The sequence below is a fragment of the Elgaria multicarinata genome, chromosome 1 (genome assembly GCF_023053635.1).
Source record: "Elgaria multicarinata webbii isolate HBS135686 ecotype San Diego chromosome 1, rElgMul1.1.pri, whole genome shotgun sequence".
NCBI classification, from domain to species: Eukaryota; Metazoa; Chordata; class Lepidosauria; order Squamata; family Anguidae; genus Elgaria; species Elgaria multicarinata.
The window spans coordinates 17,059,607-17,129,617 of record NC_086171.1 but is presented as its reverse complement, the minus strand read 5'-3'; the positions used below and the strand labels follow the sequence as shown (position 1 = coordinate 17,129,617).

At 40.4% G+C, this 70,011-nt stretch overlaps 1 protein-coding gene and 1 pseudogene across 1 annotated transcript; both read left to right on the top strand.

Annotated features, from left to right (window-relative positions):
• Positions 1 to 21,618: 21,618 nt before the first annotated feature.
• Positions 21,619 to 25,793, top strand: POLR1F (RNA polymerase I subunit F). The gene is made up of 4 exons (XM_063123637.1): positions 21,619 to 21,880; positions 23,071 to 23,212; positions 24,374 to 24,582; positions 25,284 to 25,793. Exons 1-4 carry the CDS (start codon positions 21,675 to 21,677, stop codon positions 25,612 to 25,614), a joined length of 888 nt encoding a protein of 295 aa, XP_062979707.1. The 5' UTR covers positions 21,619 to 21,674; the 3' UTR covers positions 25,615 to 25,793.
• A 24,455-nt stretch (positions 25,794 to 50,248) lies between these two features.
• Positions 50,249 to 54,580, top strand: LOC134413414 (NHS-like protein 3; annotated as a pseudogene).
• Positions 54,581 to 70,011: the final 15,431 nt, after the last annotated feature.

Here is a 70,011-nt window from a genome sequence, read left to right as displayed (position 1 = left end):
TTTTCTCCCTCTCTCATAATATTATGACCCAGCATCCTCCAATGAAGGTGAATGGTGAGAGACACAGGAAAGGTAAAAAGAACATCTTCACACTGCCCATTGTTAAAATAAGGAATTCACTACATAAAATGTAGTGTTGGACACTGGTGTAATTTTGAAATGGGAATTAGACAAATTCATAGAGGATGAGGCTATTAATGGCTACTAGTCATGAAGTCTATATGCTACCTCAAGGATCAGAGGCAGCATACTGGGGGCTCATCTACATCAAGCAGGATATTCCACTATGAAAGCACTATGAAAGTGGTATATAAAAAGCAGGAGCCACACCAAGCAGGATATAGCACTATGAAAGTGGTATATGGTATGTGTCAATGGGCCCCAACAGTTGTTAGTGCACTTTAATACCGCTATAAAGCAGTAGTGTGGCTCCTGCCTTTTATATACTGCTTTCATACCACTTTCATAGTGCAGTATCCTGCTTGGTGTAGATGAGCCCTGGGTAACAGGAGCAGGAGAAGACTATTGCCGTCCTATCTTGCTTGTGGGTTCTCAAAGGTATCTGGTTGGCCACTGTGGGAAATAGGATGGTAAACTAGGGCCTGATCTACACCAAGCAGGATTTTGAACAGTTGTCAGTGCACTTCAATACTGCTATAAAGCAGTAGTGTGGATCCTGCCTTTTATATATCACTTTCATACTGCTTTCATAGCGCAATATCCTGCTTGGTGTAGATTAGGCCTAGATAGGCATTTGCTCTGATCCAAAAGAACTTTTCTTATGATTGTTTTCTTTTAATGATATTAGTTTGGTGTTTTGTGGCCTTTGTGTCAGGCACCTTAACCTTTGAAGTGGCTGAATAGTAAAGGCGTTTTTTAAAAAAATAAAATAAAAATCCACAGGTTTACTTGTTACATTTCAAGTACAGTATGAATCAGTCCAAAATGGCTTTGTAACATTCTAGTTAGTTTCAAGCTACTCCCCAAAAGAGTTAATTAAATACGCTAAAATGTGTCAGCATGAATTGAAAAACTCTCCTTCTGGTGTATATTAACATTTAGACAGGCTGTAGAATATTTATGCTTGCTGATTTATGGAAAATGAGTTATGAGGTTTCATGAGGCAAGATGGTTTGAATTTTGACAATCAGAAGAAAAACCTTCTGATTACGAGGAACAAATTGGTGCCTATGAAATACGGCTAAAAGCTTTGAATACATATTTATCGCATTAAGATGAATTAGCAACTGCCTGGACAACGGGAGAGTCAAGTTCATTGCAAGGCTTACACAAAGCAATTCATTATCTCATACAAACCAATATTCATATCAAGCGCTCTCCTTGAGGCCAGGCTTTTTTTCCTTGTAAAGTTATCTCTGAGCTGTCAAGGCTATCAAGAGCAGGGATATAATTGGATTCTGAGTAATATAGCATTTAAAATCTCAGTCGGGCAAGCTTTCCATTTTTAGAGGATGAGCTAGGAACTTAACAATAGCCTCCCTAACAGCCTTTCCACCACATGACACATGGGTCATTGCAGAGAGGTTACACCTATATCACAAGAAAATTGAATATGAGACACTGCAGTACGCATTTATCTTCCAAGACACTTGCATCTGATCTCAGCTGAAGATGCTGCAAAGAAGTCAAGACCCATAGTTGGAGGGAAAATCCAAAGTTGTGCTTAGTGAATCTACACCACGCAAAGCACAAATTGGTACATGCTGCTCTCTTTCAGACCCAGACCCATTTTCACCATCTTTTCTCTCAGCTCTTTCCCATTAATAGCACTAATGCAGCTTATTAAAGGCTTCTACGGCATTACCATCCTCTTTCACACTACCTCTATTACGCTGCCGCCACCCTCTTTTTTCAAGAGGGCACTTTAAACGTCTTTGTGTTGTGAGTGTGTAGAGCACCAACCTTTGTCTGACTTCCTTCGTGGTTTCTTTTACTCCTTTATTTCAACAAATAAGACCAAGAAAGGTGTGGTTTATTTATTTATTTAATTTAATTATTGCATTCATATCCCACCTTTTTCCTCCAAAGTATACAAAATAAGTCTGTTTTAATACAATTTAAGCTTCATGGTGTTAATGTTTTATTATTCCCTTTCCTAATAATCAGATTTTAAAATAAATATACTTCCACCTCCAAGGAAAATCCAACCACCTCCCAAATCTAACTTCCCAATTCCCCAATCCTACTCCTTATCTAATCCCCAAAGAAGAAGCCAGGGACAGTCTCTCTCTCTCTCTCTCTCTCTCTCTCTCTCTCTCTCTCTCTCTCAAATGAAACCACCAAACAGAAGACACTATTCAAACAACTAAATATGCTAACTCCCCCTCCTATATTTTGTAAGAGAAAGGATTTGTTAATGTAAATCAGGCCTACAACCAAACATTCAAACCTTCATTAAACAAAACATTTAAACATTCATTAAACAAAAAACCTATGGTTTATAAAACAACATTAAGGCTCTACAGTTACCAACCAAACACCAAGAAGCAGGGAAATTGGAAGTGAAGGCTCGCCAGCCTTAACACCACATCCTCCCTAAGGAGACAGAAAGTGCAAGTGAAATTCTCATTCTCCCAAAGCAGATAAACCATGAGGACAGGATGGAGAATAGGATATGCAGAGGTGACTGTGGGGTTGTGGAAAACTGATGACGAACAACTTAGGGCCACCTACTTGTCTTTTTTTGTTTAGAGCAGCCCTTCTCCAACCTGGTGCCCTCTAAAGGTGTTGGACTACAACTCCCATCATTGAAAGTCAGCTTTTCTTCTGTTCTTATAGCTAGGTATTATTTGGACAACGTGTTTTAATGTATGGCTGTATTTTTTATTTTTGTAGTTGTTTAAATTGGGATGTTTAATACAGTTGGAAGTCCTAAAACTCTTGAGGAAAAAACAATAAAAGAAATAAATATTTTGTTAGACTTGTGACAGATACACATGCATTTTGTATGTGAGATACACACACACACCAATGCACACGCACACACAAAACATGCTTGGGGAGTAACAATGTTTTCATTGTAGTTCAATGTCTTAAATCAAGGAAAGTGCTTACTCTTACACATTAAAGGTTTAAATCCCATTTAATTTATAGGATTAAAACAGATGGTTTAAAACACATTTGGTACTGAGGGATGTTTTCTTCATCCAGTCCAAAACAAGCCAGCAAAGCAGAGACTTCACAGATGGTATGGAGAATGTGGATAGGGAGTGTGCGTAGTATGGAGAATGTGGATAGGGAGACATTTTTCTTCCTCTCACAAAATACTAGAACCCGGGGTCATCCCATGAAGCTGATTGGTGGGAGATCCAGGAGAAATAAAAGGAAGTCCTTCTTCACACAGCACATAGTTAAATTATGGAACTCACTACCACAAGATGTAGTGATGGCCACTAATTTGGATGGCTTTAAAAAGGGGTTGGATAAATTCCTGGAGGAAAAGGCTATCAATGGCTACTAGCCCTGATGGTTGTGTGCTATCTCCAGTATTTGAGGTAGTAAGCCTGTGTGCACCAGTTGCTGGGGAACATGGCTGGGAGGGTGCTGTTGCACCATGTCCTGCTTGTTGGTCCCTGGCCGATGGCTGGTTGGCCACTGTGTGAACAGAATGCTGGACTAGATGGACCTTTGGTCTGATCCAGCATGGTGCTTCTTAAGTTCTTATTTCCAAAGAATTAATAGAGGTGTGCCCCAAGGACCAGAAATAGGTTGTTCCGCCTGTTCCTACTCCCGTATGTTTCTTCCCCATATATTGAAATCAGTCGTGGATTTCCACCACCAGAAGTATGGCAGTCAGAACAAGATCTGAAAAAAGTCCTACAACTGGGTAACGCTGAGCATTGTAGGACTTCCTTTTTTTTTTTTTTTTTTTTTGTCTAAACATGCATAGGATTGTGCCCCAAGGCAGTTCTATTTCACTGACCTTTTAACTGAAGTTGGTGTATGTTTTAATATTGAGCATGGCTGGTTTTACTGTTCTTACTATGTATTTAATCTTTGATTTATGGCTATTGGGGGTCCACTCGATCTTCATGGCAAATGTGAGGCTGCCAAAACAGTACTTTGGTTTAAAATTAAGAGCTTAATTTTCTAATCTCCCTCTTTAAAGATGCTGAGTTTAGGCATTTTATTCCTGTCTGTTTATAATAGCATTGTAAGTGAAGATTAAAAGAAACTTGACTTCTAAATACTGTTTCATAACTTGGCAGATGTACTTGCATTTGGTAAATATATACACTCTTGATCCTTTCCATGGAAACGTATTTAATATTTCGTTCTAAAAGCTTATAACAGCCAAAAATCTCAGTCATTCTAAATGTATAAATTCAGTGTTGTCAGATTCTTAAACTCATGGAGAACATGAGAATAATTACGAATGTACAATTAAAGTAAATTAGTTGACATTAAAATCCAACCACTTGCCAAATACTCATATATGCCCAGTTGCTGGTACAGGGCACAGGTAAGCCAGTGATGCAGAAGAAAAAATGTAGAAAATATTCCACTACTATATTTTTCTGTGGAGAAAAAAAATCACTTTAAAAATACATTGTTTCATAAAATTGACTAGTAACATAATGACGGGATACAATACAAGTCAAATTGGGCAATGAAACAGTATATAAGACTGATCAAATCTAAAATTAAAGTTGTAATTAGCTTTTTATGTGACTATTTCTGGGAAGAACATGTATTGCTATGGATGACCCTTCAGGCATGCTAATTTTATATTAAGAGAGCAATCCTATGCTCCTTAGACAGTGATGGAGTTCAGATGATATGCCATGGCTCTTTGTGTGTTATTTAACCCACAATGAGACATGGCACCAGCGGGCACCAACTCCCACTCGGCGTTATGTTGTGTAAATCTGATGAGCATGCATAATGTGAAGGCTAAACAGCACTGATATAAATCTAAAATAGACCATGGGTTATTCAAGGGTTATTTAACCCTTGTATAGCTCACACTCACCGGGTTTGTATCACACAACAACTCCAAAGTGAAGGTTGCATATTCAAAATGGCAACCATACACCCCACATTCTCAACATGGGTTAAATAACCCACAGTGGGTTGCCATGTCATGCGAACAGCACCAGTGTTTGAGGGGCCATGGGATGCAAAGGGTTTTCCCCTCTGAGACAATAGGCAGAGCTAAGACCCTAAGGGTTTTTCTCACTTCGCTGGAGTGGAAAAGATACTCTAACACTTAACAGATAGATGGAAGATAGACTGTAGAAGTGGCCATTGGCCAGTTGAGTTGAGGCACATATTGCAATACAGTCACGAGCTACTGACACTGTGTAAAACATACCTTTGAGGGAGTCCTTCTTCAAGTGGAATCGCTGCTGTGCTCCAGCAGTGATGCATGGACAAAACTGTATTTAAAAAAACAAGCAACCCTCCCCCCCCCAGCCACAAATACCATCAGTGAACACAGGAACATTGGGTAGATGCGACAACCACAAGAAGAAACTCCCTAATGACTGTGGATCAGCCCACTGAAATACATTCACCACACCCCCAGCACTGCAGTTGGTTACTGGGATGGTTTGAATTGAGGAACACACTTTAGGCAGGCAGGGCTAGCATAGGGAGAGGTCACGTAGTAGCTCATTCAACGATGTGACTGTGTTAAATACCGAGTATTTAGCTGTGGATAATACAATTATAAAATCAACATATAATGTTGCAACAAGGTTGTCATTCACCACACTTCCACAACCTTACATATGGATTGTGTAGATTCTGCCCTGGTGCCAGCATTGGAGTAAGATTTAGCTGCCATTCCAGTCAGCTTCTGTGCATGGAATGGGGGAGGGGAAGGAAAGCCATCATGTCCTCTCCTTAGATAGCAAAGTGTTTGCGCCCACAAATCTCATTATATTCTGAAGTAAATTCAAAGCTATTTAAGCAAAATGATGCAGAACTATTCAATGTATATATTATTATGTCTTGGTTTCTTTTTAAAATAAATAAGTTACAAAATGACTTATATTACAAAGTGGTAGCTGAATCTCTTTGATGAGAGAGAAGAACTGAGAGGGAAAAGGTCATGAATGCCCCAAGCAAGAAATATTCAGTGTCTATATTAATATGCCTGAATATCTTTTCAAAAGCAATTACAAAATATGTAACTTATGTTACCAAATGATTCAGGTAGCTGAATCCCTTTGACGATAGAGAAGTACTGAGGTGGGGGACAAGGGGAGGGGGGAGAAGAGAGATGGGATGCTTCTAGCAAGACTTCACCTCAATTTGTTTCAAGCAGTCCTTAAATCTGCTAAGCAAATATTAATCCTCTAATTTATTGGTTAATAATGACCTCAGAAACCCACACTCCATTATTCCACTATTAATCTCAGCATATTCTGAGTAACTACAGCCCTGAGGGAAATCCATTTTTTGTAGGTTTCATATGCCAAATGTTCAAGTGGTTCAATTGTATGTTTTGGCAACATGTTACAGGAAATAGGGTATTATTTCAGAACATTTGGATCTTTTCACACACACACACACACACACACACACACACACACCAGATAATGCATTTTTTAAATAAATAAATAAATAAATGATTATTATTATTTTTTTTAAAAAAAGATGAAGCAATGTTAAGATGTACATTACCATAAAACTAGTAAAATGACTGTCGGGAGTTGGTGTAGCTTAGTTAGTGGCTACGAGACTGAGCTATGAAACAGGAAACTCCTGGTTTGAAGCGTACTTATTTGTTTGATTCATTTCTCTGCCTTTCTACCAAAAAAATTGTGCTCTTACTAAATTAGGAGGTCTTAGTCAAACCCCTTCCTCAGCCACAGCCTCCCCACGCCTGCAATTATTATTAAAGGGAATAATAATGCTACTGTACAGGGTTGTTATAAGGATTACAACTAGATAATGCATGTGAAGAGCTGTGAACACTTAAATAACATACCAATGTTATTTACTGCTACTATTGTGACTAGTGGAACATGCATGTTAATTTGGTATTCTAATCTGAGTTCAAATTTGCACCTTTGCAACCCAGTAGTTCAGAGGGTAGCATGACCACTATTAAAGACCGCACACTCAATATTTTAACTGAACCAAAGCTATTAATGTATTGATACACAATGCCCAATGAAATAATATAATCTTCCTATAGAAGAGAATAATATAAATTATTATTATTATTATTTATGATGATTATGAATGGTCATAAAAGGAAGCAATTAGTAAAACAACAGAAATGGTTTACAAATGCCGTAAGGATGGTATTTGACTCTCTTTAACAAAACAATCAAAGCAATTTGAATAGCAATCCTGGGTCTACATCTCTTTCCAGCCTATAACTTGATTATTATTAAACTATTCTACTATGATAGGCAAAATTTATCTCCTAATCCAGTGCAGTGAGTTGTGGATCCTTCCATTTTCATCAGAGCCAGAATAATAAAAAGGAAAAACAGAAAGAAAGAAAGAAAGAAAGAAAGAAAGAAAGAAAGAAACCAAGAGGGAGAGAGAAAAAGGGGAATGAAAGGATAAAACCATGAAGAGAAGTGGAAAGATAGGAAGTACGTAGATTCTTGCTAGTGAGTAGGCAGCCCTTTTTATATTGATCAGAGAAGGATCACAGCAGAGCTCATGCTTTATACCAATTTTATAATGAACCATGTGTATGGACATGTTATTCACCTCACAAGACCCATGGTTGAGAGAAGTTTCCAGTGATCCTTTCGTTGTCTTCCCGTTGCTTTGTAAGGACATTCCACATTAACATCTTCTTCCAAAGCAGCCCAAGTATTTCAGCATCTACAGGGATGCCTATTGCTGCTCCTTCAGCATCTTATATATAATGAAGTGATCTTTGTCCTTATCATCAAACCAGACGCCAAGGTCAAACTTCCAGAAAATTCCATGCAGTTTACACACAGCCAGATTTTTCCATAGCGGACATCCATTTTAACCCATCACGGCCACTGTAGAATCTGCAGAATCCAATCATCCCTTGGGTCTACCAGGGCCATGCCAACATTTCCTCCACTGGAGAAAGAGCATATATATTTTAGAGACCCCTCCTGATCCCAGTGTCTTGGCGGGCTTATCGCTTTCTCAGCTGTGTCCAAGATTAAGGTTAATTTACTTTCTCCCATAGGATCTAAGGCGAGTCATTAAGCACCATCGCAATTTTCTTACTGTTTATTGATCATGCTATTTCAGCCTTCCTCAACCTGGGGCCCTCCAGATGTGTTGGACTCCAAGATAGGACCCTGAGGCATCCTAGAAGCCAAAGGCCACATGGAAACCTGGTGGACACAACTGGGGGAGATTCAAAGCTCTCCCTTTGCCCAACCTATTGAAGTGCGTAACTTTGTCTGGATCATGTTGTTATTTTGAATCTATTAATTAATACAATTCATTTGCCAGTTGGATGCACATGAAAGGTCCCTACGATTGATTCCACATTTTAAACAGATTGTAGTCACAATGGCAGTGGAGCAAGCATCCTCTTAAACAACTGAGAATTAGCCTGGCAAATGAGCTGTCCTTCAGGGCATTCATTTTGGCATTCATGGAAATTAGTGGGCTCACGCTAAGGCTACATTTCTGCCACAGTTCTCAAATATTCCATGTTTCTCATGTTTGTTTATTTTTCTTCTAAAAAATACAAGATTGACTTTTGACCTCTTGGGATTTTTACTTCATTTTTTGCATGTGGGTGGATGAATGGGATGGTAAACAGTCAAACCAGTTATACTGAGAACCCAGAGAGCTGCCAAGTTAAATCTTAAGCTGAGTGGGAAGCAGAGGAAGAGAGCGAGAACCTCAAGCTCTCCAAACAACTCTGAGGTTAACGCAACACTGAAGACACACCAGTGAATTCTCAGAAGGAACTTTCATTCTTCCAGGAGCAAGAAGGCTTCAGTTTCCCTCAAATAAAGAGAGAAGAAATGGAGGGTAAATGGATTCTGGCTGAGTTCTCAAAATATATGCTCTGGCACTGCAAATGTTTTACTGAGAACAACCCACAGAAACCTAGCAATATGAGCACATAATGAATTTTGGCCTAGTTAAAAGCTAAACCTTTAAGTGGATGCTAAGTAGAAGTGAAGACTGTCAGTCAGCACTTTGTTTAGCGCAGGAAAAATAAGGGGAATCAATGTTGCTTGGCTCAGTAACAATGCCACTTTCATCACAGTATATTAGCCTGTACAATTATGAAACAGCTATCGTGGATCTGACTGTAAGTGTTGAAAGTTGTGATTTACAAGGCACTGAAGCTAGCTAGCTTGTATATATGCTGGTTTCATTGCAACTAATTGAAGCGGACTAAGCCCAGTGAACTGCACATTTAAGAGTTATTCTAATGTTCCCCAAACTGGTCCCTTCCAGATATGTTAGACTACAATTCCCATCAACCCCAGCTAGAATGATCAGTGGCTATGGAGTTGGGGGGAACTATAGTCTTATCTCAAACACCCTTTGAAGGTATGAGAAAAACTGAGATGGACGGACTGATGTTACAGTATTTGATTTGGAAGAAACTTCACTTTGAAAGATTATCCAGACTTCTTTGCCTTGTTAAACAAAATAGAAATCTCATGAGATTCCTCACACTTCCTGATTCATACCAGAAATGCAATGGAATCATCTCATTCATTGTATCTCATTAATTTTGTTTTTGCCTCGAAGCATACTCATCAAGAAGAGATGACATTGCCAAAAGAAATAAATAGCTAATTGAAATATTCTGACGTAAAACAGAGAGAGATGGACAAAAGAGCCGCACGTTCACTCTGTAGATTAGATTAAATACTTCGTCCTGGATATTCAATGGCATAGGCCCAGTTTGCATGTTGCAAATGTTGAAAGTGAGCCTGTATGCTGATTCTCGACTACCTGCCTGCTCCCTCTAAGGCCATGGCTAGACCAGGCCTGTATCCCAGGATCGTCCCGGGATCATCCCTGTACATACAAATGCCACACAGGGGATCCTGAGAGCAGGCAGGGATGACCCCTCCTTTTGCCTGGGATAATCCTTAGGTCTAGCTAAGGCCTGAGATTGTGACATCTGAACTCAGACCTCTGGTTTAACCATGGGCTCCAACTCTGGGTCGTCTGTTTCCGAACAACCCAGAATTCCGGGCTTGGACTTCATAATAGACAACCCAGGGACAGAGAATCCCTGAGTTGTTTATCTCAATGGGAACAAGCTCCCATTTATCTTTTTTAACAATGTGTACATTCTTACAATGTGTGAACCAGGTCATAATCTGTGGTTCTTCTTGTCTTATGTTCTAGGAGGAACATATAACCCATCCATTCAGTACGGATTTTGCACACATTTCTTACAGATGACATGCAATGAACAGTGATTTCTTACTAACCTAAAGAGTATAATCAAAGGAATCCTTAAGATTTGCAAAGGAGAATCTTCTTCACATTCTGACAAAGGCAGGAATGGTGGCCTTCTCTGTGTCCAGGCCTAGGTTATGGAACCTCCTATTGCAGGAGGTCCATTCAGCCTCTTCTTTCTTGGCCTTTCACTGCTCAATTAAGGAATTATAATTTTATTAACCTGCCAGGTTGAGTGATTTTAACGATCTCATCTCTTGACTTGTACAAATTAGTTTCATCTGCTGAAAACTGTCTCCAGTTTTTACTGTTTTATGCTACAACCCCTATGGGCATCACAGAACCACTGGATAGATCAGATTTCTCCCTTCCAAGGGGCATGTTGCAAATTTGGAAGGGCAAGTTCTGACCTTGGATCCCTCCTCCGAATCCCCTCAGATGGTTCTGCAGCATCACTTGTCAGTGTCAGAGCTCCAGCATCAGGAGAGGTATAAAACAGGTACGGCAACTGCAGATCACAGGTCTTCAGATCTCCAGAACCTCCCATTTCCCAGACCCTCAATGCAGGAGGAGGATTTATAGCAGCCCTAGAGAACGCCATTGTTTTCTCATTTTCACCTTGCTGGTAAAAGCCCAGAAGGGCTTAGGAGATATTGGAGGCTCTGGCGTTGAAGCACTTCGAATCTAAAGATCAGATTCCCTCACTTCGGGCCCTCCAGGTGTTGGACTACAACTCCAAGCATCCTCCACTGGGGATCCTGGGATTTGTAGTCCAATACATCTGGAGGGCCCCAGGTTGGGGAAGGCTGCTGTAGATTATAACATATTTCCTTTGGCATACAATATTTTAATTGTTTCAAAAAGGGACTTAAATGTAGGTGAAAATGGCTGGCACATTATCAATTTCACAGGGTTTAGAGGTTCTCTGCAGGAAGAAATGGTCAAAGGCAGAGCCATTCCTTGAAATGCTCATCCTTGCCTGTCCAAATGCTACTACGAAGAGCAAGCCAGAAAAATGTTCACTATGGCTGAAAGGAAATTACGCAGCTGCTTTGTGAAGAATAAGTATTTAACCTAACTTGCGTTTTTCATTTCGCTCTCTGTTTTATTGTGATTTCATTCTCATGGTCTATGCCTAAAAACAAATATTTTGTAGGAGACATGTAGTTCATAAGAAACAGCCATTCCCTTACAGTTAGATTGCTGCAGTGAACACTGTAAAGATGAACAGGAGCAGGTTCAGAGTTTAGCAGACATTTTGCAGATATATATTCCTATTCAAGGCTCAATTGTGCCACCTGGTGATTCCTTCCTAAACTACATTTGTTTATTCATGCAGATTTTTGTTTCATATACATAAGTAAACTGATACTTGCCCTGTTTCCAAATGGCAAGAGAATTTTTAGAAAGATATATATTAAATATTCAAACATACAGATCCTGCTTGAAAAACACACACATACCACCCCTCCCAATTGTGGCTAGAAATAATCTATGTGTATACACACTGAATTGTCCTGCATTGCCTCAAATATGAGCAGGTTTGGACTATGCCAAAATGTAAGAGGGTGGAAGTTTCAGAATGTGTGTGTGTGGGGGGGGGGTCATGTTTATAATCCTTATTAGTAGGCAATAATTCAATTAGTAGGCAATGATAATATGAAGTCTCCTCCCACATGGTCCTCCCACATTTTGAAGCTTCTATCCTTTTACATTTTGGCATAGTCCAGCTTCGAGCATATTTGAATGATGCAGGACAATTCAATGAGTATGCACATGGACTATTACTGAACAACACAGAAAACAAACATCTGGAGCTTGCTAATTCTGAATGACTACATTTGAGACACAAATAAATTGATTAGAATCGGAGCTGGAGCATCAATCTGAATGCAGACATCCTTCTATACAAGTTTTATTCTCAGAATAAATATAAATAAATAAATGAATGAGCAAATAACAGTCTACCTCTTTGAGCCTGTGTGATGATGCTTATGTTTATCTCAGCTGCAATCCTATATGCACTCATCGGGGAGGAAGTTCCATGAACTCAATGGGGCTTTGGTCTGAGCAGACAGGTATACAGTAGGATTGCATTGCTTGACTGCTCTTGTGCTTTAAGCAGTGTTTGTAAATATTGCCCCCTTAAATGTATTTATTTATTTATTTAAACATTCATATCCCACCCTATATCACAAGGATCTCATGGCAGCGTACAGATAAAAACATACATATAAAATAGAACAATAAATATACAATTCTAAAACAAAATAGTTACCTTTTTTTTAAAAAAAAATCCTTTTTTATTGTGAATATTAACAAAACAGAAAAAACACATCATGAAAAAAGAAAAACAGAGGAACATTACATAACACTTTAGCCAGTGTGCTGTAGTGGCTAAAGTGTTGGACTGGGAGTCGGGAGATTCTAGTCCCCACTCGGCCATGGAAACCCACTGGGTGACTTTGGGCCAGTCACAGACTCTCAGCCCAAGCTACCTCACAGGGTTGTTGTTGTGAGGATAAAATGGAGAGGAGGAGGATTATGTATGCCGCCTTGGGTTCCTTGGAGGAAAAAGGTGGGATATAAATGCAATAAATAATAATATATAGGAATATCTTCATTTTCATCAGATATGCTATTCATTAAAAAAAAAAGTGGGGGGAGTTATGCATAGATTTCAAGAAAAGCAGACCAAATATCCATTTATTTATCCACTCGCCAGTCACGCCTATAGTACCCGTTCAAACCCTAACCCTAAAATTATTTTTATTTATTGTCATTCTCTCTTGGTCTTGTGAGCCCTTTAATTTTAATATATATTATTCTGCCCTGATCTATGTTTAAGTCTAATATTTTGCTATGGCTGCCATTCTTTTTGTTAAGCAAATTATTGGTGAGTGGCCCAGGATGGTAATGAATGATTAGGAAAGAGCCAGAGATTTCTCTTGAGTGTTTGAAAGGAAGAGTTTGGGAAAGGGCATCACCTTTCCACCTCCCACCATACTGGTGGCTCCAATTTCGGTGGGGCTGCGAATCCATTCTGGGTTTCAGTCAGAACCAACCAGAACTCTAAAGGGATATCCAAGGTGCTGAACCTTGGGATAGGGTTCAGCATCTTGGATAGCTCCTTTACAGTTCTCACTGGTTCTGCCTGAAACCTGGAGCACCAAAATTGGAGCAACCAGTTTCCACTGGTCTGATGTAGTTAGTTATTTTAATTATTATTGTTCTACTTAAACTGCCAGAGAGAGGTGCTTGTGGGTGCCAAAGTAACTCTGTCAATCTTGTACTAAGCATCATGATTTTCTGTTCTGTTTCAGGCAGTAAAACACCTTGGGCCAGTCCTGGAGTGCAAATGCTGCTTGTCTCCACTTAGGTTTTACTGATATATTTATAATAAACCAAATATTACCCCCAAGTGCCATAGTCCTCCATTAATTTCTCTTCTGAAGGAAAGATGAGTAGTGCTACACGTAGACCGTCTCAGCATTCTTACAGCTGTCTCTTTAGTCAGCATTTCCAGAAATGTTCTAAATCTATGTACCCTCCAGCCTTTCACAGATAAACATAACAGGGCTTGTAACACCCATGTTTCACAGTAAGGATCATCACCCAAGCCCACTTTTCAGGGGACCTGCAAGATATTTAATTTTTAGTGGCCCTGGGGAAAAAAGCAGAACTCTGAAGTGATCATTACAGCAGCTCATGCTAATAAAACTTCAAAGCATCCCAAGAAGCCAAAATGTAGGGACAGTGATTTATCAGGGGTAGCAACCAGAAACTGTCTCTGGTATTATTGAGCCAATGAATCTAGTCTTTAGCTGCAATGTGAGTCCATCTTTCCCAACCTGATGTTGCCAAGTGAGTTGGACTACAACTCCCAGGGTCCCCTACTCAGCATAGCAAGAGGCTAAGGAATGCTGTGGTAATTGTTATAGATCTGAAGTAAGTTGCTCCATCAGTGAGCACACCTTTGGTGCACACCTTAATGCCCAGGTTTTTTTCTTACTTTTGCATCAGTAAGAAGAAATGCCTGGAGGGTTTTCCTTTCAAGGATCCATAGAATGAACATCATGCTGTCACTTGAAAGAAAATAAGAATAGGAGGGAATGATATGGACACAACTTTCACAAGAAACGATTCAAGGGAAAGGAATATAATTCCACTTGCAGTAGAATCTCCTCCTCTTAGTTTAATTTTGAATTGTTCCAATTTTTTTTCTTAAATGTAAATAGTGTTGTCATTTAGCATCGGAGAGAAACATCCAGATGAACCATATACACTATTTACCAAACTTAAGTAGCCACCACCCTACAGTTTCTGGTCTATTTGCAGCTTCCTTTCATGATGTCCTTTGAATGCACCATTTTGTTCAGCCAAGTGATTATGCAAACAAACCAATTTTGGTAACACTAAAATTATAGCTAGATTTCATTCTTTCCACCATGTCTAGAGTTTCAAACTATTCATATTATCCACATGAAGCCTATTAAAACAGATGTTTCCTATTTGAGATCCGTTATTTCAGAGAAATAATTTTCTGCAATGTTTATAAGTTAGGAAAACCAAAGCATACAAATCAGTGACCCAACATGGTGCATTTCATATATGCATGTCACAGTACTTTAGATATTTAATTATTATTCAATTATTACCTAAGTTATAATAATTGCAAGGTAGGGAGAAAAGGATGAATTAGATGAACAAGAAATTGGACATCCGGGGGCGGAGCTTGGCAGCCTGAGCGATGGCGGGTTTCTTCTGAGGCTCTGAACGGCGCTTGCCGGAAAAGGCAATTATCTCTCTTCTAATGGGCATAAATCTTTGAGCAACTGACAGAAAATGATTATAAAACCAACAGGAGCCGGGAAAGTGGAGAGATTTGAAGAAGGGAGGTGAGATGATCTATGATTAATGCAATGTCTGTCTAAACGGCAACTCTATCAAAAGTGAAAGTAAAGTAAACGCTGACTCTGACGCAGTTTAAAAAGAAGGAATTTACGCTTGCTGGACATTGATTTGTGTTATAACCTCTCATCTTTATCTCACATGGGAACGATTGAACAAATGCTGGCTTTCTAAGGTATTGGCGTGGCGAGAAGGGGGGGTGAAGGGGCGAAAAAAGCTGCATTTGGCATTCGGTGAGGGAGATGTGGGATGCTGAGAGACTGTGAATGATTAAATCTGATCCCCTCTAGTGAATGCTGTTGTGAACTGGATATTTCCCCCCTCCTCGTGAAGAAGGAGCTGTGAGTGCTATATAATAGAGAAGCCAGCATAAGTTGCTAAGGAAGAGAGTTGGACTCTAAGATTTATGCCCTACCCAGAAGGGACCCATGCCCAACGTTAAAAAAAAAGATCAAAAGTTGGGAAAAGCTTAATATACAAAAAAAGAAACCTTCAAATCATAATTTGGCTTACCTCTCCTTCCTGGAAAGTACAGCCCCTGGAGTTGAACAGGAAGAGGAAGATATAGACCCAGTCTCTTTGGATACAATACCAAATAAAGAAGAAAACATGGCTGAAGGGGGAAAAGAAAGTGGTAGTAACCCTCCCTCTTTAATGGAAATCAAGGCTATTATAGCAGAAAATAACATTATTATTTTTTAAAAAATGGATCAGCATATGAGTGAATTCAGAAAACAAATGCGTACTATTGCGGATAAAGCGATGGAAAACTCGGATAAGATCAAAGAGATAGAGGCTAAAGCGGATCTGGACCAGAAGAAACAAGAGGCTTTCGAAAAATCAATTAATATACAATTTAAAGAATGGGAATTGCGTTTGATTGCCTTGGAAGGTCAATCTCGTAGATCTTCGCTTCGAATAAAGCAGCTGAAGGAGATGCAAGGAGAAGATCTTAGAGAAATTATCGTGAACTGGTTCAAGGAGCTGATGCCTGACATACCAATAGATGGATCGGATCTGGACCGAGTCCACCGTGTGGGGGGGCAAAACTACAAAGGGACTAGAGACATATTGGTGAAATTTGGTAACTATTTGGTAACTATTACAAAAAAGAGCAAATTATGAAAGAATTGAGATCTAAGGTTCAGATACAGTGTAAAGGCAAACCAATGCAAATTTACAATGATCTTTCTCAACGCACATTAAATTGGAGACGTAGTCTTAAACCAATAACGGAAACATTAATGAAGAATAAAATTCCTTATGCATGGGGTTACCCGGTTTTTTTAAGATTTACATATGGGAGGAGGGAACACAGAGTAACCTCATTGGATCAAGGTAAAGATTTGCTGAAGAGGCTGGGTCTGGATGGGGAAGCAGATGGGGCTGGAGTGGGTGGGGGAGGGAATGAGGCTGGGACATCTGGAGAGTAAGAGAATTGTTAATTATGTTTGGAGATAATTGCAAATAAAAATGCTAATATAGAAACCTGCCGGCCAGGCACAGCACTGCCTCCCCCCTCCCCCTTTAAAGTAGATGGCTGGAGTACTAGACTCACGGGGATATGGGGGGGGGATTAGAGTGGGGGGGTGGGGAGGGGGGGAAGGTAGGGGAGGAGGGATTGGGGTAGGAGGGTGGGGGTTTTATGTATGGAGTTTGTGTTTTTATGTAAGCAAGTTTGAATTGCTGAGCACAAGGGATCGGAAGAGATTTCAAAAGGGTGATTATGGATAAAAAGATAAAGGTATCAACACTCAATGTTAAAGGTTTAGGGGCAGTCGTGAAAAGGAAGAGAATAGAACAAATGCTTAATAAAGAGGGATCAGATATTATAATGATCCAAGAGACACACCAAGGCTCCGAGAATTCGAATATGATAAAATTAAAGTGGTTAGCCTATTATGAAAAGTCATTAGGGACATCAAAAAAAAATGGAGTGGCCACTTTGATTTCAAAAAAAAGTGGGTTTATATTAGAAGAGGTAAAAAAGGATGATAAGGGTAGATATCTTATGTTAAAAGGTAAAATTGAGGGAAAGGTCTATACTTTGATTAATGTTTATGCCCCAAATGAGAGGCATAGAGAGTTTTTTATAAAGCTGTTTAAAGAAATAGAAGAATTTAAGGAGGGGTATGCTATATTAGCTGGGGATTTTAATATGGTTATGGATAATAAAAGGGACAGGTCAAATCCCACTAATGCTGAAAAGAGGAACAATATGACTATATTGAATAAATTAGTAAAAGAAAATGATTATTTAGATTCGTGGCGCTTACTTAACGGGAATAGGCCTGGATTTTCATACTTTTCCCCAGTTCATCATACATACTCCAGGATAGATTATATATTTGTTTCAAAAGACTTTGCAACGAGGATTTGTAAAATGGAAATGGGGGTAATAAAAGTAACTGATCATGCCTTGTTAAGTTTAGAATTTACAGTTAAGAAAGATTATAAAGAGGCATATAGATGGAAGTTGAACACAAAGATATTGAAATACAATAAAATAGTAGATAAAATTCGGAAGGAACTGTCGGAGTCATGGGAAATTAATGAAAAAGGAGGAACAGCTGGGTCAGTCATTTGGGACACCATGAAGGCTGTAGCAAGAGGAATCTGTATTAGAGAAACATGTAGTTTAAAAAGACAACAACGTGCAGAACAGGAAAAGTTAGAGATAGAAATTAAAAACTTGGAGGAAAGATATTGGCGAAGTAAAGATAAATATAAATTAGTGGAAATACAAGCTAAGAAGAAACAATTAGAAAACTTAAATATAGAAGAGATTCAAAAGAATTTAATGTATATGAAAAGGGAATATTTTGAAAACAGTGATAAGAACTCGAGGTTGCTTGCCAAGCTCACACAAAAAGAAAAAGGGAGGAATGGGATAGAAACGTTGAAAGATAGCCGAGGGAATTATTGTCATGCAATGAAAGCTAAAATAAAAAATTTTCAGGAATTTTATCAGGAATTGTACAAGGGTAAAGAAATTCAACAAGAAAAGGTGGAGGAGTATATTGGAAGGTTTATAAAGAAGGAAATAAAATCAGAATATAAGGAGTTAATGGAGTCAGTAATAACTCAAAGAGAAGTTGAAGAAGTTATTGATAAGTTAAAAGTGGGTAAATCACCAGGAGCAGATGGTTTGGGTCCAGAATATTATAAGGTCTTCAAAGATTGTTTAGTTCCAAAATTAATGGAACTTTATAATAGGATATTATCAGGAGAGAAGATACCTGAATCATGGGAACATTCAGTGATAATTCTGATCCCAAAACCAGATAAAGATTTGACTAATCCCGATTCTTATAGACCTATTTCTTTAATAAATCAGGATGCTAAAATTTTTACATCTATTATGGCCAAACGACTAAATAAATTTTTGGCAGAATATATAGGAGCAGATCAATGTGGGTTTGTGGTAGGAAGACATATGCATAATTTAGTGGGTAGAGTTTTAAATGTAATAAATGTAATAAAAAAAGCAAATATTAAGGCAGGTATTATGGCATTAGATATTTTTAAAGCTTTTGATTGTGTGAGCTGGCAGGCACTAAAGAGTATTATAGATAAATTGGGATTTGGAAATAAATTTAAAAATGTAATAGAACAGCTATATTCCCAAAATACGGCGGTAGTGGTGGTAAATGACGGACTTACTGAAAAGATACGACTAGCCAGAGGAACAAGACAAGGATGTCCGCTCTCGCCGGTCCTTTTTGTAATGGTTATGGAAGTTTTGGCGAAGGCACTAAGGGAGGATAAAGAATTAGAAGGAACTGGAGAGGTAAGGGAAATAAAGCTAAACATGTTTGCGGATGATACTTTATTGACCATTAAGAATCCATTAAGAAAATTAGAAAGAATTAAATATCAGTTGAGGGAATTTGAGGAAATTACAGGGTTAAAAATAAATTGGTCTAAATCAGAGATGATGTTGTTTAACTATACTAAGAAGGAAGAAAAGGATTGGGAATTTAAGGGAATGGAATTGAAAGTTAAGAACGAGATTAAATATTTGGGAATTAAAATTACAAAAAATCTAGAGAATTTAGAAAGGGAAAATTTAACGAGGTTAAAGAAGGAGGTACTAGAGAAATTGGAGAAATATAAAAGATTAAATTTATCTTGGTTTGGGAGAATAGCTTTGATAAAAATGAAGATATTAGCTAAAATTAATTTTGTATTTAGGATGCTACCTATAAAAATATCAGAAACCGAGATAAAAAGTTGGCAAAATATTATTAATAAATATTGTAATGGAGAAAAGAGAGCAAGAGTGAATAAAAATAATTGGTACCTAAGCCAAAAAAAGGGGGGAATGGGTCTCCCAAACATAAAATTATACTACGTAGCAAATAGATGTTGTAGACATGTTGTAGAAGCAATTATGGGAGTAGGAGATTTATATTGGATGGAAGAAAAAATCATAAGTAAGGTAGAGATGAATCTGGAGAATGTTTTTTTTTAAGATGGAGGAAGAAAGTGGGTTGGAAGTATAGATAATCCACTCCTGAGGACTCAATGGGAAATTTGGAGTAAATTTAAAGGGAAGCTGCTTCCGAGCAACTCTCCCTTAGCACCGATAATAAAGTTAAAGAATTTCCCAGAGGATCTAAAGGGCAGATTATGTAAAATATTAAAAGAGAAAAATAAAATAAAATTAAAGGATTGGGTAAGAGATATTAAAACAAGAGAAGATATGGAAAATTTGTTAAAGGAGAAGAAGCTATCTTGGCTAGAATATGGTCAATTAGAACAATGGAATAAAAAGTGGATTAAAGATAATAGAATGTGCAGAAAGATGACGAGGTTTGAAGAATTAGTAGTAAGTAAGGAGAAAGGAAAAGGAGGTAGTATAGTTTCAAAAGGATTAATGAGTGAAATATATAAAATATTGTTAGAGAAGGAGTTTAGAGAGAATACAGAGAAAATGATTTGGGAATCAGATTTGAAGATACAAATAGGGCGACAGAGCTGGGAGGGACTATGGAAACAAAGAGTGTTGAGAAGTTTATCAGTAAGAATAAAGGAGAATTATTTTAAAATTTTATGGAGGTGGTACCTAACCCCGGTTAGATTGAATAAGATAAGTGATCAACATTCAGCAAATTGTTGGAGAGGATGTGGGGAAAAAGGAACGTATTTACATATGTGGTGGCAATGCAAATATGTACAAAGATTATGGAAGATGGTGTTCTCAGAAATTGAAGAAATAGTGGGAATGAAAATAGAACAAACACCAAAAATAGCATTGCTGTCACTATTTGAAGATATAAAGTGTGGAAAAGGAACTATAGAGCTGATATCGAGTTTGTTGGTTGCAGCACGATTGATGATAGCTAGGAACTGGAAGATCCAAGGGGAATATTCTATTGAGGAATGGTATAAAGTAGTATGGGACATAGCCATTAATGATAAATTGACATGCAATATTAAGTGGAGAAAAGGCGTAACTAAAATAAATGAGTTCGAAGGAATCTGGAAACAGTTCCTAGTGTTCGTGTTTACTAAGGGAAGTGGGAAACCACCAGCAGAAGAAATGATTAGATTTTGGACTCAAGAATGATCCCGAGGTGGGGGGTGCACTTTTATGTTAAGAATGAAGATGTTGTAGTGTGATAAGGCATATGTAATAGTTTTTGATATTTGTACTCAACAATTATTCAATATGTATGCAGCAGACATTTGATGTATTTTTTTTCTTATTGTGTTTGTTTCAGTTATATTTTGGAAATGTTTATCTATGTTTATATAGTGTTTAAAATGAATAAAAATTATTAAAAAAAAAGAAAAAAAGAAATTGGACATCCCTCAGTAAAGGCAGGCATAAAAAATAAGCACATTTTCTGTGCAGTCAATACAGCTATTAATTAACACTTAAAGGAAAAATAGACAATCAAAGCATGATAACTTATTCATAAAAAAATGCAGGAAGCGATTATGCAAACAGCGCACATGATACCAAACACCACCCATAACCACGCTTAAGCAGATACAAACGGAGCGGGAGAATTGGTCAATCAGGCATATCTGGGAGGAGTTTCCAGGGCCAGTGATGCTGAGCGCGTAAGGGCGCATGCTCTGCCGCCTCTTGCCTGGTGGGGCGGGCGGGCGTGGGGAGGAAAAGAAATCAACTCTCTTCGCAAGGAGCCGGAGAGGAAAGTTCCATTTCCCTCGCTGGGCGGAGCGAAGGGTGGTAAGCCACACGCAAGATGGCCGCCGAGCGTCCACCGGAAAGGGAGGAAGGAGCGTTTTCCAGCTGTGCGATTCGTCGCCTCGTCACGAGAACGTCATCTTTGCGCGACGACGCGAGGAACGAGAGGCTGCCTCGTGCTTCGGGGTTAAGGCGCAGGGACAGGCGGACGTAACGGGCTGGTCGGTTGTCGTTTAAGAGCGCCATGGCGGAAGAGGCGGTCGAGGCAGCTCCCCCTGTCGTCGAGCTGCCTTCCTTCGAGGCTGCGCGGGGGCTGGTGGAGAACCGCTACTCCTGCCTGGTGGTGACGCCGCACAGGAGGCACATCGCGCTGCCGCCGCGCTTCTTGCATCGCAAGCGGACGGGGATCTGCGCGCAACTGGATACGGAGCTGCGCCACTACTCGAACAGGTACGAGGTGTGCGTGTGTGCGCGCGCGCGCGTGAAACGTACCCGGCGGCCTAAAATGCCCTCTTGTGCGGGCAGAGAAGAAGCAGCTCTCCTCCGTCCTCCAAGAAGAACCACTCAGGAAGCGTCTTATCTGCCTTTTTGCCGCCTTCAGGAGTGAAATTTTCTCAAGGTGGTGAACAAGATTTTTTTAAAAAAACCATACAAATAATAAAAAAATAAGTATGTGTTTAATAAAAAATATATACAAATGAGAATTACCAATAACACCAGCAGGCCAGGACACTATGGGAAGACCAGTGAAAACAAGGGGGTCTTCAGTGCTTTCCTGAACACTTGCAAGTAAGCTTATGCTGGGGAACATGAGTGGGAGGGTGCTGTTGCACTCAAGTCCTGCTTGTGATATCTTGGTCGACAACTAACATCTGTGCCCTGTGATCTACTTAATTGTTTTACTAAAATTGCTGTGATACACCTGTGTGTGTTATATTTACATTCTTGTTTTAAAAATTTAAGTCATAAGCAGTGGTGGCTTCAGGATTTTGGTAGAACCAGCAGGTCCATACTCACAGTGGGCCCACTCTACTGGGAAGAAGTGGGAAACTGCAATTTTTTTCTCATTGCCTCTGACTTTCTTTGAGGGGGAAGAGTGCTGCTATTGCAATGAGTTCTTTGCTAGGCTTGGAAATGTACAAAACCCCACCACCTTCTGGAGCTGGACCTTTGCTAAGTGATTCTGAGTAGTATTAGAAAATATATTATACTGGTTCAAAGATCCATATAGTCCAGCACTCTTTGCAAGCCTCCCACCGACATGGACCTCTAAATAGTCCACAAGAAAATTGGCTAGTGATCCAGAGCTAGACCATGATCCACTACTATACCATGATCCCTTTACTGTAGCATTTTTCTTAGTATTATAAGTTCTGCATCCATGTTGCTGTTCTTCCATGCATTTAAATTATTTCTGACTGTGCCTTGCTCTAAGAGTCATGATTGCAATCTTCGCTATAAACTTTATCTGCAGAAGAAAATACCTCTTCCCCTTGCTTGTCCATGACAGCCATAAAATGACCAACAGGTTGTACCTTTTACAGTTATTGGCTCCATTTGCTCTTAAAATGGTTTATGGCCCTTAAATGTACCTGTTGACAGTCTTTTTTAGTTGATAAGTGGTTTCTTCTATTTTGCAGTTTTCAAGGTGTTCCTGTGGCTTATGATGATATTAAAATAACAAAAGAACTGGGAGATATAATTGATGACATAGGAGCTATCCATCTGGACATTGAAGCAAATTTTGTCGTATTTCAGCCTAAACCAGGGAAAAAACTTGTGGTATGTAATTCATGCATGATTGACAATTTCTTACAATGCTTAAAATGGAGCCTTTCTGATAGGTGATAAAAGTACCCTGTGGTAAATCTAACCACTTGACTTGTATTACTATAGGGTGTGATATTTAGGGCTTCTTTCTTCAAGGCATTTATCTTCTTATGTAATATTTGGCATGCTTAAATCCATTGAAGTCAATACCTAGCCAAAATACTGTTGTTGCCTGTATTTGAGGGAAGCGCTGTTTAATTATTCCTTGCAATAACAGTTGTGGAATGCTACCGAAAACTGTAGGTAAATGGTGTCCTTTTTAAATCATTCTGTGTGGACAAGAAATCACAATTGCTGGTGAAGCATTTCACAAAAATCACATCGTCAAATAGCTTCACAACTGTCATAGAACAAACTTTGAATATTGTATTTTAAAGTCAAAATACCTGCACTGTGACTGGTTCATCTTTTTTAATAACCGTATTTAGGATATCTGCAATATTAATTGTCTAAATAGATGCAGATCAAGGTTTACGAATCTCAAATGTTAAAGAATTCTCAGCCAGTTGGTTCCTAAAAGTAATTGAAGTTGATGACTTAAATATGTGTATTTCACTTCCATGCGTTCACCTTAGTTCCATACTCATTTTATGCAGCTCCAAAAGCAACCAGATTTTCTTCAGTGTGCTGCTAAAGATGGGGCCATATTCTGTAGTGAGCATTACACTTTTTTTTTTTTAAAAAAAATCTGCCTACAGACTTCAAGTATTTGTGAAGCTGAACTCTGTTTAGTGATAACTTCTAAACTGCATCTTATATTTTCCATACTGAATCTAGTAAGGTGGGAGAGGGGAACTGAGTTGGGGAGAGGGGCCAAATTCTCTCCTCCTCCCCCCCCCCCAAGCTCTCCACAGGTCAGAGAATGTTACACCAGATATATTATTGTTGCTGCAGCACGAAGTGTTCATTGGAGCTCCAGCTGGGGTTATGTGTCAGGGCTGCTTTGCCATTGCTGGGTTTACTGGGGAACATCCGTAGGCCAGATTAGTCCCGCAGAACCAGAGGTTCCCCTCCACTGGTGTAAGGACATGGTAAATCAACTGTGAGTTATGGTGTGATTTCACCACACAAATGTGGTATGGCATACTCCTAACATGTCTTGTGTTTTCCCAGGGTATAATCAATAAAGTGGCACCTAGCCACATAGGCTGTCTAGTACATGGATGTTTCAATGCTTCTATTGCAAAGCCTGATCACTTATCAGCTGACGAATGGATGAACCTTGGCTTTCAAATAGGCTCTAGACTGGTATTTAAAGTATTGCATTTTGATTCAGATGGCGTTGGAGTGTTCTGCATGCGAGGAAAATTGTCTCGACACAGGTACATAATAACGTGGCTTTTACACAGTACTTCAATAGAAAGAGTTTAAGCATGTAGGATAAAGAGCAAAGTTGTTTTTGTTGTGTAGAATGTAAAAGGAGCTTGGACGTCTCTGATATACATCTCAGGTTAACCAGATGCTGAATCTTAAGGACTGGGGAACAGGTGTGTAGGATCTTTGAGAATTTGAAAGATACTTGAAAATGAGGGGGAGGGTTACCACAGACAACAATGTAATGGTGGGACAAATGGCTTGTGAAGTTTCAGTTATCATCAGATGTGAAAGTTACTTTAGACTGGCAAATGAGGGTAATGCTTAAGGTGATAGTAGTAAAGCATACAGTGATTTTGAGCTTAACTGTCAAGTTTTCAGTTAATGGCAAGCCTGCACTCAATTTAGTAAGCTTGTAAAAAAGTGGGGGGAAAGATCTTTGCCAAGAAGTAGAAATAGGAAAATGAATAGATAATATAGAATAGGAATATGGCTGAATGAATAAAGGCACAATCCTATGCATGTTTAGACAGAAAAAAACATGGCTGGCTGGGGTGTGCTTGGAGTTATAGGACTTTTTTGTTTGTTTGTTTGTTTAAACATGCACCCTAAGTAGCTTGAAATTTTAGATCTAATTATTGTTCTTGTGATACTGTTTCAATACAATATTCTTCGAAAGCTCATTCTCTGCTTTATTTTTGCAATCTAGCACTGGCAAAGACACCCCACAGGAAAACTGCAGGAAAGAACATGAAAAGCACTGTGATGTACAAGATGATACAGAGGAGATGGAGATTGATGTAACGATGTCTGGGATTGAAGATGGAGAGAAGCAGAACAATCACATTGATTACGGGATATATGACATGCCAGAGAGAGAGAGTGGGCAAGACAGAGCCGACTTGGGAATGCATGCCAGTGACTCAAGTGGCTACCACAGTGGCCATGGCAAATCTAAGAAAAGGAAAAAACTTTCTGAAGAAGAAAATGGACTCCTGGAGTTGTCAAAACCCAAAGCTAAAAAGAAGAGAAAAGAATGAGAAAGAGTCTGAATAATGCCGAAAGTGCCTTTGCTGAATATGGAGCTTTTCCGTCCAATGTATTTGAATTAATTATGCTTCATTTTAATGCCACTGAGGGAGTTCCGTTGTAAATGCTGTATATATGCACATTGAGAAGATGTGTAAAAGCAGAAAATAAACAATCTAAGAAAAGAGAATCATGTTGTTGTTGTTTTAAAAAATACAGTTTTTAGCCACCGAATGCTACTAATAGTGTTAGGAAATCCATTCTAAAAAAGTTCAATCCCCAAATGCAGTCCTTCCCAACGATAATAATCTGTCTCATTTTAAGGTGTAAGCAACCATTAATTAAAGTGCTGTAAAGTGATCTTTCTGAAGTACAGTTCTATACAAACTGTTCTCCATCAAAAGTGAAAAGTACGTAGGACAACTGGATTCTAACAGTGCAGTGCTTCCACCAGAGATGGCTTAAATGGTGAGATACTGTGTTGAATGATGATCCAGGGGTTGACCCCCAACTTGATCTGGGGATTTAAAACAAACAACTCATCACCCAAACAATTCAACAAATATTTAATGGTTGGGGAGTGAGAGGCAGCAAATAGGAAGACTAGGAGAGTGGATGCTTCCATAATTTCCTCAGAGGCTTCACCTGTCATTCCTGCCACCAGGAAGAGAGAGGAGCTGCAGATTGCTGAAATGCCCTGTCCCCTATGAAGCAAAACGTGGATGTTACCTGGCCTGATTGCTAGGCAGATAGTCATCATAGAATCTTTAGACAGCACTGGTTGGAACAGTAACATCTAAAGCCAAGGAAGTAGAAATTTTACAGCATTGTCTCCCCATTCCCTGCGCTACTGCCTCCAAATACTGATGCACAAATAATTAGTGCTTTAACTACGTGATTATTTGTTTGGTGTAATAAATGTGCTCTTTTGTGTGTTTTTTTGAACGACTTAGATACCAGCCCTAGATCCAGGAGTGTTGCATTTCCTCACTGTTAAGTAAACAAGGCTATACCCACTTCCATGGAAGTAAGCCCCGTTGAACTCAGTGGCTGTACTATTGAATAGACATGTAAAGCAGTCTTCTCCAATGCTCTCCAGATGTTCTGGATTTGAACTCCCATTGGCCCCAGCCAACATGGCCAATGGTCAGGAATTCTGAGATCTGTAGTCTGGAGGGCACCAGGTTGGGGAAAGCTAGAGTAGCCAGTAGTGGACTTGATTAATGCATAGTCTAACTTGCTTCCCATGTTAGTCAGTCCATTTGTGCATTTAGCTCAGTATTGCATTGGCAGTGGCTCCAGAATTTCCTCTACCTATAGATGCTGGGTACTGAACCTGGAACCTTTGGTGTGCAAAGGTTTCTGCAATGCTGGTTGTACTATTATCCACCTGAAAGGAACTGGCAAGGCTTAAATCGAACGAGTGCATCCCAAAATCTACAAATGAGAGAACATAAATAGCCCCCTTTTTGTGCTGCTCCCTCTCCTGGTATTAGTGATGGCTGCCCCCCTAGAGCAAGTCTCATTTTCCCACACTTCTGAGCAAAAATTCCCTCCCCACCATTCCCAAACTTCTGATTGCTGTAGATGGCACTGTTACCAGCAAATTCTCTTCCAAGGCTTCCTTTGTATCAACATGTTGCTAAAGGGGAACTAAGTATTTGTTATACTGTGTTTATGCCTATCAAGAGGTTTTAGAAATTCTGGTCTGGAACACTCAGAATAATGAGGAAGAAAATAATCTTGATCCATTTGTTTAAATATGACATTCCTATTCCAATTTCAATTCCTTTAGTTGAAAGATAATTCGTGATCAATATGTTATTTATTTATTTTATTTTAGCATTTATATCCCACCTTTTTTTCTCCAAGGAACCCAAGGCAACATACATAATCCTTCTGTCCATTTTATCCTCACAACAACAACCCTATGGGGTAGTTGGACTGAAAGTCTTTGACTGGCTCAGAGTCAGCCAGTGGGTTTCCATGGCAGAGTGGGGACAAGAACCCGGATCTCCTGACTCCCAGTCCAACATTTCAGCCACTACACCACACTGGCTGTCATATAACATATAAAGTTTTATATTTTAACATATAAAAGGTCAGAGTGGTAGTCCAAATCAGGATATATAAATTCACACCAGCATCAGTCATTTTAGTGGTTTTCCTCTACATAGGATAGCAAAAGGGAAACAGCTAGCCCTTGTCAGTTTTATCTTAGGCCTTAGCTAGACTTAAGGATTATCCCAGGCTCCTAGTATCTCCTGTGTGTCATTTGGATGTACAGGGATGATCCCTGGATAGGCCTGGTCTAGCCATGGCCTTAGATGTCAAGTAAGATCTTGTGATCTTATGTATGTCTTAGTGTGTATATCTTAGTGTGATCCTATGTATGGCCACATGTCTCCTGGTAAGTGGCCTAAAATAGTCTTGCAAAAATTTTGGGGTGATTGTATTTGGTCAGCTTTCAAAATCCTGGTGCCCTCCAGATGTTGTAGACTACAACTTCAGGTTTGGGGAAGGCTGTTACTAGGTTCTATGCAAAATGCTGAGGACTTCTGCAAGAACATAAGGAGAGCCTTGCTGAATCAAACCAAAAGCTCATCTAGTCCAGCAACCTGTTTTCCACAGTGGCTACTGGGATGCCCATCACCAGGATGTGAAGGTGACAGCTTCCCAGCAAACGGTATTCCATAACATAGTCTCTGAATTTGAGTGTTATATATCACAAGCTTTTCAATTTTGTTTCATTCCATTTTCATACTAATAGACCAGAGGAATGTTGAAGTCCTAGACAGGAGTTTAATCACATTTAGGTTTGGTTAAAATAAAGTAGTAATTCAAACAATCCTTTCTTCTTTCTTGCAAATTTGATTGACCAAAATACACTGCTTCAATAGAAGTATAGATTCTGATATGAAATGGTACTCCACTCAATTCTGGTTTGGTCAAACCTCACTGGAAGTAGTACGTTCTGTGCACCACAGCTTGAGGAGGTCAAACTGGGAAGCGTTCAGAATACAGCGGCAAAGAGGGTGAAAGGCCTGGAGACCAAGGGATGGGACCAGATTAAGCTTGCAATCTTATACACGCATACCTGAGAGTAAGGGCATGTCTACACCATGCCTGTATCCCGGGATCATCCCTGTGCATCTAAATGACACACGGGATCCCGGGAGCAGGCAGGGACGATCCCTCCATTTGCCTGGGATAATTCTTAGGTGTAGAAAGGGCCTTTGTCCCGTTGAATTCTGCATAGGATTGCAATGTAAGAGTGTTACATTTAGGTCCCATTATAATCAGTTGAATGAGTTACTCATTACTTAATTGAAGTTGCAATGATTTCAATAGGAACTTTCAACTAACTTTGTTTGGTTCTTACCCCAATTCCTGTGAGGAAACATTGAAGGAGTGGGTAAGTTTAGCCCAGAGAAGAGACGATTAAGAGGCAACGTGGTAGCCATCTTCAAATGTTTGAAGGACTGAGTCATAGATGGTGGAGCAAATTAGTTTTCTGTTGTTCCAAAGGGTAGAACTCAAATCAGTGGATTCAAATTACAAGAGGTGATTTCAAATAAAAATTAGGAAGACGGTCCTGACAGTATGAGCTGTTGGACAGTAGAACAGACTGCCTCAGAAGTGGTGGCCTCCCCTTCATTGCAGGGTTTTAAGCCAAGGATGGATGACCACCTATCAGGTGCTGTAGCAGCAGATTTCCTGTCAGAGGGTAGGACTAGATGACCTTTGAGGTTCCTTCTAAGTCTGTGATTCTAAGCTATGTCTATTATGTGCCCAATGAATAAAATATAGCGATATTTATATACTCGTGCTGCCAGTATTTTGCTTATGAATCACTTTAATAAAGATTTATAATGTGTGCAAAATGCAGCTTCAGAGTTTCCTAGTTACTTCAGTGCTTTCCATCGGCCTAAATGTCTAAAGCTCACTCTCCATCATGATTTGTGACTTATATATTAAAATATTAAAGCTGCATTTTAAACATTTCCCTGCCAAAGGAACACAGTTAGGTGATGTCTAGAAGGACCCCAAAGCTTAAACTATTGTGTTTTCATTGTGGATTTAAAGGATAAGAGTATAATGGAATTCCATGCAGGTGTTTGAGATCTTAAGTAAAGCCCTGTGGAGTCCATGGAAATGCTTGCATGAAATTTAGCAGTCTTTGAATCATTAATTCCATTATGCTTCACTATGTATTTATGGTCCATTTTGAGAAAAATGGAAGTGTGACTTCTCAGTTGCAAGGTAAGTAATATTGCAGACCAAAATGTGGCAGGACGACTGAGGTGTCATTAATGTGACTTTGTTTTCCGAATGATTTTATCCAAGAATGTGTTCTGTGTAAAGAAAAATAAACTCCCAGTATGCGTGGGCCCCATGAATGCTATGAGCAAAGTTGTTTTGTTTTGTTTTTTACTTTGTTTCTTTGAACAGCAAACCTCAGGTGCAGAACAAGCTTTTCAGAGGACTGCTCCTAGAGGACAGTCCTCTATTTGCATAGCTGCCCAGTTCAAGTCTGATTTAAAGATTAAAACAAACAAACAAACCATTAGAAGGGAGAGCAGCAGGGGTTGTGGTGTTACCTGTCAATGTTAGCCCTGGACAGCAGACTGAGTCACAGGTCACCTGTTTACTGGTGAGATGTATTCTATTTCTATCTAAATCATAGCAGTTCTTTCTAAATTTGCAGTCAACTTTAGCACATATATATGTAGCCAGTATGGTGTAGTGGCTAGACTGTCAGACTGGGAGTCGGGAGATCCAGGTTCTAGTCTCCACCCAGCCATGGAAGCTCACTGGGTGACTTTGGGCCAGACTCTCAGCCCAACCTACCTCACAGCGTTGTTGTTGTGAGGATAAAATGGAGAGGAAGAAGATTATGTACACTGCCTTGGGTTCCTTGGAGGAAAAAAGGTGGGATATAAATGTAATAATAACTAAATAAATAATATGTTAATGCAAATCCATGTCCTCTTTTTTGACAGTGTGTAAGTGCCCCCCATAATAGACTGCTTTTGAAAATTGAGTGTTTAAAACGTAGCTTGCAGTAGGGCATAATATGGCATCTGCTATTAAAAAAAAGTTCCACTAGCGTGCCTGAAGGATCTCTCTGGACTGCAGCCTAGAGGTCCTTTCAACAACACCAAAAATTATTTTTGAAAGACCTTCGAAACCTAGAATGAGCAGTAATACTTATGACTCTGAATGGACTGAACATTGCGAGATGAAACTAGCTTTTAGCAGAGAAGGAAGCCAAAAGATGTTAGCATTCTTCAGGAAATGAATAAAACACGATTAGAGACTTTAAAAAAGAAGTTAAATGCATGTCCAAATAATGACTAAAAGGAATAGAAGGAAATCTGAGATCTATGGGAATGATAGTTTTCCAAATGGAAGTGGTGTCTGTTCCATTGCTTAAATCGGTCTGGCCTCTCTTCAAAAAAGCCGTTAAAGGTGCAACCCGCAGCCATTAAAGTCAATGGCAAAGTTATCATTGATAGTAATATATTTGAAAATTGTATCCTAAGTAACCCTTTGCTACACAGCTGAATTGTTAAGATTACTGCTGGGAACACAAAGGCTATGTGCCTTTTCTGTAACTAGTACAAACAAACAGGGAAAATTCATGTCTTATTATTAAAATATATTTGTTTCTTTTATTGGGACACATGAGCTTTAATGATATTAGTTTGCAGGACAGTCCTGTACGTGCCCAGTCAGAACTAAGCCCCATTGACTTCAGTGGGATTTATTCCCAGGTAATCGTGTTTAAGACTGCAGACGTAAGCCCCACTCACTTCAGTGGGGAAAGTCTAGGTAGCTTAATGTGTATCTTCTCCTATTGTGGAAGGTTTCTGAAAGACTGTTTTGTTTTCACATAATGCCACATGGTGGAGTATTGCTTTATATATAGATCATAGATTCTATACTCAAAGAATTGGGGCACCAGCCACTGGGAATTTCTCCTTTCCAAGTCCCATTGAAATCAATGAGTTTTGTCTGCGCAATTACAGAAGAAAAAGGGCTCCCCCACACACACTTTCCCCCCAGGTTTTGATAATTTTGGGATTTATTCTGCAATTATTGAAAACTATCACATTCTTTGCAAGCATTGATGATGAATAATATGGTTTTTAAATCACCCAGGATATTTTCCCCACTGAGAAAAAGTCTGCACCTCCATAATATAATATCTTATTATACTTTAGTATTGTAATGGTTCATAATTCCTAATGCTGTGGAAATATTGTTCTCTTGTTTTAATGTGGACTTCATTAGTTTTACACTTGCTGACTTTGTATTAATTGGATTTGTATTGTTATATTTTATTATTCTGAAACTATTTTGAAAACACAATTTACAAATACTGCTAATTAAGAAATACTTTATTAATCTGATCAGGTTGATATTCTGCCATTACTCATGTATAACATTCTTTCTTTCCATTAGCTTTTATGTAAGAGTGAAATCCTATGTCTGCTCAGAAGTTGGTTCCACTGAATTCAATGGGACTTACAATGTTATTATTATTATTATTATTATTATTATTATTATTATTATTATTATTATTTATTTATATAGCACCATCAATGTGCATGGTGCTGTACAGATAACACAGTAAATAGCAAGACCCTGCCGCATAGGCTTACAATCTAATAAGTTGTAGTAAACAATAAAGAGGGAAGGAGAATGCAAACAGGCACAGGGAAGTGTAAACAGGCACCGGGTAGGGTGAAGCTAACAGTATAGAGTCAGAACAAACTCAATATTTGAAGGCTATAGGGAAAAGAAAAGTTTTTAGCTGAGTTTTAAAAGCAGTGATTGAGTTTGTAGAAGGACTTGAACTCTCCTGAGTTTCCTGGTTTGGTTTTTGTTGCGATGCACTTCTGCGAGAGAAGTCCTTATTGTTGTGGAGGGGAACCAGTGGGCCACAGCAGTAGCCAGAAAGTCTCAGGTAAGACTTGTGGGCTAACATTATTTATCACCATTTCTATCATGTGTGGGAGGTTGGCCACTGTGTGAACTGAATGCTGGACTAGATGGACCCTTGGTCTGATCCAGCAGGGCTCTTCTTATGTTCTTAAATGAGAGCCTTCCACCTTCTTAAATACTGAGAGTCTTCTCACTATTACCCCATATCCTAACATATAAAATTTGGGGAACTGTCTTTCATTACGTAGTAATAACAGTGCTATATGTCTCTGCAATCCTCAGAATACTAATTGTAGCTTCTTCTTCCTCTTTTTGATTCAACAACAGGCTTTAGTTAATCATGCAAGGTAGGAATAGTGAAGCAGGCTAGGGCATGAGCAACTCAAAAAGCACAAAAGGATAACATAACACTGGGACATTAAGATACAAACACCACCATCTCCAGGGCTGGCCCCGCTATGCAAGAGGGTGAAGCAACCTGCTTCAGGTGGCATCCAGAAGAGAATGGGCATTGATGAAGGCAAGAATTGGTGTCCAAATGGTGCAACAAGACTTTTAAAAAACTGTTAGCCATAGTGAGGTGGGTGACGTTTGGGCCTTGCTTCAGGCAGCAAAATGGCTTGGGCTAACACGGATTCCTCCTTCTCCTTTCACTGTACCTACTCACACTACTTACTTAAATCAGCCTCCTCGACCTGGTGCCCTCTAGTTGTGTTGGCTGGGGATGCTGGGAGTTGTAGTCCAACACATCTGGAGGGCAACAGATTGGGGCTTAGTTATATTGTATTTTCTGATGGACTGAAATTGTACATTACTTTGAGATCCAAGCTTGGTGAAACATGTTTATTTGTTACATTTATATTCTGCCTTTTCCTCCAAGGAGCCCAAGGCAACATACATAACCCTCCTACTCCTTTCCTGGAGGACAAGGCTACTGTTCCTGATGGCTATGTTCTACATCCAGAATCAGAGACAGTAAACCAATGTACACAGGTTGCTGAGAAACATTGGTGGGAGGGTGCTGTTGTACCATTGGGGGTCCCTGGGTGACAGCTGGTTGGCCACTGTGTGAGTGGAGTGCTGAACTAGATGGAGCCTTGGGGCATGTCTATGCCACAAGGATGTAGGGGGAGGATCGCGGACTTAATGGCTTCCGTGATCCTCCCTGGGTATCTAGACAGCCGCAAGACATCCCAGAACGACATTGCGGCCACCATATATTTTTTTTAAAAAAAAGAACAACAAGAGGAGTGCATTTGTGCTCCAGTGCCAAAGGTAAGGGGGAACCCCCCCGACCCTACTCCCCCCTCTTTCCCCCGATGGGCATGTACTGCCACCGTGCAGCTCTGTGCCCATTTTACGGTCCCTGCTACTCATGGGGAGGTCAGGACAATCCGTCTTGACCCACGGAAATGTCAGGTTTTCTGTGGTTCCTGATGTCCCGGGGTAAGTCCTTACTAGTCCCGAGCTGCCCCCAGGATCCCCTGTATGTCATGTGGACGTAAAGGGATGATCCAAGGACTACCCCAGGATATAAGCATGGTGCAGACATGTCCTTGGTCTAATCCAACATGGCTTTTCTTATGATCTCTCCATTGTAGCCTCACAAAACCCTGTGAAGAGAGTCAGTGACTGGCCCAAACTCACCCAGGCATCTTCATTGCCAAGTGGGGACAAGAACTGAGGTCTTCCTAGTCCAACCTAGTTCTCAGGGCCAGATTCCAATGGTGGGTGGGCCTGAAGGCCAAAAGGGTGGGACAAAAACATCAGCATATTTTAGCTTAAAGCTCTTACTGCCAGGAATGACGCTTATAGAAGAGGCCTTTCAACGTTTCAGAATTATGAAAAACTGCACAAAGATTGGGGAACCACTAAATACCAGTGGTTGGAGAAAAGGGGGAGGGTCATCTGAGGAACCCAGGGGTCTGGATTAGAAACCCTGGGCCTCAGGTTCTGCACCCTTGCTCTAACTGCTGCATCAGACTTCCTTTCTGTGAAAAGTAGGGTACAAATATACATGCACCTCCTGAATGGCAAGCCTATTTACGAACTATCCAAAACTTTAAAAGCAGTTTAAGGGTTTGTCTAAAGGGGAAGTGCACAGGAAAAATGGGATGCTGTGTAGACCTATTGTGTGATCAAGAGGAACCAAAGCTAAATATGAACCAAATATTGGACAGATCCAATTTTCAGTAACACTTAACGCCCCCCGCTTGCCTTCTTTGCACTGCAGCTGTGGATGCTCAAGACCTTAAGCAATTTTTTACTTAGCTGCTTGTATCTCAGCACACAGATTTGACAGTTTTTCTTTGATCAAATGCTCTTTTCTGCTCTGGTTCTTCTCATGACCTTTTGAAAATGATAGGCTCTTCCTTTCCTCCCCCCTTCCCCGACTTGCACATCTTTTAGAACCCCCTATGGAAAATCAATCATCATGTCGAGCATATTTTAAAAATAATGCCTGGCTTTTCAAGTGTGCCTTCCATTCCCTCTCGCTCAGATTTATAATTTTCCATGCCACTCTGTTCTCTACACTTCCCCAGCGTCTGCTATTTCTTATGAACGACTAAGGACAAATTCTGTGTTAAATTAATTCACACTTTCAGTAGCCTTTCCTGCAGTTGTATGGGGTTATAGTTTTTCAAATTCCCTTGATACATTCCTTTAAAAAGTTCCATATGATTCCCTTAGCTTAACACATTTTTTAAACTATTCCTGCCTCCTTCAGTTGACTTTTACAAGTTTTGAGATTGATGGCAGCTAGTCTTGATTAATGACTTCCCCAAACATTTAAGCAAACATTAAGATTTTTTGAAGAAGAAGAAGAAGAAGAAGAAGAAGAGAAAATAATTCATAACCATTGCTCTGAAGGATTGTTGTTAATGATAATGATGATGATGATGATGATGATGATGATGTTTTTTCAAAATGACACATAACAAAACAGGGCAGGGGACATTTCAACAATTTGCAGCCCTGATCCTGGAGAACCTGCAGAACCCTCACTAATTAATTAGTCCCGGTTTCTCTGTGGGTGCATAAACTGTTGAAGCAGTGAAAATTTCCTGTTGTAAGTACAGCTAGTCAGGACTGGATCTCACTTTGCAGGAGATTTGCAAGTTCAGGTAGAAAAAGAGCCAAACAACCACATATAAAATTGGGCTGTTAAGCGTTGCTTTTTGGATCTATCTTCACAGCACATCCGGCAGCCTGATTATTATTATGTGTTTTTATCCTACCTTTCTCTAAGAAGCTCTGGATCACATTCATTGAGGTCATCAATATAATAAAAATATTAAAAATACAATTTAAAATATAATATATTGGATCCAGACTTACTCATACTTAGAGTAGACCCATTGAAATCAATGGAACAAATTAGTCTTGACTAACTTGCCATTTGATTTCAATAGTTCTACCCTAAGTATGACTAAGACCTAGTTCACATATCATGGCAGCAATCTCTGGGTTGTTTAACCCAAGAATTGTGGGGACAAGTGGAGTATGAGAGCCACACACTCAAAATTTCCACTTTTAATTAACCTGGAAAGGAACCTCTCATGCAAGCACTGAGTCATTACTGACTCTTGGAGGGATGCCAGCTTTCACTGACGTTTTCTTGGCAGGCCTTATAGCGGGGTGGTTTGCTGTGACATGTAAAACCAGAAACTCTGGATTGCTTATGAGTTAGAGTTAACCCAACAATTGGCCATGGTTTTTTGTTGGGTTAACTCTGGGTTGTTTAACCCATAAACAACCCAGAGTTTCCAGGTTTTCATGTCATGAAACCAGTTGTTCCTGGCTTGTTAACAGGATTGTCCTGGGTTCGTTCCTGGGCATCCAAATGCCACACAGGGGATCCCAGGAACAGGCAGGGACAATCCCTCCATTTTCTTGGAATAACCCTTAGGTGTAGAAAGGGTGAGAGAGAGAGAGAGAGAGAGAGAGAGAGAGAGAGTACAGTACGTTGTGTTGTGTGTATTCTAGCCCAGTATGTTGTGTATGTGTGTGTTTTAGCACAGTATTCTGTTATTCCCTCTTTTCCATTTTGTGTTAGATTTCCCAGATTTAAATTTAGATTTTCCAGATTTAGATTTTAGATTTAGATTTTCAAGTATGATAAAATTCAAATTGTCTCATTGCAAAGTTCTCGGCAGAAGAATGTTTATTTAAAATAACTCTTTTGTTGTTGTTGTTGTTGGCGTAACCCACCTCTATCCTTACCAGTTTGTAGGGTGGCTGTGTGTTCTCTTTTACAGCAAACAGACCTCTACTTGAAAGGCTATCCAATCCAAGTCCAATTTAAGGAGAGTAAGAGCCCTGAAGTTGCCCACCAACAGTTAGTCCCTGGACATCACACTGAGCAGGCATGCAGGTCACCAGGGTGCAATGTCTTGCATTTCTGTTTAAATTATAGTAATTATTTCTACATATGCATCTACACATAAAATCAACCTATGCAATTTTAATGCAAATCTGTGTCCTCATTTGTCCTCTTTTTGGTGATACATGAGTGGTCAGCCTAACAGTTTGCCATTATTATTTTTCTCTTCGTTGGCTAAACCAACTGTATTTTTGGAGTTGCTTTCCTTCTTTTTCCCCCTCTTGATGCTAAGGTGCAAGAATACAATATACTGCAGGTAAATAAGATACTGAAATGACTACAAGCTGTCCCATTGTCAGACACAACACCCATGGGCAGATGCTGGGACCTAGCACCCTAGCAGAGTCCAGTGCCAATGACTGTGCTGGGTCCCCTTTCTAATATGTGACCCTGTTCAAACAACATGTCAACCCACGATGGTTAAGCATTTTGAGCTTAACTTTATGGCTTAGCATGTCATGGGAACCTTTCCTAATTGTGGTGGCTACATAACCATGGTTTAAACATTCTCACTAACTATTTCCTGCAAAAGGGTTACTGGCCTAAGCATGGCTTAGCGTGTTGACTGAACAGGCCCTGTGTGTGTGTGTGTGTGTGTGTGTGTGTGTGTGTGTGTATTACAAGCCAGCTCCAATCATATCTACGTTACACCACTGTGATTTTCTATAATGCCCCTGATTGGGTGCATTGTGAGAAATTACAACGGTGTTACCTGGCGCCCAGTGCTGATTCTGAGTTCCTCTTAGAAAGGAGGGAGACAACTACAGTGCACTTTGCTGAGGCTCCTTTCAACCCTTGAGCTAGCATTGATGAGAAGGCTCACTAAACAATTTTATTTAAAAATGCTAATTGATTTTAAATGGCTTGTGGTGAGGTTACAGGAGCACAAGAGCTTTTCTATTTAGCTTGTCAGATATCCATGTACATAGAAGGCCTGTGGCCTAAGGTTTAACCATGCTAAATGGACTAGTCTGCTTCATGGCTTTCCCTACCACAATCTTTAGAACACAGGCAATAGATTTATGGGAAGAGGACAACCGGTCAACTGGAGATTTGCATGCACTTCTCTCTCCCTCCCTCTCTTGCCTAAACAAATGTATTTTAGGAGTTTCATTGCATGCATCTCTCTTTTTTTGACCCAGTCAGTTGTATTATAGCAGTTCCTTTCCTTATACCCTGCCTGTCACCTAGAATGTTTGGAATCAAGAATTTCGAAGCGTATGGAGCAGCAAAGCCTCTGAACTGCTTCCTCACCTTATTTGCATGTCCTCCTGAAGCTACCCTGTTGCATTTCTTTCAGGATCAAAAGGGGGAAATGTGTTTAATGAGGTCGCCCTAGGAAGCAAAGCCACTAACCATCTGACCTTCCAGGCAATTATAAAATGGAATATTCTGGCTCTTTCTGAGCAGCACCAGCAGCAGCAGCGCCAACACCACCAACAAATCATAATAACCTGATTTCACCCCATTCCCACCTCTACCCACCCCATATTTGTAATCTTTAGAAATTGGTTCAGTAATATATATGCATGAATTCTGTGCTAATCAGGTTTTGGCCTTGGAGAACGATAAACAGTTGAAAACAAAACAGAAGCGCTTCAAGCGAGTGGTATTGATTTGAAATGATCTGGGGCCCTTTATACAGATCGAATGCCTGACAGAAGTGGCATATCCAGCTCTGGATGTGTCTCATTTATCTGAAAGAGACAGAAGAAACCTTTCAGCGTTGCACTTCGTAAAACTGCAGCCAGACTGATAAATCTCTGTTTATTTGTCTCAAAACGGGCCCTGGTTTCTTTAACACAGTCATCTTGCATTTACATTGATGGCAACAACAACAACATCTCTCTCTCTCCCTCCCTCCTCCACCCCCATCACAAATCCTTTGGGACATGTTGCCAAGAATTCTTTAACATGACTACCCCACCCCCACCCCAGGGCAACTCTCCCTCCACAGTGCCTGAAAACTTGCAACTGGCTTAGTTTGAAGCCCGTCCTGCCGATTTCAATGCAGCACTTGCTTTGGTAGCTAAGAATGACCTTGAAGAATGATTGATACTGTGCGGGGGTTGATGACATAAATCTGCTAAAGTGTGCCTGATGTACAGCGTCCCAGGCTTGACTGTTGGAGCCATGTTGCTGTTCGAACAAAATGACACTGAACAGACTGTAGCAAATAAAAATTAAAACAAAACAAAACCTCAAACCCAACAATCCAACGAGTCTCAAAGAGCCCCTCTCCATGCAGAGGATATGAATAAGGTTTATTGGCTTGTAAGTTAACCTCGTAAGCAGCAAAGCACTCAAGTAGCAGTAAACAAGACTTATAATTAAGCAAACAAAGTTAAAAAAATGCCCTAAGAATTCTTAGGCTTATTTAAGTGTTCCTAAAGAAAGTTGCTGGAATGTTTAGTGTATGTCAACAACTGAGAAATTATATGCAGCCTTGTCTTTTTGAAGAAAGAGACAAACATTGTGACCTTACACCTGTCAACTCAGAAGTAATTCTCTTTGAGTTCATTGGGGTTAACTCCCAAGTAAGTGGGCTATGAGCTTGCAGCCTAAGGCTTAAATACTGTACACTTACTTGGGAGTGAGTGTGCAGAATTGATCTGAATGGGTCTTACCTGAATAAATATACATGGAATTGGTTTGTAAGATTGGTTTGTAAGTTTGTAAGTAACTCAAAGGTACTTACTTCCTAGTGAATATGCATGCAATCAACTTCTATGAGACTTCATAACGACTACTACAATTGGATTTGTAGATCAGGGGTGAGCAGTTTGTGGTCCTCCAGATGTTTGGGTCTACAAGTCCCATCAGCCCTAGCCAGCATAGCCAATAGTGAAGCATGATGGGAGTTGTAAGCTAACACATCTGGAGGGCCACAAGTTTCCCTGTAGAAATACTAGTAATGCGATCACAAGCAAATGTATCCGAGCCAATCCACATGACCAAACCGAATACATTTTTGTATGTTGAAATAGCCTTGTGATTGTTTCAGTGTGTATTCCATGCAGCAGCTCAGCACATATTTACCTGCCAATTCAAAGCTGATGAAAGTATTAGGTCGAGCTCAATGTGGTTTGAGTTGCCTGCTAGGTACATTAGGAAGTAACCCTTTTGCCACTTCATCACATGCTAAACACAGCACAGAACTATTCAGTCTACATCCACAACATAACATATTGGTTGTGTGAACCAATCCAAAGCCTAATCTAAACATTTCCTTAAAGGATTGGGTTGTATCTAGCCTAAGTTCTACTTAGAGCAGACCCATTGAAATGAATAAGACTTCAGTTACACATGAGAAGGACTAACATTGTATATAACCCATTGATCGTATCCTATCTCATGGCAATGATTTACTTACAGTAAATACATTTACAGCTCAGTCCTTAAGGTGTATGGTTAACCAACCAGAATTGATTGGCATGACTTATTCATAGCAATATTTTATAATATTCTTCAGTGACGACCTACGTTGAATCTTGCTATTGTGAATGAGCTTGGCATGCATGTACCTGTTCTGCTGCATACTTGCTTGTTAGCTCCAGTTATGGAGCTCTCATAGTCATGTGAATTACCCTCAGAGGGATTTAAAAAGAAAAATCAAATCACATAAAGTGAAGTGGGAGATCCTTACCACATGAAGTGTGGTACTCATTGATGTGATATGACTTCAGCTCCCCAAATGCCTTGTCCAAGACTGACTTTCTCCAACCTGGTGGCTTCCAGATGTGCAGGACTGCAATCCCTATCAAGCTAGCATGACGAGTTATCTATTGGAACATGGTGCCTCCCCTCCCATGCATGACACCTCTGTATTTGGGCTTCCTATGTACCTGAGAACTCTATCATATAATCTGTGTGGTACTCATCGAATTAACCTCAGTGAACATGGTGTGTAAATGTGCAACGTTTTCCCCACAGCCGGCACTGCCATTAAACCAAACTTCCAATGAGGATCTCTGAAAAGCTGTCACATTTCAAAGCCTATTTTAAGTGTGTGTTTCTGCTCACACTCTAAGAATTGCATTGTATCAAACCTTTGAGTAGCATTACCATCTGCAGCTACAACAATAGACAGATATCAAGGTGGGTTTGCCTGTGTTTGTGTGTATGTGCACATATGCATGCTTAGTACCTTGCTGAGAGAATTCACATTTGAATGTTCAAGCATCATTCTATCCCCATGTTGCTTTCCGTATTTATTGATATTCCTGGCTTTCTGAACAATACCCCTGCTTCTTTGCAGGGATATATTATAGAGGCAGACAGTTAAAAAGGCTACGATAAAATGATAGTGGCTACAACACAAGCTCTTCCTGATGGGCCTTCAAGCAAAAGCCCTCTTCAACCGTTCACAAAATGTAAGTGTCTAGAGCAGATGAGACATTCATTCCTTCTTGGACTTTTTGCGCTGGCCCTGCTAATATTGCTCCACATCTAAAATCTCCTTGCAACCACATAATTCTCCCAATACTTCACCAGTAGGTGAGGTTCTGTCTCAACAGTAGCCCACCAACTCTACTAACAAGAAGAGGTCAAAGTCATAGAAATGCATTGCATCCGAACATGGTTGTAGTACAATACCCATCTAGACAATCAAAGACTCTTTTACATTTTTCTAAAACACACACAATGCATAAAAGCAATTCATTTATTCACAGGTTTGAACATTTCCTAAGCAAATGTTGGGATTTCTTTGCCAACAGTGGAATCTTGGATGAAACTGGTCCATTCATTGAAGGTATTTGATGATTTTTGGGCTGTACTAGTGAATGTCAGAAGCAATTAGATCACAAGGCTTATTTATCCAATCTAAACTCATGACATTGAAGTGTTGTCCTTTACTAATAAATCAAGCAAATGAAAATTGGTCATTTACCAAAGGCACTTGATTGTCCTTGAGATTATTGAATAAATCTCAATTTAGATTGTAAGCCTGTGGGCAGGGACTGCCTTAAGAAATATTTTTGTAAGCCACCTTGAGAGGCTTTTGGGCTAATGGCCGGGATAAAAGTGCTAAAATAAATAAATAAATAAAATAATATCTGACATTTAATGTTGGATCCTAAAATCTTAAGAGTCACCAATATATACAAAAGTTCACAGTTTCTGACAGTTTTCAGCTATGTTTTTAAATAGTTGGCAAAAAAATAGTTTGATTCAATCACATCAGTTCTTGTTCTGGTGGGATTGATGCTACGGTTGGATCCAGATTTAGGCATGTGTAACTAGGTTGGTGGAAGCAGACTTCCTCACCCCTCCACCCCAAAGCTCCAGCTCCCCAAAATACTACACATGGGACCCTGCTGAATGGGGTAAGTTGTGGTGTGCATGGAGGGTGGGGAGAAGCTTCCTCAAAAATCTCCCGCTTAAGAACTTAAGAAGTACCCTGCTGGATCAGACCAAGGGTCCATCTAGTCCAGCACTCTGTTCACACAGTGGCCAACCAGCCATCGGCCAGGGACCAACAAGGCAGGACATGGTGCAATAGCACCCTCCCACCCATGTTCCCCAGCAACTGTTTTACACAGGCTTACTGCCTCTAATACTGGAGATAGCACACAATCATCAAGGCTAGTAGCCATTGATAGCCTTCACCTCCAGGAATTTATACAACCCCTTTTAAAGCCATGCAAATTGGTGGCCATCACTATATCTTGTGGTGTAGCTTCAAACAAAGCTATGTGATGGTTAGAGAAGTCTGTCCCTTGTGGCTGAAGATGTTACTGCAGACTTCAACCACATGGACACATTTCAATTAATTAAAATTAATTAATGTGTTTGAAAAACAAACAAACGAATTCCAAGGTACATACCTGTAGGGTCCCCTTAGTATGCATACCAAGTTTCAAATGTCTAGGTTTCATAGTCTTGGGATTCTGCTGCTGACAGACAGATGGATAGACATCTTCTTTTATTATTATAGATAAACAGTCGTGCAAGGGCAAATGACACAAATAATGTCACATCTCACTTGCCCCAAGCTATATGAGTCCATGGTCTTGGAGATAGATTCTTCTTAGAAAGGCGTCGATCTTGCCCAAGAATTCTGGTTCTGGTTTTGGTTTTATGTTTTTTACTTTCATACATTTTCTACTTTGGAGGAGGGAAAAAAGCTCATTGTTTTGAAAACAATGAATCCCCCCACCCCCGGGACAATACAGGGTTCGTAAACTCTGATTGCTGAAACACATGTTCTTCAGGTTTCTGATCAATGTCACTGACAAACAGACTTACAAATAGGCATATAACAAAGTCATCACATTTTAAGTTAGTATAAAGTGAGAAAAACTAATTGGCTGAAGGGTATGCTTAATAAATTGTTAGGGAAAATTTTAGCTGATCCCACCATAAACCAAGAAGAATGAGAATGTGATACATAATAAACTAAGTGTTACTGTTTTCTACAATCACCCAGGCTTTACAATTTGATTAATTGCAGATTCTGAATCACTAAAAATAAATGGCAGTTAATTATCCCTAACACCTCTGCAAGAACAGATTGGAGAGGACTGTGAAATTAGCACACTGTGGTTTGAGCTAAATATATCATTTTAGCTTAACGAAATTTAATAATATTGTAATTCAAACTTATGTTGAACAAAATTAATAGCTTTTAATACCGAAATGCCTTCATTCAATTTATCCCATATTTTATACACACTGACTTTTATGGACAGTTATTCTGAAATAACCATCACTTCCAGAAACTGGTTTTGAAGTTTGCATTGCAGGCTATTATTCTTAGGCAAGAATTTAAGATGGGAGGGTGCTGTGGTTATCCTGATAGGTTAGGTGACTTTTTGCCCTCTCTTTTATTTCACCTTGTTGATTATAGCCAGTTTTGCAATATGTCTAAGGACATAATTTATAACTAAACTTCCATCCTTCATGGAAGCAATAAAAGAACTTCCTATATTAGCAAAAGTTCTTAGATATATTGTCCAAAGTTGTATCTACACCAGATACAATCAAGGACATATCTAGGGAAAGATGATTCTGCACATGCATACCTGAAGCTTTCTCAGAGTTAGCCTTTCAAGATGTTCCCTCACTCCATGCAACAAATCCCCCAAACTGCTTTGAGGTATGGGGCACATGAGACCGTTCACATGGGCTGGTACAGGCGAGTTAGCCTGGGAAGGGCCTTCACAGCAAGGTTCTTTTGTGGCTGCATGTACACCAGTATGGCAGCCCCCTCTAAGTACCCATTACTCCAACTGCCCACCCACACCAGCTAAGGCCTCAGATCTGATGCCAGACCCTTTTGCTTCTGCTAAGGATGTAGCAGCATTATATGGCACAGTCTCTACTGCTATGGGGTATCACTTTCTCCCAGTCACTAAAGAAAAAAAAAAGGAGGGAAGGGAGAGTGCATGAACATACTGTATTCTACCTACTCTAGGGAACCCGAGTAAAAGGAGAAAGAGAAGGACCTGGGGAATTTTTTTTTTTTTTTTAAAGAAAGTGGTTGAATTGGTTGACAGGTTTCCTGATTTTTATGCAAATCCCATATATCCCACCATAGGGAGGGTGGGGAAAGTGGGCAAAACCCAACAAAAATCTTACTTAGAGTAGACCTATTGAAATAAATGGTGCTTAAGGTAGTCATGACTTAAGTCCCATTCATTTCAATGGGTTTACTCTAAGTAGGACCTACGTTGGGTTTTGGCCACTGACCTATGTGTCTGCCCAGTCTGCTGCCCAGGTGTTAACTGTTGATGCGCAGGGTCAAGGACCTGGAACTCCCTTCTTATGGAATGTTCTTGTCTTTAAACAGGACTTGGACTGGCAGCCCTTAAAATAAAGGCATGTCCACTGTAAAGTAGGCCACATGGCCACTCTGCATAGAAATTGGAAATCAAACATTGCAATCCTATACATGCTTACCTGTAAGAAAGTCCCACTGTGTTCAATGGGATTTACCTCCTATGAAGTGTGTTTCGGATGGCAGCCGTCATCAGGTACAAATTCTGTTCTGTGCTGCTTGATGAAAACTTCTGTGCAATTCAACACTTTGAATATGCCAGCACCAACATGACATTGGACAAATAAAGGATATAATTTAAGTGTTTCTGTACTCCATCAAGGATAGGCATATGATGTGCCAGACACAAAACTGGGTAGCCCATATTTGACTGGTGAAAGCTGAGGGCACACATATACTTTTAAAATTAGGCCCATATGTACAGATACCCAGCTTTTGTGAGCCAATGGTGAGATGCATTTTTCCATGACTGCTTCAGCTTTTCCTTATTAAAAAAATATTTATTTGCAAAGCGGTAGCAATAACAATATTTTTGTGGTAAAACACAATATGATCCCATCATTTCAAATGTAATGGATTTTTTTCACCATCCATGTACAAATGTCATACTTATAACAATAAACCAACAAAACAGATTTATATAAAAGTATCAGAGATCACAGATAGACTTCTAGAACACTCCAGACCACAGTATTTCTGTCTTTAATCTTCCAAAATAGTTTTCATCCGAATCTGAAAAAAAGTGTCAAAAGACAGCATAGCATTTTTATATGACATACTTCAAACATTGTTGCCTTGTGATCTCACCCTCTGACAGTAAATAATGGGTTTGCAATTTTCTGGAATTCAGAAAGAGGATCCCCCCTTCCTTCCACCGAGTTTCCCTGTAACAGATATTTTGCTGACTTTGCCCTTTTCTTAGATGTTCAGAAGCATCATCAATACATGAGGAAGAGAGAAATGGGGGGAGCACATAGAAGAAACCTAGTTACTATAAGCTGAAAATACCTCTAAAGTTTGTAATGGCATCCAGCTGATATGTGAATGGCCTGTGATCGTAATGGGACTGTGGCACAAGTTTCTAGACAGTGGGTTGGATCCAGAGTTAGTAAAGTCAACTCATTGGGATGGATCCAGATTTAGTTGTGTTTAGGTCCCATTGAAATCAAGCTAAAAATTTAATCATGACTAAATGAAGTCCGACTGATTTCAGCAGGACCTAACTTAGTCTGGATCCAACCCCCTGAAACCAATGGGACTTTAGTTGGTCATGTCTAACTTAAGTGCCATTGATTCCAACAAGGGTGTTGCTAGACATGACGCACAGGGGAATCCGGCCCCAGGCCACTCTGAAGCCTCCTCTAACGCGCCATAAGCGAAGTCGCCTGAGGCCGGGGCTGCGGAACGTCTAGAGACTTCCGTGGCTTTTTGCGGCTACTCGCTCGCGAGTAGCCGCAAAAAGCCATGGACTGGGCACAGCGCTCAGTGCTGTTCCCATCGGGCCAGGGGGGGGATCCCGGGGGGCGACACGGGAGAGGGAGAGGGAGAGCTGGCACAAGGCGACGAGGGGGAGGGAGAGCTTGCACAAGGCGACGAGGGAGAGGGAGAGCTGGCACAAGGCGACGAGGGGGAGGGGAAGGGAGGGCGGGGAAAGAGGGGGCAGGGGGCTTAATTTTTTAAAAAAACGCTTACCTTGTCCGCAGTCTTCGGGGCACACGTGGCCCCTTTAAAACAAAAAAAAATGGCCGACGCTGCAGGGCTTCCGTCGTCCCTACGCGTCGGCCGTCTAGGAGGCTGGGCGGCGCGCGTTAAAGTTAGTGCGCCGTCGCCCCGCCTCCAGGCCGGGTCTAGCAAGGCCCCAAGTCTAAAACATATGAATAAATTATGCATGGTGGAGAGGGTGACACCCAGTCCTTGGTAACTCCAGCTGGAGTAGCTGCCGGTGGTAGAAAAGCCTGAAATCCTGGAGAGCCGCTGCCAGTCAGTGTTGACAATACTAGGCTAGAGGGACCAAAGATCACAAGATGTAGTGATGGATACCAATTTGGATGGCTTTTAAAAGGGGGTTAGGAGGAGGAAAAGGGTATCAATGGCTAGTAGTCCTTATGGCTATGTGCTACCTCCAATAACAGAGGCAGTAAGCCTATGTACACCAATTGCTACATCTAGGCAAAAGAAAACAAATGCACAGTTGCAAGATGGGGGATTCTTGGCTCAGCAATACTACAAGCGAAAAGGATCTTGGAATTGTTGTAGTTCACAAGCTGAATTTGAGCCACCAGTGTGATGCAGCTGCAAAAGAAGCAAATGCTATTTTGGGCTGCATTAATAGAAGTATAGCTTCCAAATCGCATGAGGTACTGGCTCCCCTCTATTCAGCACTGGTTAGGCCTCATCTAGAGTACTGCGTCCAGTTCTGGACACCAGACTTCAAGAAGGATGCAGACAAGCTGGAGCATGTTCAGAGGAGGGCAACGAGGATGATCAGGGATCTGGAAACAAAGCCCTATGAGGAAAGACTGAATGAACTGGCCATGTTTCACCTGGAGAAGAGAAGACTGAGGGCAGACATGATAGCACTCTTCAAATCCTTGAAAGGTTGTCACACAGAGGAGGACCAGGATCTCTTCTCAATCCTCCCAGAGTGCAGGACATGGAATAATGGGCTCAAGTTACAGGAAGTCAAATTCCGGCTGGATATCAGGAAAAACTTCCTGACTGTTAGAACAGTATGACAATGGAACCAATTACCCAGGGAGGTTGTGGGCTCTCCCACACTAGAGGCATTCCTGCACTGAGCAGGGGGTTGGACTTGATGGCCTTATAGGCCCCTTCCAACTCTATTATTCTATGATTATGTGATTCTATGAAGATTACTGGGAGGGTGCTGTTGCACTCGTGTCTTGCTAGTGGGTTCCTGGCTGACAGCTGATTGGCTGGAGTAGATGGACCCTTGGTCTGATCCAGCATGGCTCTTCTTATGTTCTTGAGGATCTGACTCTATATAAGTCAGCTTCCTATGTGTTCCCAGATTTGATCTCTCCATATCGTTGGCTGCTGTTGTCATGGAATGGCAAAACAATGAAACTTTTGGCCCTTAGGCACAGGTATATTACAGGTATATTATGGAGGAGGAGCTAGATCTGTGGCTGCTATTTTCCAGGGGCAGTTGTAGATTTAGTGTAACATCTGTTTTGGTCTTTAGCTATAGAAAAAAGGTTCCATGATTAAAGGGCTAAACATCTCAGCACCAACAGTGAAACATACAGGTAACCTTTGTCTCCTTCCTATTCCCAGACTTCCCCCTATCTTCTTAGTCCAGCTTTCCACAACAACTCCTAGCATTCCTGATGATTGGCTGTGTACCTGGGGCTGATGGGAGTTGGTCCAAAACCTCTGGAGGGCTCCATGTAGGGGAAGGCTGTCCTAGTCCTGTCAACCTGGCAAGAACTAGACTGCAACTCTTTGTGGGAGGTGGCATTCTGACATGCTGTCTAGGTTGGATGATGAAACTGATTTTTCTTTTAAAGGATTGAGAGGGGGAAAACACTCCTTCACATTCGGATGTCAAGCTAAGCCACCCTGCAACCACCCACTGTGGCTTAGCATGACATGCGAACCAGGTCAATGAGCTTGAATTGTTTTATCACTGTTGTTTTTAAATGATTGATTTTACCATATTTGATCATGGTTTTATCTTGTAAACTGTTTTAGAATTTTTTAAATGAAAAGCAGTATAGAAATTCTCTGAAATACTATTTATTTATTTATTATTTATTTATTTATTACATTTCTATACCGCCCAATAGCCGGAGCTCTATATATAGTTTGTTTTACTGTGATTTTATATTGATGCAGTTATTATTTTCTTGTACACCACCCTGAGAGTTTTATTGAAGGGTGGCCCTAAAAAATGAAAATATTTTAATCAATCAATTAATTAAATAAATAAATTGTTGGGTTCAGCCACTAAGATTTGAACCCTATATGTTTCTTTTTAAGAATGGAGCTGAAATAGGGAAACTGCTAAAATGGGGTGTGGTTTTCTAGCTATTGAGTCACTTTGCTTCATACTCATACTACTAACCCGTTAAAGCTGCATTTCTAAGTACACTTACATTGTAACCCAAGAATGATATACATGTATGAATACATGTACATTGATTTCAATGGAATTTACATCTGAGTCTGTGAGTTTTGGATTGTAGCCTACTTTGGAAATAACTCCTGGTGAACTCAGGGGTTCTTACTTACTTCTGAGTAAACATCTTAAACAATAGGCTGTCGGTCTATTTATCTTTGTCCTTTCTTCTTCATCTTGTTTCCAACTCTTATACTTAAATGGGCATCCGTCTTTAATTTGTTGCTTTGCTGGAGACGAATGTGAAGATTTGAGACTAAGAAATAAGCATTGTGACTATGAAGTGTTCCTTTCCCCAGGCCTACAAAAACAACATAAATGAGCAGTTGGTAAAGCCATCAGCTTCTCTTACTGAAGCATACAGCAAACATGTGCTGTGACCTTAGCCTTTTGCCTTTGATTTACAGCTGCCTTGGAAAGCAACTTAACAAGGTGGCATGGAGCTTCAAGAGCAGTTGAAGTCAATTTATTGTCTAAGTGTTATGGATGTTAATTAGATTAGGAATATGCTGAGGCTATTACAGTTGTAGGGAGAGAATGGTGAGAGAACACTTTGAAACTCCATTTTTGTGGCATAAAACACAGGAAAAAGGAGAAACCCTACACCCCAGGGTTCCATTGGATTCCACATAATTGTAGAAGATCCAATAATAATAATGTTTTGGAAAGACCCAAGAAAGTACCAGACATGTTTTTGTTTTGTTCTTTTATAAATTACCCCTATTATTCTTGTATTGTTTTCACTATAATCATGATGACTGTTAGAGGGTTTAATGGGGAAAATGCAAGCAAAGAACATTTTCTACATAGTGCGGGTTATAAATCAATAATTCAAGTTTGATTGAGAAAATAATAATGATCAATATATTATCTTTACAAATTGGAAAGAAAACCATTTTAAAACAATGTACAGGTGGCATCTTTCACTGTTACGTTTGGAAATGTGGAATGATAGGAGTAGATTAAATGTTTGCTGGTAGGATTGTGGCCTTATTTCTAAATTCTGGAGACAAATAATCCAGATGATGGAAAGAATGCTTGGGTTCCCATTGCCTGCATATCCGTTAATAGCACTTTTGGGTGTCTAGGTAAAGCCATAAGGAAAAAGGATTAAGAAAAAGGTTAGGAATTTGTTAAGTGTCACTAAAATATAGATTGCTAAGAAATGAAAACGTTCTATTGCACCTCCTGTGGAAGTCTATGGAGAGGGAAACACAGACATAGTAAGGCTGAGAAAATGAATTCAAATGATTCACATTTTATGACAAATGGTATATAATCATTTTTGGTATGTGTGACTTTTTGTCATAAATGGTATGCACTGACTATTTCTTAATAAAATTATTATTATTATATTATTGTAACTCTCACTAGTGGCAGTTTTTCGAGATGGACGTGACGGGCTTTGCCAGGTCATGCTGTCTTTTACAGATTCAGGAATTTCCTGACAATTGAGCATGTTTTAATTATGACTGGTTTCTGGATGTTGGTAGGCCCAATTTCTGAAGGTTTTCTGTATAGTTTTTTGATGTGATTGATGTGACTAACTGATATGACTAACAGAATAATTGTGACCTTTTCCTGTTGCCATAGTTCTTTGACTTCCAAGGTCAGTGGTATATGTTTTTCTCTCTTTTCAGCTTCCTTTTCTACAACATTTTTTCATTAGTTATTGCTATGACAATGAGATACATGTGTTTTTCTTTTTTGACTATGACCATTATGTCTGGTCGGTTTTATTTTATTATTGTATTTATATCCTGCCTTTTTTCCTCCAAGGAACCCAAGGCGGCAATCATAATCCTCCTCTCCATTTTTTATCCTCACAACAACCGGTGAGATAGGTTGGGGTGAGAGTCTGCGACTGGCCCAAAGTCATCCAGTGGGTTTCCATGGCTGAGTGGGGACTAGAACCCAGATCTCCTGACTCCCAGTCCAACACTTTAGCCACTACACCACACTGGTCAGTTGCAAGGTATTGCCTTGTATGTATGAATGGTTCTGTCCTAGTATATTTCATGATCTGCATTTTCCAAGATTGTTTTGGTTGAGTATGTATAATATGGTGTAGGTTGTTTGATGAGGTTGAATTTGAATTTTGCAGCTATAGTATGTCTGTCTGTATAGTCCATTCCAGCCTGAATTTTACATCCTCCTGTTACATGGTCTATTGTTTCTTGGAACTGATGGCATTTCCTATATAAATCTGTTGTTACACTATTCTCTTTTATGATGTATTTTTGGTAGTTCTTGGTTGCTATAACTAGCTATTAGGAATCCTTCTGTTTCTGGAAATAGCTCACCCTTCCTGAGACACTTGTACGATTGTTGTTTATTTATGGTTTCTGTATTATGTTGTAGTGCTTCCCATGTAGCGCTTTTTATGCCCATTTTTTTCTTTTTTTGCAGTGCTAGGTTGAGTGGGGTGCTGAAGGAGAACGGGACCAGGCAGCATCGGCGGTGCTGCACCTCCTAGTCGAGGCTGGGCTGAAAGGTGGTGGCAGTGAAAGAGGAACAGCCCTCACTTGCTTGGAGCTTGCTCAGGCCAGCGAGTGGGGCATCGATGGCATGATTGTAGTCTTCCTTGGGAGGAACCTCCCTTTGCTGATGGCACTCTTCAAATAGAAGGATGCCGCAAAGGTGGAGAATGAAAAGTGGCTGAGCATCCAGTACAAGGCTGATGACGAGCAGCTGGACAATGTGTTTTTTTGCCGCCCCCCACACTTCAAGAAGCTGCACATCCAGACCCAGGCTGGGATCAAGTCTTTGCAGAGCCAAGAGAAACAGAAGCAGACCAAAAGGGCCTGGGACCACAGCGATGCCGACAGCATCCAATCTTCCTGCTCATCCATGGAGGGTGACGATCTCTTGCTCCAAAGCCAGACTCCATCATGCACAATGGAGATGACCTCCAAGGATGCCCTTCCCATCTGCACAGAGGTAATTTTTGTCTGTTTTTACTACGGCTTTATGAATGGGGGTGTTTTAGTGTGGAAGAATTCTCTGAGTGATTTTATCTGTTTAGCATGAATTGTGTTAATGTCCAGCAGACCTCCTCCTCCTTCTTTCTTGCTGATTGGTATCCTTTCAATGCATGAATTGTGATGGAGCATGCAGTTTTTCATAAGTTTGGTGCGACTGAGTCTGTTTATTTCTTCGAGTTCAGTGTGTGACCAGTGTATGATTCCGAATGAGTATGTGAGGATAGGTATTGCGTAGGTGTTGATGGCTTTGAAAATGTTTTTAGAGTTGAGTTTGGATTTTAGCATTTGTAATAGGCAGGTTTTATATTGCATTCTTAGGTGAGTTTTTACTGTGGAGTGGTTGTTGTGAGTGTAGGAGGGAGTGCAGAATAAAGACACAGATGCCAGAGCTTGGGTAAACTAGAGCCTCTTTATTAAATAATGCTGTATCTATCCCTCCCTGGATATGCACATGAAAGTGCAGGAATTACAACCTTAACTCAGGCCGCTTGCCCATCTTTAAGGGTGAGTCACTCTCAAAGCAAGGAGTCTGAAATTCCGGCTCCTTGCTTATGTGACACTATGTAAGTGTGGGGAGACCATGCCTCGACACCCCTCCCACTGCCATAAGGGACAGCGAGTAAGTGAAGACAGTGCGGTCTCCAAAGGCACACCATATCCTGACATGTGAGCCGCATAGCCCCCGAGGAGCAGGTCCTCTGGATATGCCCATCACCCCTAAATGAGTGCCAGAGTGCTCACCGTCCTCATCTAAACCGTCAATTCCCGCACATTCCCTGCCACCAATTAACCTAATTAAACACCCAACCAAAATAATGCCACCAGTATGAAGTAGGCAAAAACCCGAGGGGGAAAAATTCCTACTTAACCCTCCCTCCAAAGGGAGCAACTGGCTAATCCCATACTAGAAATGAGGTGGGAGGGTGGGTGCCGAAAACAAAAGAGGCCAAGCTTCGGGTGGGCCCGCCTTTTATAGGCGTGGCCCCGCCCTTGCTGCATGAGGCTCACGTTTGGAGCCTCGTGAGCCTCTTTACTCCTGCCCCACCCCATCACAACGGCTGCTTCCCGCCCAAACCGTTAGGTTGGGCAGGAAGCAGATATTTTCGTGTTTTGTTGGAATCCTAAATATTCCATTTTCTTCCACGTTACCTAATATTTTGTTATTTAGTGTTTCTGCTGTTTCTTCTTCTATCCATTTTCCTCTTTCTATGTGTAGCACCTTGCATTTTCCTATCCTGAATTATTATTATTATTATTATTATTATTATTTATTTATTTATTTATATAACACCATCAATGTACATGGTGCTGTACAGAGTAAAACAGTAAATAGCAAGACCCTGCCGCATAGGCTTACAATCTAATAAAATCATAGTAAAACAATAAGGAGGGGAAGAGAATGCAAACAGGTACAGGGTAGGGTAAGCAGGCACTGGGTAGGGAAAAACTAACAGTAGAAAGTAACAGTAGAAGTCTGCACAACATCAAGTTTTAAAAGCTTTAGGAAAAAGAAAAGTTTTTAGTTGAGCTTTAAAAGCTGTGGTTGAACTTGTAGTTCTCAAATGTTCTGGAAGAGCGTTCCAGGCGTAAGGGGCAGCAGAAGAAAATGGACGGAGCCGAGCAAGGGAAGTAGAGGCCCTTGGGCAGGCGAGAAACATGGCATCAGAGGAGCGAAGAGCACGAGCGGGGCAATAGTGTGAGATGAGAGAGGAGAGATAGGAAGGAGCTAGACCATGAAAAGCTTTGAAGGTTAACAGGAGAAGTTTATATTGGATTCTGAAGTGAATTGGAAGCCAATGAAGAGATTTCAGAAGCGGAGTAACATGGTCGGAGCGGCGAGCCAAGAAGATGATCTTTGCGGCAGAGTGGTGAACAGAAACCAACGGACTGATGTGAGAAGAAGGAAGGCCAGAGAGAAGAAGGTTGCAGTAGTCCAACCGTGAAATAACCAGTGCATGAACAAGCGTCTTGGCAGAAGAGACAGACAAAAATGATCGAATCCTGGCAATATTATACAGGAAAAATCGACAAGATTTAGCTACTGCCTCAATATGAGGAATAAAGGAGAGCGAGGAGTCGAAGATAAAGCCAAGGCTACGAGCTTCCTTGACCGGAGTAAGCGTAACATCATTGACAGTAAGAGAGAATGAGAGATGAGGAGAAGGTTTAGGAGGAAAAACAAGCAATTCAGTCTTTGCCATGTTAAGCTTCAAGCGACGATGAAGCAGCCAAGCTGAGATATCTGAAAGACATGCCGAGATACGATCGTGAACATCAGGAGAAAGTTCCGGAGATGACAGATATAGTTGTGTATCATCGGCGTACAGATGATATTGGAGGCCATGAGATTGAATAAGCTTGCCCAAGGGCAACATGTATAAGGAAAACAACAATGGGCCAAGCACCGAGCCTTGCGGAACCCCTACTGAAAGGGGAAAGGAGGAAGACGAGCTGCCATTAGCCAACACGCTGAAAGAGCGACCCGCTAGATAGGAGGCAAACCAGTTATAGACAGAGCCACAAAATCCAAGGTCATGAAGGGAATCTAAGAGAAGATCATGATCAACCGTGTCAAAGGCTGCAGTTAGATCAAGGAGAATAAGAACGGAATAATGGCCTTTAGACTTGGCAGTAAGGAGATCATTGGTGATCATTGGTGATCTTAGTAAGGGCTGTTTCGGTGGAATGCAGAGGACGGAATCCAGATTGAAATGGATCCAAAGCAGAGTTACTAGAAAGAAAGTCAAGACAGCGAGAGTAGACCGCACGCTCCAGGATCTTTGAAACAAACAAATTCAATTTTCATGTCTGTCAACAGTTCTTCAGTGATTTGCAGGAGGCTTCTGTGTCAATGTTGAAGCATAAATTTTGGTGTCATCCATGTACAGGAGCTGATCGATTCTGTGCTTTGCTTGTTTCTGGTGTTTTATGTTGTTGTTGTGGTTGTTAAGGGTGTTGGATAGTGTATTGAGACACAGGCATAACCACAGAGCGCTGAATGCATCACCTTGAAATATGTCAAATGTTATATTTATTTTTTTCTGTCTGTATATGATCCTTGTCTGCTGTTAGGTGGGTTGTTGTTCTCAATGTCTCTATGATTGTTGTCAAAATGTTTTGGATTGAGGGATGTATATATATATATATATTCAGCCAACTTTATGGGATGGAGTCGAAAGCAGGTGTGGAGGTTTCTTTGCTGTTTTCCTGCTTGCTTCATGATGACTGTCTATTATTAACTGTTCTTTGCATTCTTTGCTGTTCTTTTCACATTATTCTTGTTCTTCTGTGAGTATATTATGTAGGGTGAGATGTGCTTCAATTTTCTGTGTGAGTGTGGCAGTTATAATTTTGTAGAGTGTTGTAAGGTATGTTGTGTAGAGTGTTGAAAGGCATGTTAGCTGGGTTTTGGGTGTCTGGAGTTTTTGGTTTAATGTAGGTTTTGCTTTCAGTAAGAAGTATAGGGAATAAGTGTGGGTGTTCTGTGACAGTGTTGATCTGTTGAGCAAGGTAAGGAAATCAAAAGCAACTGTGAAGTATTTAGGCTCAATGGAAAGCAATTAAGTGCAACTCAGTAAATAGAAAGCAAACTTGCCGGTTAAAATCAAAGATTAAGAGTTCAAGTTAAAAAGTTTTAAAAATAGAAAACCAAAAATTAAGTCAAAATATTAAAAACAAAAGGCAAAAACCTTCCACGGACAGCAGCAGATAGCCCTTCAACTTCCTTGCTGTCAAGGGCACCAAGGTAAAAATTATTTATACACATTAAAAACAACGGCTTATCTCAGTTTTCAGTGGGATTCGCTCAAGGTAACAAGCCCATAAAATAGAATAGTTGAGAGTAAATAAGGTGGGAAGAAAAAGAAAATACGTGCACAAAATAGAAAATATGTAAGCAAGTTGAGCAAGGTATTCATGTGTTGATGTAAACTGTTTGTACCAATATTTTTTTTGAATTTGGTCCAGACTGGGTGCTTGCTAGTGTGTGTGTCCTGTGTATTGGATTATTATTATTATTATTATTATTATTATTATTATTATTATTATTATTATTATTTGGATACCCACAAGCACTGTTCACAGAGAAAAATCAAATCTAACAAAACGTTTAACTAAACTTTGGCTGGGTTACTTTTAACTGTAGGTGTCTCTTAATCCCTTCATGGTTTATTTACAGGCCATTTGTTGCTGGCAAATTATTATTATTATTATTATTATTATTATTATTATTATTATTATTATTATTTATTTGTATCCCACCTTTTGCCCAATACTGGGCCTCAAGGCAGTATTATAAAGTTTAAAACATACATTCTAAAACATAGGAACTCGCCTTGGTATCACCCCCTTTGGAGGTGACCCCACTGGTGGCGCACTCACCCCCAAAGGAGCCTGCCTCTTAAGCTCCCAGTCCCAAAAAGTTGTTGCAGCTGGGGATGAGATGGTTCTGTGCTGGGAGCCTGAGTCTGCTAGGAGGCAGTTGGAAGGTTCCGCAGACTAGGCAAACCCCCAAGGCAGGACAACAGCAGCCGCACATCATTGTACTTTGGCCTGAAACTGTGTTTATAAAGGTGTACAGAGACTTTTTTGTGTGCCTATTTCATTTTGCTCCAACTTGCAATGAATTATGTTTGTTTAATTATACTTGACATTTTTATATTAAAAATAAAACGTTATAGTACATTGTTATAGAAGGTAGCCTAATTCAAGAAGAAGAAGAAGAAGCTGCTTTATGGACATAAAAAACAACTCCTGAACTGTTGTTATTCATGGAATCTGTGTGTCGGGAGCTTTCCCATGAAGTGTGTTTCATGCAAATCGGTCACAGCACTCAAAAAGGCATGACCAACTAACTCCCGACTTTGAATTCTCTATATAAGATGATGATGATTTAGAAAAGATGTAGGAATATTTGAACCTCTTGCATGTCCTCTTTAAATATTTCAGTCCCATGCCTACAATGCTATTGATATTGCAACTCCATACTGGAGTCTCCTGCAGAGTCTCTTGGCTTCCAACATTCAAAAAAAAAAAAAAGTTAAGATTTATTTACTTGTCAGGTTTCTAAATTTTGAGATGATGATGATGATGATACCTGAATGAACTCTGGGTAGAGCTCTCTGAGGATAGTGCTGAGCCATTTGGGGTGGGCCTAAAGGTATATCTCAGTGGTATTTGACAGTAGTTTGGAAGCCAAGCTCTGCACAACATCTTTCTAACTTGTGTCGTTTCTGTTACTGATTTTGAATGTGATTTTGCCTGCAATCCTATGGACCCTGGGAGAGCATCCCAAGGGCAATTGGATAGGAACATAGGAAACTGCTTTATACTGAGTCAGACCATTACTCTATATAGCCCAGTATTGTCAACACTCACTGGCAGGGTCTGTTCCTCTGACCACCAACTGTTTCATGGTTACCCAGCTTTTGTGCAGTTCCCCACCACTACCACCACACACACACACACACACATTCTAGAGTGTAGAAATGCCTCTCCTAAGACTTAGTTACTGGTAGGAAGACTTTTAAGCTTAAATACGCTGGTATTTTTGGCCTCATCTCTTTCAACACCCATTAGACTACAACTCCCATTATCCCCCAGCCAATATGGGGGAGTTGTAGTTCAAGTTGTAGTGCAACACATTCAGAGAGCACCAGGTTGGGACAGATCTTGGGCACTGCTGATTGAACTTACACTTTCTACAGCCATGCTGTTGAACTATTTACCACTTGTGTGGCATTTAAGATACAAAGCATCCCATGGTCTGAAATAATCCTAAAGCTTTTTTCAGGATATCTGTTATGACCATTTTATTTCATTTGTTTAGAAAACTTAATACATTTCCTATTTCACTAAATACACTGACTTCAGGGAGGGGGTAATGGAACAAAAAATCTAAGCAAGTATGATTACAGATACTGTATATCACTTGCATCTGTGTGGTTTCCAAATGAAACTTGTGACTCTTGGGAGAGAGAGAGAGAAAATCAACAAGGAGGTAGTTTAAAAATAACCTTTGTTTTCAGCTTTTAAAGCCATGTGTGTGGGAATGTTCCCTGCATTTTTTGACCCACTTTCTTAAGGTTGGTTGCTTAATAGCAACAAAATGTAATCAGCAAGGTCGTAGCTGTAAGTTAACCACTCATATATCATGCTAAAGATGCAGGCATTTCATTTATAACACCTCCCCATATAAATATCCAAAGTGGAAATGGATTGTAAGCTACTTGCTTGTCAGGCTGTGTGTTTGACCTTCCTGGTACACCATAGGCAAAACAGAAAACCTGATTTTGGCTCTGTTACAAATTGCTATACAGACTTTACATTATCACTTGCTAAGACAGAAGACTTTTCCAAAGATGGAAAAGTCTAGGAAATTTTGAATTACTATTTGCTAAGAAGGAGATATTTTCTAAAGGTGGGGAATTCTGGGAAATTTTGAATTGGGCATGTTTGAACTACCAGGTGAACAGCACAGGGATAAAGTAGAAGTATAATATTCACTGGTAAACATTTGCTTTCCTTGTCAACTTGGAGCAACAAGTTTCCCTCAGAAACAAAAAAGAGTCAGTCACTCAGAAACATGTTTCTAGATGGACGGCTCCTAGCACCACCAAAGAGAAGCAAGTCCAGAAGGCCTCAGTGGTAGGATGTTTTATAACAGTAGTGACAACTGTTGTGGCCTACAACACACTCCATATAGTTTTCAACCCATTTTCAAAGTGTCATATCCTGCTTGGTGTATATCTGGCCATGTTAGCCAGCCATGTGAGAGGAATAGAAAGGAATGCTTTCACTGGGTCTTTATGACAGCCAGGGACAGTTTTTCAGTTAAATTGTTTATGCTCCACTTAAAAGTTAAAGAAGGTTGCTCTATGTTTTTGTAAATTATAGTAAATAACTGTTGAGTCTGAAGTCATGTGGTGTGTGCTATTTCCCATATACAAAACATGTAAACACCTGTGAATGAGGCAGGGTGATGGGATCATAAAGCCTCATCTGGAAGCACCATCTTCATGTGCAGAAGTACATTTCTTCATCCCATCTTTTCTGATTCTCAGCAAAGCGTGGGTAAAAATGATTCACGGGAAGACAGGCGCCCAGTTAATTCTAGCCCTAAGCTTGTGACTCTGAACTAGAGGGGTATCATATGAACCACACTGGGGCCAAAATATGAGCAGCAGGTTGGCTACTGCAGATTGACAACTGTACCTGATAGCTGCATTATATCCTGTCACCCAGTGCTTCTCCAAAAGGATCTTTAAGTGTTGCAAATGCTGAAGACTCCCTGCCAGAGATAGGCTTGTGACTGTTACAAAAGGGGATCTAAAACACTGTTGATAGAGATGTGTTCAATGCCTGAGACAATTTAGGAATGGACTCTAGTAATCAAACAGAGGTCTCTCTTAAGAGAATTTTGTAGGCCCGAACAGAAAACGTTTGTCTTCTCTCACAGGAAATCTAATGCACCACTTAGGCAGCACGATATATTCAGCTGTGCCGTCAGGACAATAAACATGTATCTTTTGATCTGCAAGGCAACAAATATATGAGTTGTCATTTTGCTCTGGAATGGAACGAGACACAAATCTGCAAGAGGTGAGTCTATGCCCCTGGAAGACTTCTCCACATCCTAAATTTTGCCAAGCTGAGACTGGGGGAATTTCCAATAAATATGTCTAACAAACCCATAAAAAGTTCCAACTAGCATGATGACTTAAGTCCTAATGTCAAAACACAGAACCGCATAGGCCGTGTTGCATGATTTTTTGGCTCGCGCACTGCAAATTAAATCTCAGTAGAACCATTGCTTTTGCAAACAGAACCAAAAAATAAAATAAAATACACCCTTGAAGTCTATCTATAAGGAGAGAGAAATGCAGAATAAGCTGTCCTGGAATCTTGGGCCAAAGGTAACATTTTAAAATATTTATTATTTAAGCAATCAAATTGGGACAGCCTATTCTGAATGCTCGATAACGCGGTACCTTTGGACCGCATTGTCCTAGAATTTCCTCTTGCCATCCACAGAGAGATACAATATTTCATAGAGCACTTCTGTTTACAAAGCCAAGGGCCTCACTTAAGCAACATTGGCTGAAAAAGAGTGCTGTTCGGAGGAAATGTGAGTGGGTTGGAGCGGGGATCCCTGTAGAGCTAACTTGGCAAGGCTAGAGATCCTGCCTCTGTCTGATATTAAAAGTGAGTCATCAGTTTACCCACACAGTGGGGCTTCTCTCTGGCCTTCTCACAGTGAGCAACTTGACAGAGCTCCAGAAGATTCAAGCCTGGCTTCTATAATTAATAATAACTATCTGAAAGAAGCTTGTTGTTAAGAAATCCTTGCTTTATACATGTGGCTACTGTCAAGAGCAAGCCATTGATAAATAATGAAAAATGCAGATCAAACCCACCACTTGGAAGGATACCTTCATTGCAATCCCATAGATGTTTAGCTGAGAGTAAGTCCTGTGGAAGTCAATAGGGCTTATTCTAAGTCGGCATCTATATAACTGTGCCACATTTTTAAAAAAGTTTTGCAATGAAGATCTGTTTCCAGATCTTTTAAAATCATTTAAAAGTTCAGTGTACTCAGGGTGGGCCCAACCTAGGCCACTATTCCTAAAAGAAAATATTGTAGACCTGGAAAAAGTGCAGAAAAGGGCAACTAAAATGATCAAGAGGCTGGAGCATCTGCATTGTCAGGGAAGGATACATCAGCTGGGATCGTTTAGCTTGGAAAAACGGAGGGTAAGGGGAAACATGAAAGAGGTGTACAAAATTATGCATGGTGTGGAGAATGTGGATAGGGAGACATTTTCCTCCCTCTCTCAAAATACTAGACTGGGAGTCATCCCATGAAGCTGATTGGTGGGAGATTCAGAACAGATAAAAGGAAGTACTTCTTGACACAGCATGTAGTCACACTATGGAATTCACTACCACAAAATACAGTGATAGCCAACAATTTGGATGGCTTTAAAGTGGGTTGGATGAATTCCTGGAGGCGAAAGCTCTCAGTTGCTACAGGTCCTGATGGCTGTGTGCTACCTCCAGTATCCGAGGCAGTAAGCCTGTTACTCCAGTTGCTGGGGAACATGGACAGGAGGGTGCTGTTGCACCCATGTCACATTTGTGGGTTCCTGGTCGACAGCTGGTTGGCCACTGTGTGAACAGAATGCTGGACTAGATGGCCCCTTGGTCTGATCCAGCATGGGTCTTCTTATCTTCTTACGTTCTTAGTTATTTAAAAGCAGGTGTGTACAACTCATGACCTGCAGGCCATAAGCATCCCCTGGACACATGTTGTGCTGTCCCCATGCTTCCCTCCACCTAATTCATCCTCATCGGCATTGCTGCTTCCACGCCCGAACAGCAGCTCAAAAGCTGCAATACTGGTTGGGTCACTTGACAGGAAAAATGGCTAAAGCCTCCTCTCCACAGTGACCCTGAAGTTTACTGACCCAACCCCAGTGAAATTTCCCATGATCAGTGGAATGGGGGTGAATTTAAAGCCTCCCCCATTCATGTGGGATAGAAATGGTAAGAAAATAAAAAAGATAGTAAGAGCATCTAAAATGCCCCTATGCAATTCAGTGAGAAAATCTACCTGAATTTTTTTCCTCTGCAAGCCACTGTATCGACACCGACCTTAAATTGCTCTTAGTTGAAATGACTGTAGCTCAGACAAGCATGTGTTGCAAAAAAAAAGAGCAGGTTGCAAGTCAAGTGGCTCTTGACTCTTTAAGAATGTCCTGAAACTTAATCTCTTCAAACTGAATTGTCTTTCTACACTCTGTTCCTAAACAGCAACAGTCCTTTGCATACAGATGCTATTAACCCTTCTAAGAGTATGTTTTTTTAAAAAAATATTCATATGCAAACTCTTTCTGTGTTGCACATTTCAACTTCTGCAAATTCCTTGTCAGTTATTGTACCAGAAATGTGAGGAAGAGTGATCCCCTGTTTATTTGAGAACCTCAAGTAAAAAAATATGCAATTCATTAAAAAACAAAAACAAAGGGAAAACACCCTCTTTCCCTACAAGCTCCATCACATCAGGGGTTAACATGCTCCCTACCTTTGCTTGAGGAAGTACAGAACAAGCTGGAGGCCCATTAAGCACCAGACACTACTGGTAGCAAAAACAATTAAGTGGCTCATGGTATGTGTTACCTATACAAATGCCCTGAGCCAGAGAAGCCACTTCGGCATGTGTTTCAGGAACTGTGACGTTAGTAGATGCATATTCAAATCTTGAATTTGTCTATCATTGCATTGCTTTCAGTGGGACGTGCATTCAGATGAGCATCCCCATCATCATTTGAATATGCATGAGAATCCGACTGAAGTAATTCTGAGAGGAAAGATGGCAATTAGGGGCAGAGCCAGCAGCATGGCCAGTGTCTCCACATTTGGCCACTGCAAAATGCCTGTTCTGCTCACCACCACCCTTCAAAAATATCTGACATTCACTGATGGACAGCTAGCCAGTCTCCATTTTAATTTATCACAGTGCTCCCGACATAGCATGGCTCCATGGTACTGTGTGAAAAAAGGTGGTCGCTACAGAATCAATTAGAGGAACAGTGGCACTGTTGGATGAGAGAGCGGCAGCAGGGCTGCTCTATGCCTAATGACCCCTCAAGCCTGGAGCTGGTGGCCAAGCATTCAATTAAAATATGCTAATCTTTAGGTGAAAACAGCTTAAAAAGCATAAACTAAGAAGTGGGAGTTCCTGGTTCAAACGTCAACTCAGCCATCAGTTCACTAGGTGGCTGTGGGCAAACCTCCATCTCTCAGCCTCAGGCGATATTCTCACCTGTAATATATGGGTAATAATCCCTTCGAATAGCCTTTCCCAACCTGATGCTCTCTGGACTTCAACTCCCAGTTGTCCCAGCAAGGTTATACCCACTTTCATGGGAAGTAAGCCCTGTTGAAGTCAGTGGCTGTACTATTAAATAGACATGAAAAGCAGCCTCCTCCAACATGATGTCCTCCAGATGTTCTGGACTTCAACTCCCAGTTGTCCCAGCCAGCATGGCCAATGGTCAGGAAAGCTGGGAGTTGTAGTCCAAAACATTTGGAGGACACCAGGTTGGGGAAGGCTGACTTAGGCCATAGCTAGACCTAAGGTTTATCCCTGGATCATCCAGGGGTCAAACCTGTTCATATAGGTGACACACAGGGGATCCAGTGATCAGGGGCGAACCCTGGATGATCCCAGGATAAACCTTAGGTCTAGCTTTGGCCTTAGATGGTCCAAAGCTGTCCTAATTGTCAGTCTCCGGCTCAGTACAGCTTACAGTCAATGACATTTCTCTATCTCAACGGGTCAAGTTAGATGTGTGGCATATATGCATTAGAACCAACAACTGGAATATGGGCATCATGGAGCCTCTCTGACATCAGTGGTTCTCCATGGGGGGTCACAGAAAGTTTCATTTGCTAGTCATAATTAAGGTATGATGGGAATGAAGGAAGCGAAACAAAACTACCAAGCAAACTAACCTAAATGCCAGGCTGCATAGGACAAAAACCAGAGCCCCTTTCTTCTTCCGAACTGGTATTGCTGTTTCTTACATGGAGGAATACAAAGTCACTATTTGTGTGTGTGTGAAAAGTATAAACAGATGGATAACCACTTTAACAGCCAAAAAAATACCATGTTTGTTGAGAGCCATACCAGCGCATGCCATGGAGTAAAATTATATGTCGCCCTCCCCCCGTTTGTTCAACACAGTGTAGGCATTTTAACAAGGGCAAACATTACTAAATTCAGAACAACTTGGTAGTTATGTATTACAGGAGTTTTGTTTTGTTTGTTTTTTAAAAAAACAGATTTGTAACTTTTCTGGTTTTTACTTCTTCACACACAAGTTAGGTGTGATAATGCAGCTATGCCTTTGTCTGCCCTGGATACATATAAAGTGAGGATTGGGAGGACTGTATTATGTGCGTGGGTGAAAAATGTGGAGGAGGAGAACTAAACACTAGTTGTTCCCTGCTTATTCTTTTACACAATTGAAACCCAAATTCTAAATCTTTCTCTTTGCTCGTGGACCTATAGTCACATATAACTTCCTTATGAAACACAAGAACCCTTGTCTATATCCATATAACTAGAGGATGAAGTTCTCCACTGAATATCATGAATTAATTAATTACATTTGAGCATCTTTGTAAAGCTAAAGGTGAAAAAAGCATTGTTCTCTTTCATTCTCTTCCTGCCCATCCTTTTGGGGGGCTTATGCGTGCAATTTAGGATTGTTGTGGAATTTGTTTTTGGCCTGCATTGTGTGATTTAGTTTTTGATTCAAAAATTTGATTAAAAATGGGAAACTTCCATTATAATGCATATGTATATGTGGAAAATTACACACATTAAGGAAGAAGGCATGCAAAATGTGTATGTTATGGGAAGTTGCATGTGAAAATATATGCGAATTTTCATGCCTTTTTAAAAAGCCATTTGCAGAATGATATGGGAATAGATGGAGCAGATGTAAGACAGAATACATGCGAAAGTAACAAGGAGACAAACTGATCCTAGCGCAACTGTCCAGTATGCAAAGTAATAATGCAGATAACTTTCTTTCTACAATAATTCAGCGATTGATTAAAACCCCTGATGGTTGAGATCCAAGATTATGAATGAATTTGCTACTCTGTCTCACTCTCTCACCTAGGTTTTCCCAGCCAAAGACAATGCCACATTCTCTTCCTGCCACGTCGCAGGCTCGGCACATAATAAAACCCTTGTCTGGAGACTTTGCATGGTGAAGTTATCATCATCTTCAGGGTGCTTGAGCACATATTTTACAAGCCACGAGCTAAGATGTGTCTTAATTAATTGAATCTGGCTTCGCCCTTGGTCCTCCATCAAGCTTTCCAGACCTGCAAACCTTTGAACCTTGAACATGAAAGGAAGAGGTATTTATTGGAATCTGCAGCAGGCAATGCTTTGCTGCTCATCTGAAAGTATTGCTTGTATTTCACTTCATAAAATAATGAACGTTAGAGCTGTCTTTTGTAAACGAGGCCGGCAGTCTTGTCTAATTTTAGTGGTAAAGGTAATAAAAGTTAAGTATTCCAGCAGTGAGGCTAGCTCGTATGGTTGCCTTCAAAAGCTTTGCTTCTGTCTTGGCCTGTACACTAGGATATAATCATATCAAAGGCCTAACATGGAACAAGGCCTAATTCTAAGAGCATTTCCATGTCACAGAATTCAGCTGTTTATTGGGAATTTAGGATGCTGCAAGCTCTTTATTGTGATAGGAATAATGCCTATAAGGAATGATTTCTCCAGGACTTACTGGATATTTCTTTCTGTTCTTTTTAATTTTCATTCTCACTGATTTTCCTCCCCCACCCCTTCTTTTTCATTTGCGGTTTCCTTTCCCCACAGTCTTTTAAGTCCAAGTGGTGCCTTTATCGGAAACATATTTTTTGTTTTGTTTTAAAACTCAGCTTCAAGCACTGATGCTTCACAGGAAAGTCCTTTGTTTCAATAACATGGTAAGAACATTCAGAAGCAGTCACTCCCAGACCAGTTTCTGTAACTTGACTGACTTATTTGTGATGCTTTTTTCATATATATAGTTTTGGTCTGGTATATATTTGTTGGCTCATTACAGTCCTTTTGCTCCTTGTGTGAGATCTTGGAAACAAAGAAGATTTTAACCTGGCAAATAATAAGATGGTAGGGAGGTCCCTTCAGATGGAAGTATGTTCATATGTTCACATGGTTTACATATTCTACCACCGGTCATCGATGAAGGCTTGCTGTCAATTGGAAATAATTTGCAATTGCTCATATGTTCTAACTTTTTTCTCTCTCATAAAATGTTATTTCAAAATAAAATTAACAAAATAAAGGCAACAAAAAGAACATACATAATAATATTAGAAGATCAGTAAAGTAACAAAGGACGTCACTAATTATGATTCTTAGAGGTTCATCAGATGAAGTTTTATTGCACGCTCTCTACTATCCACTCATGGTTTTTTACGCATCTTTTAGATTACGTGCCACCTCCTGCCTGCCTCCTGCTCCTTCTTGCCTTCTTCTCATGACAAAATAGATCCCCCAAAATACAACTTTTTGGGGGGAAACAGAATGTGCTGCCATTTTCTGCTAAGTGCAGAAAAAGCGGTGCAATAAAAACTGCCCCTGAATGGGGCATGTGGTCTTTGTTTACTTCCTCTTTCTTTTCTGGGAAGAAAGAGGAAGTATTGTGGGACAGGAGCAGGGGTGGAGAAGTGATGGTAGGGAACCATGATTTCCCCCTCTCTGATGGACCTCTTAGTCTTGTGGAACATCTACAATAAAATGGCCTAAGTAGGAGCTCAATATGTAATGAAAGAATAAAAATACAGTTTACACACCATATCACATGAATGTGTATTAATTTTGTGTGTATGTTAGTCAGAAAGAATATAGAAACTGTATTTGGTTGGAATTTGATCAAAAGTTTGAAGGACTTCAACATAGGAAATAAATAAGAACCATGGTCCCATAATATCTTTCTTAAAGTTAGGATTTCTTGTTTGCTGCACTTGCTGAGTAAGTTCATACTAAGATTCTGCAACTAAGCATCCTTTTCTTGCCTGAGTTCATGCAGTGAGCTTTATATGGGACTAGCTGATATGTCCGTCGTTGCTCAAGTCCGTGAATTGTGTTTATAACATAAAGCAATTTTCAATATCTCCTGCTGAAGAAATGTTGTTTATGGAATGTCCTGAAGGAATAATAGCAATTTGTACTGGTCATGACCATGAGTCATAGTTTGGTGGCAAGAGAAGACTCATGGGAATTCCACCCAAGGCATGCTGGGATTGTAGGCATAAGCCTCAGGTTTTTTTTTTTTTATTAAATTCTTTAAAAATACTTAAAATCAAATAATTACTGTTTTTAGATATATATATTTTTTGTGGTACATTTGTACAGCCAGACCTATCAGTGTGCCAAATTTCAAGTTTATACTTGGCCCCCCATAAGATATATGTCTGCCATGTAATCATATTAAAGTAGCAGGCCGGTACTAGGCCTGTGAGTTAACCTTTAAACAAATTAAATTCATTATTTTCCTCTCTCACCCCCACATCAACCCTGCAAGGTAGGCCAGTCCTAGGCCTGTGAGGTAACTTTAAAAGAAATTAAATTCATTTCTTCCCTCATCCCTCTCTCTCTTTCTGAGGAAGCTGGCTGACTGACTCACGGGTAGCTTGGCCATTGCCGTCAGTGATGGGTCCAGAGCTGTGACCACCATCCCTTCTGCTCCAGCCAGCTCCAGTGTGTGCTTCCCTCAGTTTTTGAGAAAACAGCAATATCGGGATGGGATGCCTTTGAGCATGTCAAGAGTTCGGCCTCTCAAGGACACGGTGTTGTATCTAGTTATGATTTTAAAACCACACATTGCAGGTGGGAGGAGACACCACAAATGGATGCAGCCCATGTATGTGGGTCGTTTCCTTTTATGTGGAATTGGGTTGACTGAGTTTAGGAATCACAATGGCCAACAAAGGCCAGAAAATCTGGCCTCCCACCCAAGGCATGCTGGGAGTTCTGCCCAAGGCATGCTGGGAGTTGCAGGCGTAAACCTAAGTTTTTATTGAATTTTTTAAAAATACTTAAACCCCCAAAATTCATGTTTTAATTTTTTTCTGACCCATGTACACAAAGACCTGTCTGGGTGAACAGCATTAAGGCAGTGCCATATGTGGAAGTGGGTAAACATTTTGGGACATACTTATGTGACACCCACATACTTTCCGCTTTATAGGTAGAGATTACAACTCAGTTCTCTTAGGTGCTGGTCTGACATTCTAATTCAGGAGAAGTCAACCTGGTGCCCTCCAGATGTTTTGTGCTACCAGTCTCATGATCCTTGCCCATTGAGGCTGATGGGAGTTGTAATCTAAAACATTTGGAGAACACCAGGCCCAAAACATATTCCCCCAACCATACATTGTTCTGAGGTTTCCTGGCTTTTGTGCAGTTTTGTGCAAGGCATACCTTGAGCTTGTGAGGCATACCTCACAATGTTATGACAATACTGTACTGTTTGGAGGCAAAGTTTTAAAAATCCTTGGAAAAAGGGCAAGATGAAATGTAAAAAATAAATAAATAGCCAATGATGGTAGTCACAAACTTTCACTGTCTAGTTTTGATTTGATTAGGAGGGAACCATGACATGCTTTCTTATACGCAAAATGAGGCTAAAATGTATATATGCATCGACTCTTCTGTATTCCATCAATTTACAATTATATTCAAACCAGGAAGAGCATGATGTATCTGTAATGGGGACAGATTTCCAAGGGCAGAGAGACAGTTTTGAAAGTCTGGGCTAAAATTCCATAAAATGAATTGTCGTTCCAAAACTAACCACTGACACCTACTTATTTAAAGCCAGAAAATGGGTTTTTGTAGCAAAGACAAATGTATCCAGGATGTTTATTATCGGCACAGAGCTTAAAGCTGCTGAGGTCACTGTAACTTTGAAGGCTCAAAGGCATGGCCGTTTCTTCCTGAACCAAGATTTCCTTGGTAGCTATTTAAACGTTGCGCCTTTTGCTTCTCTGCCAGGAAAGAGCAAGCCACCTGCAAAAGTGTCCGCATCAAGCAGCCCACAGCACTCAACTATGTCGGTGGCTCTCGCCTTGGTGTGGCTAGAGCAGCTGAGCAAGGCAGACTGGGTAAGAGTTGGCAGAACAGTTATGATGAACGCTCTGGATTGGACACAAGGTCCGGCATATTTTCAGCTTCATCTGAGCATATTTGACTATGACCAGAGCATGATAAAGCCAGCATTTTCCTAAATGGAGACTCCCAGAGTCCTCTGGAAGCTGTAACCAAGCCCAGTTTCATATCGAAGAAGCCTGCCCTGTAATTGCCCTTCCAAATGTTGGATATCCCCAGTGATGGTAGCCACAAACCCAGAAGCAAAACAGGAAGTACTTCAGTTGCAGTAGAAGTGCTTGTTATCACTGAGGTTTGCAACTACCAGTTCTTCTTTAGCATGATGGCTGCTTTCCCTCTCCTTCGTACCCACGTTTTTCATTTTTATTATTCTAGTACCCTTGGACAAGAGGCAAAGCATTCAACATAGGAACTTGCACTGTCTAGACCAGAGGTGAGCAGAAGGTAGATGTCTAGATGTTTTGGACTTCAGCTCCCAGCATTCCTGGCCATTGGTCATACTGGCAGAGCTTTCTGGAAGCTGAAGTCCAAACCATCCAGAAATCGACCTCCTTCCCACCCCTGATCTAGGTCCACCATGTCAGTGTGCCAGTCACCCCAAAATATGCTCTGATTGCTGGAGAAATCATCAAACACCCAGACATTACCTTAGTGGGTATTAACTCATCTGAAACAGAAATTAACTTTTACCCTCATGCTTGTGCTAAATGATAAGGACTATCTAGTACTTCAGAGCATGTTTTCAAGGCTGCTAAATGCCTATTGGTAATAACCTGGAGAGGCTGGTGGGTCCAAACACAGTGGGATTGTGAAGCCATTCTGGGTTTCAATCAGAACCAGCCAGAACTCTAGAGGATCTACCCAAGGTGCTAAACCCATCTCCAAAATGTAAACATGTATAGGACTGTAGCCATGGACTTTTTAAAAAATGCCAATGATGGCATTTAACCTTCTTCCCTTGGCATATCATTTTCCAATCTAACCCTTTAGAATCATAGAATAGCAGAGTTGGAAGGGGCCTATAAGGCCATCGAGTCCAACACCCTGCTCAATGCAGGAATCTACCTGAAAGCATACCTGACAGATGGCTGTTGAACTGCCTCTTGAATGCCTCTAGGGTGGGAGATTGGTTCCATCATTGTACCGCTCTAGCAGCCAGGAAGTTTTCCCTGATGTCCAGCCAGAATTTGGCTTCCTGTAACTTGAGCCCGTTACACTTGAAGAGTGCTATCATGTCTCCCCTCGATGTTCTCTTCTCCAGACTAAACATGCCCAGTTCTTTCTGTCTCTCCTCATAGGGCTGCTGTGGAGATGATATTCCTTCAATATTATCTCCAGAGCACTCTGCTTTCTGCAGTCTCTCCTTCCTAACATTAGAGGAAACCCCATTTATACTGCTCTGAGCACCTTGGAGGAAGGATTGGAAAAAAATATTTATTTATTTATTTATTTATTACATT

What these genes read in the sequence shown, in the direction of transcription:
- POLR1F (XM_063123637.1), top strand. Translation starts at nt 21,675, where the DNA reads ATGGCGGAAGAGGCGGTCGAGGCAGCTCCCCCTGTCGTCGAGCTGCCT. An exon ending in CTGCGCCACTACTCGAACAG is followed by an intron (nt 21,881 to 23,070) that starts GTACGAGGTGTG and finishes TCTATTTTGCAG; the next exon opens with TTTTCAAGGTGTTCCTGTGG. An exon ending in AACCAGGGAAAAAACTTGTG is followed by an intron (nt 23,213 to 24,373) that starts GTATGTAATTCA and finishes GTGTTTTCCCAG; the next exon opens with GGTATAATCAATAAAGTGGC.